We start from the raw sequence: 71,502 nt of genomic DNA on the forward strand, positions 1-71,502 counted from the left end.
ATGCCTTCCTTGTTTCCATTCCCCAGCACCAGTAAGGGAGCCTCATCTCGTTTCATCTTTCCTCTCAGTTGTTCTTCCTGGGTGCCCCCTCCCATTTTTGTGTACCTTTCATTGTCCCATTTCTTCTTCAGTTCTTGAGTTTTCTCTCATTTTATAAATGTGCCATTTAGGAGTTCTGGTTGTGGCTCAGTGGTAATGAATCTGACTAGTACCCATGAGGCCTCACTCAGTGGGTTAAGGATCTGATGTTGCCATGAGCTGTGATGTAAGTTGCAGAGGAGGCCTGGATCCTGTGTTGCTGTGGCGGTGGTGTAGGCCGGCAGCTGTAGCTCCAATTCCACCCCTGGCCTGAGAACTTCCATATGTTACATGTGTGGCCCTGAAAAAGAAGCATTAAAAAAAAAAAAAAGAAAAGAAAAAGGTGCCATTTAATTGCACAAAGTTGCAAGTTTCCTGAGAGTGAGAGCCGTCTGTCTTCTTTCATACTTGCTGAATTGCCTAGGCACTTGAAGGTACTTAATAAAACATTCGTTCAAATAATTGAATTAAAATAAATCCTCACCTCTAGCTGACACAAGTATTTGCCAGTAGTAGGAAAACCAGGAAATAGAAACAAACAAACTATAATATATGTCCCCATATGTTACATTTGAACTATTGTTGAACTATATTCTCAACAACTTCTGGATGTTCACTTTGGTATCTATCAGGTATCAAAAATTTCAAAAAACGTGTGTAAAAATTCATGAAGCTGTGGGATTGGGTGAAATCATAAGGCCAAAAATAATTCAGAAAGTTATATCGTTCATAGAAAGAAAACATTGAAGACACTTTAGAAAAGGAGCAGTATCAATGAGATTGGCATTTCTGGAGAATAAAAGAAGAAAACAGATTCAGGAGTAGAAGTTTGCTTGACATTTTCTAGCACAAAGGACTGATGAGACTGGGATAACTGTTAGTCATTAAAATAGGTGGTTCCTGATGCTGATGATAGTAATTATTTTCTTCAGGGTGGTTTCCTTGAAACAACATACTCATTGGAATAAAATGATCTGGTTCTTGTTCTGAGTCCATTTCTTACTGGGAGGCTGGGCTAACTTACAACCTCTCTGAGCCTCATTTTTTTACTTGTACTATGGGGATTGTAGGTTTCTTCTGTTTCATTTTTTTAAATTTTATTGAAGTCGAGTTGATTTACAAGGTTGTGGTAACTTACGCTGTATAACAAAGCGATTCCATTTTACATGTACACACATCCATTCTCTTTCAGATTCTTTTCCCACATAGATTATCACAGAATATGGGGTAGAGTTCCCTGTGCTGTACAGCAGGTCCCCTTAGGCCATTCATTCCATATACCACAGTGTGCGTATGCCAATCCCAAACCCCCAGTCTATCCCTCTCCCCCATCTGTCTCCTTCAGTAACCATCAGTTTGTTTTTAAAGTCTGTAAGTCTGTTTCTGTTTTGTAAATAAGTTCATTTTGTATCCTTTTTTTAAAAAAAGATTCCATGTATAAGTGCTATGAGGATGTTTGTCTTTCACTGTCTAACTTCACTTAATCTGATAATTTCTAGGTCCATCCATGATGCTACAAATGCCATTGTTTCATTCTTTTTTATGGCTGAGTAATATTCTATTGGAGCATAAGGTTTTTTGTGAGGTTGATGGGATCATGTCTTGCCTAGCATGGACTAGTGAGCATTGACTGGGCAAACATTTACTATATTAGGAAACAAAACATTAGTAAGTCAGGTATGATGTGTGAAAGAATTCCATACATAGGCAAGTGCTAAGTAAACACGAAGGGTTGGTGTAATGATTATGTTTTGTCACAGGTCTCTTCCCTTAGATCCATCTTCATCAAGTGCAAACCATGGCGCCTACAAAGAATGTGACTGAGTTAATTTTCACTGGTCTTTTTGAGGATCCAGAGGGGCAGAGGGTGTGCTTTGCAGTGTTTCTTCCTGTGTACCTGGCCACAGTGGTGGGCAATGGCCTCATTGTTCTGACGGTCAAAGTCAGTCAGAGTCTGCATTCCCCCATGTACTTCTTCCTGAGTTACCTGTCCCTGGTGGAGATCAGCTACTCCTCTACTGTTGCCCCCAAGTTCATCGCAGACTTGCTTTCCAAGGTTAAAACCATCTCCCTGGAGGGCTGTGTGGCTCAGATATTCTTCTTCCACTTCTTTGGCGTTGCTGAGATCTTCTTGCTCACAGTAATGGCCTATGACCGCTATGTGGCCATCTGCAAACCCCTTCACTACACAGTCATCATGAGCCGTCCTGTATGTCATCGTCTGGTGGCTGGTTCCTGGCTGGGGGGCTTTTTTCACTCCATGGTTCAGATTATTGTCACTCTCCAGTTGCCCTTCTGTGGTCCCAATGTGATTGACCACTACTTCTGTGACCTCCACCCCTTATTCAAGCTCGCCTGCACTGACACCTCTGTGGAGGGGCTTATTGTCTTGGCCAACAGTGGATTACTCTCTATCTTCTCCTTTCTCGTCTTGGTGTCCTCCTATATCGTCATCCTGGTCAACTTGAGGAACCATTCTGCAGAGGGAAGGCGCAAAGCCCTCTCCACCTGTGCCTCTCACATCACAGTGGTCGTGTTGTTCTTTGGACCTGCCATCTTCCTCTACATGCGGCCCCCTTCCACCTTCACCGAGGACAAACTGGTGGCCGTGTTCTACACGGTGGTCACCCCCATGCTGAATCCCATCATCTACACCCTCAGAAATGCAGAGGTGAAAATCACCATGAGGAGGTTGTGGGGCAGGAAAGTGAACTCGGGGGTGGAATAAAAATGAAAATATGAAGAAATTAGTATGCCTAGAGGGTCCAAATATACATTCTGATTTTAGTGAACATGCAGAGAAGAGTGTTAATCTTTTCATGTTTTTTTGCAGTGTTTTTTTTTTTTTTTTTTAGCGCTGTCCTGGGATGATGATATTTAATTTTTCTTTTGCTTTAGGCACCACTAGGAAATCCCAGCCTTCCCTAGTGCTTCCATGTTGCCATCATTAAAGCCAGGTTTCCCCACAGAATTCATGCTTGTAAATGATTTCCTATCTGATTGTTACCTTGTGTCTCAACTTTCTCTTCGTGTATCCTCACTGTCACTAAAAGCAATAAAATATATAATTATGTAGGTACTCGAGATACTTGTGGCTCTTTAATGTCTATAAAGTCTGTTTTATAAATGATGATTTAGGTTCCACTAATGAATTTACTGAATGGGTGAAGAAACTTCTTTGTAAAGGGGTAACTGGCGTGTTCCTGGGAATTCAAGCAAGCTTGACTGGCCACCCTCAGTGATGGAATAAAGGCATCCCTTTATCAGCCTACAGGGCCCCAAACTTGCTGGACATTCCAAAGGACCCTGGCCCCTGTTCTGTTTAAGCCTTGACTCGCTCAGTCTGTTCAAGCCGACCCTCATGAAAAATGCTTCCAGGTAGGCTTCTCTTCATAACACCTTGACCAGTTTCCTTGGGTTGGAAAGACTCACTTCTGAGAATTGGCTGTCCTCTGCGTATAAGGACTGCTTTGTAAGGTATGTACGCCTTTCTGTTTTGTACTCTTGCTGTTTCCGGATGTGTATACCTTGGCGTCTACTTGAGGGCAGAGGACTGTTTAGCTTTCGGCTCTGCCTCAGTGTCTAGCATGGTTTTATGCACACACTATGTTCTCAGCCAATAGTAGCTGGAGACATGGATACCAAATTAAATAAATTAATGGAATACAGAATATACTCATCATATGGAACCTCTGGTCTCAAAGTCCATACGCAATGATGTGAAGCATGAAGAATGTCCTGTGATCTCAGCATCCAATCTAGGGCTTCAGTTCCTAGATTGCACTTTTCCAATTATTTTCTTTGCATAGAAATGATGATTTTTTTTTCACGTTTCCTTGTAGAATCACTCCAATTAACAAAAAATCCACATAACCATCTTTTTCTGTTTTTTGTTTTTTTGATTTGGAGCTGTTCTTTATTTATATTAACTCTTCAGTCACATCAACACCTCCCATTGAGGTGCATATATGTTTTTATTTTTTAATTTTATTTCTATTAAATTATCATTGATGTATAATTTTGTGCCAATTTCTTCCGTACAGCAAAGTGAACCAGTCACATATGTATATATGCATTACCTTTCTTTCTTTTTTGACTTTTAGGGCCTCACCCATGGTATATGGAAGTTCCCAGGCTAGGGGTCAGGTCGAATTGGAGCTGCAATTGCCGGCTTAGAGCCACAGCCACAGCCATGCCAGATCTGAACCATGTCTGCAACTTAGATGGCAGCTCAAGGCAAAGCCGGATCCTTAAGCCACTGAGTGGGGCCAGGGATCCAACTCACGTCCTCATGGATACTAGTCAGGTTCATTCCCACTGAGCCACAATTGGAACTCCTACATTCCCTTTCTTATGTTATCTTCCATCATGGTCTATGCATTTCTTTCTTTTATTTTTTTTCTTGTAAAATAGCAAATTTAGTTACCATAATTTACAACTTAACAAATCTCTTTCTTGAAATTCGATGCCTCTTGTGCTCTGTGAGTATCCAAAGTTGACAGAGGACAGCTGGATAGATATTTTTTTCCTGTAAAATTCTTTAAGGCAAACATGTACTAGCTCCTGGTTAAGAGTATGTCCTTTGAATGCTTTTAAACTCAATGAATTTTATTAAATTTTAGTTGTACGATGATGATCATAACCCAGTTTTCTAGCATTTCCATCCCCAACCTCCAGCCCAACCCCCGCCCTCCACCCTGTCTCCTTTAGAAATCATGAGTTTTTCAAAGTCTGTTTGTCAGTATCTGTTCTGTAAAGACGTTCATTGTGTCCCTTCCTTTTTTGATTGCACATATAAATGATAGCATATGACGTTTGTGTCTCACTGTCTGAGTGACTTCCTATTCATTTCTGAAGTCATGTTTCCTACAAAGAAGTCTGAGAGTGTCCAGGTCCTGCTTCCCAGGAGGCCGTGTGCCTGATGAGGAAGGGGAGCCTGGCTCTCTGGGGACCCACTCGTTCTCACGTGATCATCATGCCTTCCCCCTGGTGTCTCTCCAGCAGAGGGAATGCAAGGCTGAGCTGCCAGAATTCTTATTTCTCTGCGGAACACGTGGGCGGCAAGTCTACTGTGTTCCTGTTCTAAGTCAGGCGGAGCAGGTCCAGTGGCTTGGTCTCAGCATTCCCAAGCCTAAGGCTGTCGGGGGAGCAGATCCTCCATGTGGAAAGTCCTGAGATGTAGGAGCTCTGGTTGATGGCTTGGCTTTGATCATTTCCGGTGGAATACCTGGGAAACCTGCGCAAGAGGAGGGATGTTCTCAGGGCATCATTTGTCTCTCTGTGGTCAGAGCAGAAAAGGGACCTGTGGTGAAATAGCAAAGCCAAAGAATCGCTGGGGTGGGTTTTGTTTTGTGTATGCGTGTCTTTTGCATCTGATGATTACACTTTCACTTTGAAGATAAAAGGAATGCTTCCAGGAAGCCCATGGTATTTCTCAGAGTGCTCTCGCCTGGGTCTGGTCTTTGCCTCAGGCAAGGGCAGTGGTAGGTATGGGATGCAGGGGTGGGGATGGTGTGGTCTTTGTCCTTGGGCACCTTTGTTCTTTTGATCTTTAGTGAGCACCTGCAGTGTCTAAATAATGTGCTAAGAAGGTCTATATGTGCTGTTCTTCCGTTCTGTGTACATTCACTGAATGCGTATTTTTGGAGCTCGGGAGACGGAGTGGTAGCAAGATAGAATCTCTGCTCGAGAAAGTTCACAGTTTTGTGGGGCAGATGGTCACATGGAACAGTTCTGATTCAGGGTGTAAGGTGCTGTATTTTCAGAGTGTCCGAAGCGAAGAGGGCCACCGCAAGTGAGGGTCGATGGATTGCAGAGATGGATTTCCTATTCCTTTCTTTCTTTTTCTTTGTCTTTTGTCCTTTTAGGGCCGCACCTGTGGCATATGGAGGTTCCCAGGCTAGGGGTCTAATCGGAGGTGTTGCTGCCAGCCTACACCAGAGCCTCAGGAGCGGCTGATCCCAGTCGTGTCTGCAACCTACACCACAGCTCACGGCAAAGCTGGATCCTCAATCCACTGATTGAGGCCATGGATTGAACCCGCAACCTCATGGCTCCTAGGCAAATTCATTACAATTGAGCCATGGTTATATTTAAGGATGAATGAGTATGCATTGGCTAAATGAATGAGTTTTTGATAAATTTCTATTGTAAACCGGTTTACTGTCTAACTTGCTGTAAATGAGATGAATTGGATACAGTCAGTGTTTATGTTCTCGCAGGCCTCTGATTACCTCCTGTCCAGTACATGTGAATCACTTCCATGGCGCCTACAAATAATGTGACTGAGTTGATTATCACTGGTCTTTTTGAGGATCCAGAGGTGCAGAGGGTGTGCTTTGCAGTGTTTCTTCCTGTGTACCTGGCCACAGTGGTGGGCAATGGCCTCATTGTTCTGACGGTCAAAGTCAGTCAGAGTCTGCATTCCCCCATGTACTTCTTCCTGAGTTACCTGTCCCTGGTGGAGATCAGCTACTCCTCTACTGTTGCCCCCAAGTTCATCGCAGACTTGCTTTCCAAGGTTAAAACCATCTCCCTGGAGGGCTGTGTGGCTCAGATATTCTTCTTCCACTTCTTTGGCGTTACTGAGATCTTCTTGCTTGTGGTGATGGCCTATGACCGCTATGTGGCCATCTGCAAACCCCTTCATTATATGAACATTGTGAGCCATCAACTGTGTCACCATCTGGTGGCTGGTTCCTTTCTTGGGGGCTTTGTTCATTCTATCATTCAGATTCTCATCACCATCCAGTTGCCTTTCTGTGGTCCCAATGTGATTGACCACTACTTCTGTGATCTCCAGCCATTATTCAAGCTCGCCTGCACTGACACCTCTATGGAGGGGCTTATTGTCTTGGCCAACAGTGGATTAATTGCTCTGTGCTCTTTTCTCATCCTGGTGTACCTCCTATATCGTCATCCTGGTCAACTTGAGGAACCATTCTGCAAAGGGAAGACGCAAAGCCCTCTCCACCTGTGCCTCTCACGTCACAGTGGTCTTGTTGTTCTTTGGACCTGCCATCTTCCTCTACATGAGACCCTCCTCCACCTTCACCGAGGACAAACTGGTGGCCGTGTTTTACACGGTGGTCACCCCCATGCTGAACCCCATCATCTACACACTCAGAAACGTAGAGGTGAAAATTGCCATGAAGAGGTTGTGGGACAAAAAGGAAAACTCAGGGATGGAGTGAAAATGGGAAGCAATAAAATGTATCTCATTATTCCCTGCTCTTGAAATGAGTTTTGATTTTAGTGAGATGTTCATGAATGACAGGAACAAATGTAAAGACTTGATGGTACTGCTGCTGTGATTCTCCTTAGCAACCAAAGACTCCCTGGTAATCTGGTGTAATGTTCCAAGGACAGAGGTCAGATCGGCTTCGTGATAGCCAACAACATCATGGGATTTGGAAATATTAAGAATCAAACTAAGTGCAAATGCAGAGGAAAACATTTTGACGGTGTTTCATAGGTTAAATCACTTATTCCTATGATTTCCTTCCTTCCTGCCTCCCTCCCTCCCTCCGAGTCCTTTTCTTGTCATGTCTATTAGTGTGTCTTGTAAGCCGGTCTGTGTTTACATTATTGTTCCATCTCTCAGAAAATGCTTTCGCCCAGCTGACCCTTAGCATTGCGGAAAATAGAGAGAATGTCATAGAATTTGCCCCTGTTGACTCTGGGATTACACAGACTGTCTTTTCATTTGGCTTCCATCCCTCTAGCTTTCCCTGAGGATCAGGGAAGCAATGCAGGATGCTTCCTTGCACAAGGGTGGGGCATCACAGTAGGCTATAGACCCTAAGGGCTTCCCCCTTTCCCCTCAGGTGCTAGTTGAGCATATAGGTGAATAGTGGTTTTAAAGGCACCAGGAAATTGTCCCTATTTCCCTTGTCCCCACTAATCATGGCCATGGATGACCATTAACAATCCCTGAGAAAATACCACTCTTGCAATGACTTTACCACACTTTTCCATATGACAAACTTTAAGACTCAGGTTACAGTCGCTTCCCTTATGAGTCCTTCTCTCATCTTCTTCCTCCTTGGGTTGAACTTGTGTCTCCTATTCATGGTTATTTCTACATGGTTTTGTCACTGCCCTTATCACTTTGATTGTATAAGTTCATATGATCTCCTCTCTCACTAGACTGTAAGTTTTCAAGGGCAGGACTACCCACTGTCCTTTCTCTACTGTTCTAAATATTATGCATTTAGCTGGTGCTTTGTCAGTGCTTGTTGAATAAACAAACTTTTAGGCTCATGGGCAATCCTTTCTACATCACATTTTATAGATTTTTTTTTTTAGGGCTGCACTCGCAGCAAATGGAGATTCCCAGGCTAGGGGGCAAATCGGAGCAGTAGCTGCTGGTCTACACCACAAACACAGCAACACAGGATCTGAGCCGCATCTATGACCTACACCACAGCTCACAGCAATGCCAGATCCTTACCCACTGAAGGAGGCCAGGGATCGAACCCACAACCTCGTGGTTACCAGCTGGATTTTTTTCTGCTGTGCCACAACGGGAACTCCAGATTTTATAGATTTTTTTATTTTTTAATTCAACGTGTCTTATGGTGAGGAGCATATCTCTTTCTGCTAAAATTTGAAGAGCTCAGGCTCTGAAATTCATCAGGCTCTTCCAGTTGTCCTTCTCTCACATCTCATGATCCAAATACTTCACTCCACACCTACTTTGCATAAGTACAAGAAGATTAACAGTAGTATGAACTTCCTAAGTGTAATGAATAGTAAAATAGATACTATACATAAAGTTTTTAGAAAAGAATATGGTATGCAGTTGTACCATGGACTCAATAAATATTAACTGTCATGATTATCATCATAATTAGTGCTGGTCCTTAATTTCGTGTGTGTGATGACTACATGCCTGTTCACTAATTGGACTTCTTCCTGTCTCAGGGAGCTGCTCAGAATGGTCCTTGATTCCATCCTAAAAAAGTTTTAGGCATTTGAAGGCAGTCCAGTCATTTTGTTTTGAGGCTTCTTTGGGCTAAACATTCTCTGTTGCTTGATTACTTTTGAGTGTCTATCACAGTACCTGGCACATTGTAGGTGTTCAATAAATAGTTGTTAAAATAGAGGTTGACTATTACATGGCCTCTTTATCTTTTATGCAGAATGTTTCATATTTTGTTAATGTATGTTTTAAATCATTTGGTTTCTGAACTAAACTCAGTGGAGCTACCCTCCCTTTCTCTTGATGCCTTGAGTGTATCATAGCAGACTAGGACTTTAGGATGCAGAATATGATGGAAGCCTCTTATTCATGTACATATTTGTTTTCCTCCCTGAGAGCTACAGAAAGAAGATCATCCGTGCACTCTTAGTCATTGGATAATCATGGATGGATAGTACGGATAATATCTACTTTAATGGGCTTGTCAATTTTCTAAAGGATTACCTTACCTCCTGAGGGTAGGTCTATTGAGGGCTAATTACTCACTTTGTTTTTGTATCACTAGAAAAACCATAGGAAACAAAGGAAAGCAACTTTTCAATTGTTTTAAGAGTCATATATTGTGAAATTTAGAAAATGTCTACTGAATTCACAGAAGTAATAACAGTGTAATTATTACCACTTACCATTGGCAACCATGTTGTTACTTCATAGTTGTTGATTCTGCCACAGCATCAAGAAAGAAAAAACACCAAAATGAATTTTTTTTTGGACAATGAATATAAAATAACTTCATTAATGACACATAGGTAGAGGGCTACATCCTACTCTGCATATACAATTTTGTATTTTTTTCACATGTTCGGTATAGGTTTGACTGCAGGTGATAGAAATAAAAGACAACTTATTGAAAGAGAAGTATAGAAGTAAAAGTCCAACACTTTTAGGAGGTCCAACAATATTATCAGAAATTCACAGTCAGGAGTTCCCGTTGTGGCTCAGTGGTTAACGAATCCAACTAGGAACCATGAGGTTGCAGGTTCGGTCCCTGCCCTTCCTCAGTGGGTTAACGATCCGGTGTTGCCGTGAGCTGTGGTGTAGGTTGCAGACGTGGCTCGGATCCTGCGTTGCTGTGGCTGTGGCGTAGGCTGGCAGCTACAGCTCCGATTAGACCGCTAGCCTGGGAACCTCCATATGCCACCAGAGCGGCCCAAGAAATGGTAAAAAGACAACAAAAAAAAAAATTCACAGTCAGCCATCTTCAGCATGTAGATTCAACCTCATGACCTTAAAGACTTCTAATACTACATATGAAAGCCGTCCAGTAGAACTTATGTTATCCTGGAGATTTTCCATATCTGTGAGGTCCAGTGTGCTAGTATCTGTTGAGCCATAGAAATGTGATTAGTGAGATAAAAGAACTGAATTTTAAATTTTATTTAATTTTAATAAGTTCAGTTTAAAAATATATATTAGACAGCACAACTCTAGTATTTCATCTATATTGTAGGAGACCATAAAGGGGAAATGGGGAGGATAAACCAATCACTTTCTTTTTAAGGAGATGTTTCAAAAGTGCCACACAACAATTTTTCTTCCATCTTTTCAAGAGGTATATGCCACATTGTCACCCTTAAGTATAAGGGTGGCTGGAAAGTATAATTGTTTATTCTGTGTGAAATTGTGTTCTATTAAAAAGATCATTTTATTTTGTTCTCATAAAGAGGGAAGAGAAAATGGATGTAAAATTGGCATATTGTCTGAGGCATTCTATTATACATAACTTCTTTTGTAAGTAAAAAATTTTCAAAACTCATGGGATACAGAAAAACAGTTTTCAGAGGGAAGTTCATAGCAATAAATGTCTACATCAAGAAACAAGAAAGATCTCAGATTAGCAACCTAATCTTATACCTCAAGAAACTAAAAAAAGGAAGAACAAATGGAGCCCAGAGTTAGTAGAAGGAATGAAATAACAAAAAGCAGAAATAAATAGAGACTAAGAGAAGAGAAAAGATCATGAAATTAAGAGATTTTTTTTTCCTCTGAAGGATAAACAAAACTGAAAATCCTTTAGCTAGACTCACCAAGAAAAGAAAGAAAGGATTCAAATAAATAAAATTAGAAATTAAAGGGAGATGTTAAAACAATATAACACAAATACAAAGATTCATAATAGCTTGCTGTAAACAGTTATATGGCAACAAATTGGGCAATTTAGAAGAAATGGATAAATTCTAAGAAGCATACAACATAACAGACTGAATCATGAAGAACCAGGAAACCTGAAAAAATGGATTACTAGTAAGAAGGCTAAATTAGTCATCAAAAGCTTTCTCTGACAACCAAAAATCCAGGACCAGATGGTTCACTGGTGAATTCTACCAAACATTTGAAAAAATGTTAGTACCAATCTTACTGAGATTCTTCCAAAGAATAGAATGGAGGGGAACACTTCCAAACTCATTTTATGAGGTCAGCATTATCTTGATATCAAAATTAGACAGGATATTACAAGAAAAGAAATTACAGATCAATATCACTGATGGACCTGGACATAGAAATCCTCAGTTAAATATTAGCAAATGGAATTAAATAACATATTAAAGGAATCAGGCATCATAATCAAGTAGGGTTTGTTCCAGAGATGCAAGCATGGTTCAACATCCACAAATCAATCAAAGCAATATACCATGTTAACAAAATGAAGGATAAAAATCATACGATCATTTTAAGAGATGCACAAAAAGCATTGACAACTTCAACTTCACTTTATAACAACTCTCAACAAAGCAGGCATGGGGGAATGTACCTCAACATAATAAAGGCCATATATGAAAAAACCTACTAGTAACATCGTAATCAATGGTGAAAAACTGAAAGCCTTTCCTTGAATATCAGAAACAAGACAAGGAAGTGCACTCTTACTACTTTTATTCAATATAATATTGGAAGTCCTAGCCACATCAATTGGGCAAGAAAAAGAAAGAAAAAGAAGCCAAGTTGGAAAGGAAGATGTAAAACCGTCACTATTTGCAGATAACATGATATTATACATGGAAAACCTAAAGACTCCATCACAAAAATGTTACAACCAATAAACAAATTCAGTGAAGTTGTGTACAAAATCAGTATACAAATTCTGTTGTGTTTCTGTACAGTAATAATGAATTATCCAAAAGAGAAATTAAGAAAATAATCCCATGTATAGTTGCATCAAAAAGAATGAAATATCTTGGTATAAATTTTAGCAAGGAGGTGAAGGACCTGTGTGCTGAAAGCTGTAACACATTACTGAAAGAAATTAAAAAATATAGAAATAAATGGAAAGATATACTGTGCTTAGGATTTGGAAGAATTAATATTGTTAAAATACCCATACTACTTCAAGCAATCTACAGACCAATGCAATCTCTATCAAAATTACAATAACCTTCTTAATAGAAATAGAACAAACAATCCTAAAATTTGTAAGGAACACAAGAGATCCTGAATAGCAGAAGTCTTAAGAAAGAACAAATCTGGAGACATTATAATCTGTGACTTCAAACTATATTTCATAGCTGTAATAATCAAAACAGTATGGCATTTGCATAAAAATAGACACATAAATCAATGGAACAGAATAGAGAGCTTGGAAATAAACCCACACATATAGGGTCAATTAATTTACAACAAAGGTGTCAAGAATATATAATGGAGAAAGGACAGTCTCTTCAATAAATGGTTTGGGAAAACTGTACAGCCACATGCAAAATAATGAAACTAGAAGACTCTTATACCAGACACAAAAATTAATTCAAAATGGATTGAAGACTAGAATGTAAGATCTGAAACTATAAAACTTCCTAGAAGAAAACGTGGGGGAAGACTCCTTGACATCAATCTTGACAAATACTGGATTTGACACTAAAAGGAGAGGCAACAGAAACAAAAATAAATAAGTACATCTACATTAAACTAAAAAGCCTCTGGAGTTCCCGTTGTGGCTCAGTGGTTAATGAATCCGACTAGGAACCATGAGGTTGCAGGTTCAATCCCTGGCCTTGCTCAGTGGGTTAGGGATCTGGTGTTGCTGTGAGCTGTGGTGAAGGTTGCAGACATGGCTTTGATCCCACATTGCTGTGGCTCTGGTGTAGGCCAGCAGCTGCAGCTCCAATTAGACCCCTAGCCCGGGAACCTCCACATGCCATGGGAGTGGCCCAAGAAATGGCAAAAAGACAAAAAAACAAAACAAAACAAAAAGTGCAAAAAATTTAAAAAAACCAAAACAACTAAAAAGCCTCTGCACAGCAAGGAAACCATAAACAAAATAAAAAGGCATCCCATTGAATGGGAGAAAATATATGCAGGTCATATGTCTGATAAAGAGTTAATTCCAGAGTTCCTGTTGTGGCTCAGCAGGTTAAGAACCTGACGTAGTGTCTATGAGGATATGGCTTCAATCCGTGGCCTCGTTCAGTGGCTTTAGGATCCAGTGTTGCCCCAAGCCATGGCATAGGTCACAGATACAGAGAGGGTCCCGAGTTGCTGTGGCTGTGGTGTAGGCTGGCAGCTGCAGCTCTGATTTGACCCCTACCTAGCCCAGGATCTTCCATATGCCACAGGTATGGCCCTAAAAAAAAAAAAAGTTAATCCCCAAATACGTAAAGAACTCATACAAGTCAACAGCAAACCCCCAAACAGTTAGATTAAAATGGGCAGATGATCTGATGAGACATTTTTTCAAAGACATGCAGGTGGCCAGCAGGTACATGAAAGGATCCTCAACATCACCAATCATCAGGGAAAAGCAAATCAAAACCACAGTGAGATACCACCTTAGACCTTTTAGAACGGCTATTTTCAAAATGACAAGAAAAAACAAGGTAGCAATGATGTGGAGAGAAGTGAACCCTTGTACACTGTTGGTGCGAATGTAAATTGTTACGGCCATCATAGAAAACAGTATAAGGGCGCCTCAAAAAATTAAAAATAAAACTGCCGCATGATCCAGCAGTTTCATTTGTGGGAATTTATCAGAAGGAAACAGAAACATTAACTCAAAAAGATACATACATCATAATGCTCATTGCAGCGATATTCACAATAAGACGAGGAAGCAACCCAAGTGTCTGTTGACGGATGAGTGGATATGCTAAATGGTATAAGTCTGACAGAGAAGGACAAATGTATGATTTCACTTACATGTGGAATCTAAAACGGAGTTCCCATTGTGGCTCAGTGGTAACAAACCCAACTAGTATCCATGAGGACTCGATCCCTGGCCTGGCTCAGTGTGTTAAGGATCTGGCATTGTGGTGAACTGTGGTGTAGGTTACAGATGTGGCTTGAATCCTGTGTTGCTGTGACTGTGGTGTGGGCCAGCAGCTGCAGCTCCATTTCGACCTGGGAACTTCCATATGCTGTGGGTATGGCCCTAAAAAGATTAAAAAAAGACCAACAAAAAGAACTCATAGATACACAGAACAGCTTGGCTGTTGCCAGAGACAGTGGGAAGAGGGTGAGTAAAATGGATGGAGGGGGTCAAAAGATACAAACTTCGAGTTATAAAATAAATAAGTCACAGGGTATAATATGCAGCATGGTGACTGTGGTTAACAGGACTGTATTGTGTATTTGAAAGTTGCTAAGAGAGTAACTTTTAAAAGTGGTCCTGGAGTTCCCACCATGGCACAGTGGTTAACGAATCCAACTAGGAACCATGAGGTTGTGGGTTCGGTCCCTGCCCTCACTCAGTGGGTTAACGATCCAGCGTTGCCGTGACCTGTGGTGTAGGTCGCAGATGCGGCTCGGATCCCGCATTGCTGTGGCTCTGGTGTAGGCCAGTGGCTACAGCTCCAATTAGACCCCTAGCCTGGGAACCTCCGTATGCCTCGGGAGCGGCCCAAGAAATGGCAAAGAGACAAAAAAATAAAATAAAATAAAATAAAAGTGGTCCTGACAAAAAAAAATTAAAACTATGTGTGGTGATGGGTGTTAACTAGACTTACTGTGGTGATCATTTCACAGTGTGTACAAAAATCATATCATTATGTTGGACCTCTAAAACTAATATAATGTTATATATCAGTTGTATCTCAATAAAAAACAAGAGCTCCCTTAATTTTTTTTTCTATAAAGGTGATTTGTAATGGTTCGGTACTATCATAGAAATCAATTGTAGAACAATTTTCTTAATCATTAACTATTTCAGGGTTTTTAGGTTCATTTAATACTTTATTCGACAAGACTTAGGCATTTTTTTTTTCATGTGCTTGGGATATAGAGCTGTACATAAGACAGAAGGTACCTGCCTTCATGGAGCTTACATTCTAGGTAAACATTCTGTTTCGGAAGCTTCTGAAGTTAGGTCAGCATTGCCAACGGGATGTTTGGTGATGATGGAAATGCTCGGTATCTGTGCTCACATACGGCAGAAGCTCGCCATGCGGCTGCCTAACATTCGAAATGTGCCTAGTCTGACGAAAAGTGGGTTAATTTTATTCAATTCTAGTTCACTTAAAATTAAATAAATACACGTGTCTGCTGGCTACTAAACTGGATATCACAGGTATACAGACCTTCAGCGTTTGCTTGTGCTACCAACTTGTAGTTATTCCTCTGGATCAGGAAAAATTGCTCCTGTGCCCCAACACCCTGGTTTCCTCTGTGGTTGAGTCCTTTTACTTATTTATTTTATTTATTTATTGTGTCTTTTTAGGGCCACACCTGCAGCATAGGGAAGGTTCCCAGGCTAGGGGTTGAATTGGAGCTGTAGTCGCTGGCCTATACCACAGCTACAGCAACGCAGGATCCAAGGCATGGCTGCGACCTGCACCACAGCTTATGACAATGTCAGATCCTTAACCCACTGAGCGAGGCTGGGGATTGAACCTTCGTCCTCATGGGTACTAGTCAGATTTGTTTCCGCTGAGCCACGACGGGAACTCCTGTGGTTGAGTGCTCTTCATCTCATTTCTCAGTAATTAGCTCTTCTAACTCACCCTCCACGGTCATAAGCTCACCGCCACATGCCCCCACAGAGGTGCCAGGGTGAGTGGAAGGAAGGGGCACTGGCAGCAAGTCATGCGCTGTGCTCAGCTAGCCCTTCCCCTTGGCCTCTCAACCCGGGGTTCAGGAATGAACTGTGCCTGGTGGATTTGCTGTCTCACGATGACTTACTTCCTGGAATGAAGCAGTGTTAGACCTGGCTGGCCGTTCCTTCCATGAGACAATATCCTCACTTCATTTCCATGCCAGCATCTCTCCTAGTTCTCTTCTGATCACATTAATCATGCTTCTTTTCTCTTGCTGGTTCTTTCTTGTATCTCCATTTTCTTGGAGGATATCATAGGGCTTGGTTCTCAAACTAATCCTGTTTTGGTCTCTAGAAATCTCATTGAGTCTCATGGCTTTAAGTAATGTTCATGGGTTTATGACTCAAACTTAGACCTCAACCTGGACTTTTTTTTTTTTTAACCTGAACTTTGATTCGTATATTCAGCTGTCACATCAATATCTCTGTTGGTGTCGTGAAAAGCAACTTTGCTTAACACATCCAAATCTATACTCTGAATTTTCCTGCTCCCATGCGTTTTCCTCCAGGAATTCCAGACTCAGTAATGGTCACTCCATTTTCATTGTTCCAGTCTACCTTGGGGGTATCCTGGAATTCTCGCCTCCTCTTTCTCCACTCAGTCAAAACATCAGCAAATCTTGTTAACTCTACCTTCACAACGCTCAGAATCTGACCACTTCCTAAAAGCCTTCAATGCTACCGTCCTGGCAAAGACATCAATCCAGCACCTACTGACTGGATTATTGTGGTGTTAACCTAGCTGGTTTCCTTATATTTCCCAGTTCCCCTTTATTCTCACGATAGCAGACAGAAATTTGGGCAAGAGCTGGCCTTTCCTTACTACTGTAATAAAATAATAACTACCAGCAGCCTCTATTCTCCTGAACCTGTTTTATTTTTCTTCATAGGGCTTATTACTGTCTAACTTGCATATCAAGTTTTATTGGCTTATTTATTTATTTTTCAACTTCCATTATCTTGGTGGGAACATGAAGGATGTAACTGCCTTGAGTTAGGGACTTTGTTTTTCCACTGCCAAATCTTTAACACCTAGAAGAGGGCTTGGCACATTAAGGACACACTGCTGTTTGTTGAATGAATGTATGCATGGATGGAGGAATGGATGGATGGATGAATGACATCTCTTTCTGAGGAGATTCTGACTGTATTCCATCGTTATTAACACTGTCATTATTGATGGAGAGGCGGCCACACAGGGAGTCTAAGTGGCTTATAGAGAAGTGTTAGAACTGGAAGGTACAATGGAGATAGTCTAGCTCAGCTCTATCATTTTTATGTAGAAGTGAAAACAGGAGAGTGAGAGGCAGAGAGGTAAAATGACATGGCTTAAGTTAGATCGTTAATTAACTACTGAACCAGAGCTAGCGTCCACATGTCCTGGCTCCCTGTCCAGTTCTCTTTCTTTCTTATTAGTTTTCCTTTTAATTCTCAGCAGTCCATTCTGGAAAAATGTTCCCCTTTTGTTTTTCCTTTCGCATTCTTCTCTCACTCTCTCATTATCGTGTGCAAACCTTATGGAAATCTCACTAAGCTAATTGAAAAGATTTTGAACCTTTCCTAAGTCAAGGTGTCACTGATGAAGTTTCACCCAAGAGGAAAGAAATTCCATGGGGAAGTTGTTCCCTTGATTATAGTGTGTAGCTTAATTTATTCAAGCATCTTAACTTATTCAAGGATCTGTGCATTTAGTTACAGTCCTTGGAATTTCAGTGGGTGGAAAGGTTTTCTCCATGAAAATCAGAATTTTAAAATCTCCTGAGCGTGCCACTTTCTGTGGCATTTCTTTATTTTCTAGAGATTATACATCCAATCATCAACCCAGATCCAGATCTCCTGAATGGCACGCTCCCCCCTTTTGTTGGTGGTCCATCTTAGGTATCATCTACTTTGTTTTCTGAAAGCTCCTAGGAACAGGGGCGATTTGTACCTGGGGACAGGTCTGATCCTTGAGTTGCAGTAGCCAGTCATCACTATCCACCTGATGCCTGGGTAGCCACCACTACCCAGTCAGCAGTGTTGAAAGAGGACTGATCTGCCTTGGTAACCTGGCCAATAACCAGTGTGTGGCTTGGGACTCCAGTTAACCTCTCACTTTATTCATCTCGTCTATAAATTAAGGAGGTTGGATGAAAATGTCTCCAAATCTTTTCAGTGCCAGTCGGAGTGGCTTAGCTGAGTGTGACCTGAATTTGTTCAGGGGAAACGCCAGCGAAAAATCAGAGCTGGGTTGTGATATTAGTCAAGGTACCTTTCTTGTCAGGGACCAGGATTCACAGGGAAGAATTCAGTTCCCCATCCTATTGTAGTTTCTCCAGATCAGATCGTCTCCTTGAGTAACAATCTATTCCAGCAGCGTGGCTAACTTCACGCTGAGTTGGAACGCATTTGAGATCCATCTGATTCCGTTCTTTGTTCTAAGGCAGAGCTAACCACACCGGATTGTTGGAAGGTAGGTGATCTAGCTGGAAGTAAAATGCAGGGTCTCTAAGCAGCCATAGGATGGCTCTGAAAGCCATCAAGAGTCAGTTCCTCTCATAAAGCCACAAGTGTTCATTTGTTAAATGAGCTGGTTGGGTTTGAGGTGTTTTTTTTTTTTTTTTGGTGGGGCGTAATACATTCAGTTTAATTAATATATTTTTATTGTGGCAAATTATATAAAACATAAAATTTTTTGAATTGAAGTCCTAAACAGAGTTTGGGATTCTGTGAGATACCAAGTGGGAGCATATGGCTGGGATGGAGGTTCCATTCCTTCATGTGAGATCAGTCATGTTGGCACACGAAGCTTTCTGTTAGGTTTTCTCTGGCCGTCGTCTCCCTTCTATCATGATGCTTTGGTCCAGAGTCCAGTAAGTTACAGGAGGTAGAGTCACAAAGCTCGAAGGCTGATTTAGGCTCTCCTATGCTGGTCTCATTCCCCAACCCCCCCATGCTTCTAGGTGAGGCACCATTGTGGGGACAGAGGGGGTGTTTCTTACCAACTCTGTGGGTGAGATGGTGGAATGGCTGCGAAGTGAGGTAGCAGAAAGAGGAATAAACACTGAAAGGTGAGATGACAGGAAAGGAAACGTTTTCAAGCAGAATGGCTATCAGTGTATTCCTTCTATCAGGGCTGAAGCCTGGAAAAACGGAACTCTTCATGGTTCTTATCTCTGAGGGATCTCTGAGATTGGTCCTAGAATATTTTCCTTCATTTCTCTAGTGAATCCAAAAAGACTGAGTTCATACTCGTACAAGAAATATTTGTATGTGTGGGTGGAAAAATATATCTTGGACTTCTTACAAAGGAGAATATTTAATTTGAACTCTTCACTTCTGTGTTAGGTACCGAGAAATTGTACCAGGTAGTGTTTAAAGAGCGTAGGATCTGTGGTTAAACTGCTGGGGTTGAAATCCTGGCTCCACTGCTGTGTAACCTTAGGCCAGTTAATTCACTTTACTGTGTTTTTTTTTTTTCCTCATTTGTAGAAAAAGGGGTGATAATAATAATGATACCCACGTCACAGGTTTGTTCTGGGAATTGACTTAATTAATGGATATAGAACAAACAAAACCAAGTAGAAACACCATAGACACAGAGAAAAAACTGGTGGTTGTCAGCAGGGAAGGGTGTGTGGGGATGGATGCAATAGGTGAATGGGGATTGTGAGGTACAAACTTCCAGCTATAAAGTAAAGTAAAGAAGTAAATAAAGTAAAAATAAAGCCAAGTCAGAAGCATGTAATGTAGCGGGGTGGGGGGATGTGCTTGGGTTATGGGATGGAAATTCTGTGAAATTGGATTGTTATCATTATACAACTACAGATGTGATAAATTCATTTGAGTAATTAAAAAATAAATAAAGCAAAAAAAAGCATGTAATGTATAGATAGGGAAAATAATCAGTAATATTGGAACAACTTTGTACAGTGACTGACTGTAACCAGTCTTATTGTGGTGATCAGTGATCATTTTATAATGCATAAAAATACTGCATCACTTTGTTATATACCTGAAACTAATGTAATGTTATATGTTAACTACAACTCAAAAAAAATCTGTATGACTGTATTGTATCATGGAAATACTAGCTATTATTAACCAAAATGCAATTAGTGATAAAAATTCAAGAAAACTATTAAAAAGCATTTTGAATACTAGGATAGTGTATTCCTTGGTAGAGTAGTAGAAACAGTACATAATTATAAAGAATCTGTTAATTGCTAAAAAAGAAGTATGGCAAACTACTGCAAGAACACAAAGGAAGAAAGATATTATTCCTATAGTAATGAGGTTATTCATATAATCTAGAAAGAAGGGAGTACTTAGCACAGAGAAGGGAGAAAGGACATTTGGGATTAGAAAATAGCTGTATAATGTTCATTTGGAGGATGACAATAAGGTTGCAAAAATAGGCAATAGCCGGTTCAAGAAGGACCTGGAATCCATCTAAGAATATTATGATTTATTCTATGGGCATTGGAGAGAGGCTGCTAAAGTTTAGGCAGGGAAGTAACATGATCAGATTTACATGTAAGAATAACCACCAAAGGATTTTCAGAGCTCAGAGATGAGAATATACATATGTCTGGAGTCTTAAAGGCAAGCTTCCTTATGTGAACAGGACTGGAATTGGTAGGTATGTAGGGTGGGAAGGGATAAGGAAAGGCATTTCTGGTGAAGAGAGGCTCTGGGGAGAGAGTGAGCAGAGTGGGCTTGTGGAATGGGGAGAGGACCCTGAGTTGAAGTTTAGTAGGTAAGAGGGTGAGAGTTGAGGCGGCTCCATCTGTGAAAGTCTTTAAAAATAGGTCAGAGGGGTTCAGGATTTCCCTGGGTAATCCCAAGCAGAGAAGGATCTAAAGAAAGATGGGCCAGGAAACCTTTTCTGGCTGCAGTGTGTGGGATGGATGGGGTGGGAAGTTGTGGGGACTAAGAGGCTTTGGAAATTAGGCATCAGCTGACAGCACGTGAGAGGGTGGTAGCAGCAAGACTGGAGAGAACATGCACATAGGGAGAGATGTTTTAAAGAGAAAATTAATGGGGTGTGGTGATGACTGGTTATGGGAGTGAAAGGGAGGCATAAATCAAATACAACAACAAGGCTAGGAACCTGGACATCTTGGAGGCTGACAGCAGCATCATCCAGGTGTCTTCTAGGTCATGCCTGCTTTAGGAGTCTGGCTACTCTGAAGTTTAGTCTTATCAGCTTCAACCTGTCCAACTCTTTTCCTTGGGTTTGTGATTGAGGATAGGGTCAAAGGAGATTCTGGGGGGCATTTCACAATCTTACCTTCTCACCATTCAGCTACTCGATTTGCTGAGATGGTCCCAGATAGTCTTAATGATTCTCTTCCTAGTGCCCACGACATGGCTTTTTTTTTGGAAAGTGCACTGCACTAAGGTGCATGTAGCAAAATGGCTTGTGTTTGGTCACGTGTATCAACATTGCTTCTATACTGCATGTGCTTTCCTGAAGACTTTAGCTCTTGGGTAGGTGACTTATTTTTGTTTCCATAAATGGCTGATCCCTTTTATACCCTGTGCAGATGAAGTTTAGAGTAATTATATAAACTACAAAGAAAAATTTCATTGGATTTTGGTTGAAGTTGCATACATTTGTAGACAAATTTAGGGATAGTTGAAGTTACAATGTTAAATTTTCTTATTTAAATGTAATTTGTGGGAATTTTGTGGGGATAGATTGATTTTCCCTTTTATACATATGTATTTTCTTGTGGTCTTGTAGTAGTTTCATGGTTTTTGCTACATAACTATATTATGTTTAAAAAACCTTTCTTGGCTATTGTAAAGGGCATATTTTCAGTTGTGTTTTCTAGTAATTGTTATTTTGAACTTTCTTACTGTGCTAGTGGTAGTCTTTCCTTCTTTCTTTCTTTTCTTTCCTTTGCTTCCTTCCTTCTCTTTTTTTCCTAGGTTTATATCTTAGGAGCTTTAGCTTGTAAGAAACAGAAACCTATTACACCAGCTTTAGCAAAGAGGAGAATTTATTTGAGGACTAAGGGGCATCCTCTGGTACTCAAGTATACAGGGACTGAATCAGGGATGGAAAGGTCAGGGATCGAGGATGCTTTCTGCATCTCTGAGATGCTATAGTCTTTTCCTCTATTTTTCTTGCTCTAGAATACTAGTTTCTCATTTTTTTTCAGGTTTGGTGTCTTTATTTAACCTTAACATTTTTCTCTAATGAAAGTTGTATATATATTTAATACTTTCAACTTGATGTTTTGATAGTCATATACATAATGAAATGATTACTAACAGTTAAGCCAACTAACGTATTTATCTTCTAAGACAGTTGCCTTTTAAAAAAATTTTTCTTGTGAGAACACCTGTAATTTGTTCTCTTAGGAAATTTCAAACTTCACCGCAAGCCCTGGCTTAAGGAATTCTGACACGTGCTGCTTTGTTTCCATCTGTCTTCATACTGGCTTTTGTTTCCTCTGTTGACTCGGGTCCTTGTTGCTTAGGTGCATTTTGACTTTTCCAAAAGTATATTTCTTGAAAATTTCAGCATGAAATCAGGGATACGGGGAAAAACAATGGGTGAATTTATAAAAGAGAATTAAGGTGTTCACACCATTTCTTCCTTATTTCTCATGGATCAAACATGGTGACAAAATGCCTAATAGGTCACCTTAATCTAGAGAGTATTGTTTTGAATCATGTGGCATTGTTAGCTTGAGGTGGTGCTGTGATCTGCATTTCTTCTGTTTAGTCTGGGGATCTGTTGATGTGGAGGATGTGCTCAGGGGAGTAACTCACAGAGAAATCCTCACTCTCGTTACCGGACACTTTGCTTCCGACTCCCAACCTGGAATAGGGAGAAGCAGGCTGGTCAGCCATAGCAGTGCTCTCAGAGGACAACCTCTGTGAGTTCAGAGCTGCCCAGAGAGTGAGCAGTGGGGCAGGAGTTGTGACAGTGACAGTGAAATGATGGAGGCAAACTAGTAAGTTGATTCTCTCCAGAGTGTTCAAGCATTTGTTGTATGAACATCGTTTTTATTTTTTATTTTTTATTACTCAGTGAATTTATTACATTTGTAGTTGTACAATGATCATCACAATCCAATTTTATAGGATTTCCATCCCACAACCCCAGCACATCTCTCCATCCCCCAAACTGTCTCTTTTGGAGACCGTAAGTTTTTCAGAGTCTGTGAGTCGGTATCTATTCTGCAAAGTTCATTCGGTCCTTTTTTCAGATTCCAGATGTCAGTGAAAGCATTTGATGTTGGTATCTCATTGACTGACTGACTTCACTTAGCATGATAATTCCCAGGTTCATCCATGTTGCTAAAAAATGCCGATAGTTCATTCCTTTTAACGGCTGAGTAATATTCCATTGTGTATATGTACCTCATCTTCTTGATCCACTCCTCTGTTGATGGGTATTTAGGTTGTTTCCATGCCTTGGCTATTGAAAAGAGTGCTGTAGTGAACATCGGAGTACATGTGTCTTTGTGAATCATGGTTTTCTCTGGATAGATGCCCAGGAGTGGGATTGCTGAACATCATTATTGAAGCTGTAAGACATGTGAAGCAATCTGACCTGAGTAGGCTGAGGGCTGGCAGAATGGAGTGAAGAGGACAGGACAGAGCACCTCTTGGAAAGGGGAGCAGTATCCATGGGAAGATGACTCCCTGAGGCAGAGATGAAGAAAAGGAGGAGTTCAGGAGAAGCGTGTTCTGGGAAGTCCCCGAGAAGAGAAAGCATGAAAAATGTTATGATGATAATAAAGATAGAGGCTCTGAACTTGAATGGCTCTCTAAATTTAGAATAGCTTGTGGTAGGTTAGAAAGAACCCCCGACTGAAGTTAGAAAGTCTGGTTGTGAGTCTCAGAATTTTCTACTTTCTGTGTGTTCCTGGGTAAATAACCATTTCTCTGAACCTTAACTTTTTAATATACAAACTGTTGCTAGCATGGTGATATTAATTAATTAAAGGCTTTTTAAGGCTGCACACGCAGCATATGGAGGTTCCCAGGCTAGGGGTCTAATCTGAGCTGTAGCTTCTGGCCTACACCCACAGCCACAGCAACACCAGAACCCAGCGTGTCTGCAACTACACCACAGCACGTGGCAATGCCAGATCCTTAACCCACTGAGCGAGGCCAGGGATTGAAACCGCATCCTCATGGATACTAGTCAGATTCGTTACAATTGAGCCATGGCAGAAACTCCCCATGATCATATTTAAAGCTGAATGAGTATGCATTGGCTAAATGAATGAGTTTTTGATAAATTTCTATTATAAACTGGTTTACTGTCTAACTTGCTGTAAATGAGATGAATTGGATACAGTCAGTGTTTATGTTCTTGCAGGCCTCTGATTACCTCCTGTCCAGTACATGTGAATCACTTCCATGGCGCCCACAAATAATGTGACTGAGTTGATTATCACTGGTCTTTTTGAGGATCCAGAGGTGCAGAGGGTGTGCTTTGTAGTGTTTCTTCCTGTGTACCTGGCCACGGTGGTGGGCAATGGCCTCATTGTTCTGACGGTCAAAGTCAGTCAGAGTCTGCATTCCCCCATGTACTTCTTCCTGAGTTACCTGTCCCTGGTGGAGATCAGCTACTCCTCTACTGTTGCCCCCAAGTTCATCGCAGACTTGCTTTCCAAGGTTAAAACCATCTCCCTGGAGGGCTGTGTGGCTCAGATATTCTTCTTCCACTTCTTTGGCGTTACTGAGATCTTCTTGCTCACAGTAATGGCCTATGACCGCTATGTGGCCATCTGCAAACCCCTTCACTACACAGTCATCATGAGCCGGGCTGTGTGTCACCGTCTGGTGGCTGGTTCCTGGCTGGGGGGCTTTTTTCACTCCATGGTTCAGATTATTGTGACTCTCCAGTTATTCTTCTGTGGTCCCAATGTGATTGACCACTACTTCTGTGACCTCCACCCCTTATTCAAGCTCGCCTGCACTGACACCTCTGTGGAGGGGCTTATTGTCTTGGCCAACAGTGGATTATTCTCTATCTTCTCCTTTCTCGTCTTGGTGTCCTCCTATATCGTCATCCTGGTCAACTTGAGGAACCATTCTGCAGAGGGAAGGCGCAAAGCCCTCTCCACCTGTGCCTCTCACGTCACAGTGGTCGTGTTGTTCTTTGGACCTGCCATCTTCCTCTACATGCGGCCCCCCTCCACCTTCACCGAGGACAAACTGGTGGCCGTGTTCTACACGATGGTCACCCCCATGCTGAACCCCATCATCTACACCCTCAGAAATGCAGAGGTGAAAATCGCCATGAGGAGGTTGTGGGGCAGGAAAGTGAACTCGGGGGTGGAATAAAAATGAAAATATGAAGAAATTAGTATGCATAGAGGGACCAAATCTACATTCTGATTTTAGTGAACATGCAGAGAAGAGTGTTAATCTTTTCATGTTTTTTGCAGTGTTTTTTTTTTTTTTTAAACACTGTGCTGGGATGATGAGTATTTAATTTTTCTTTTGCTTTAGGCACCACTAGGAAATCCCAGCCTTCCCTGGTGCCTCCATGTTGCCATCATTAAAGCCAGGTTTCCCCACAGAATTCATACTTGTAAATGATTTCCTATCTGATTGTTACCTTGTGTCTCAACTTTCTCTTCGTATATCCTCACTGTCACTAAAAGCAATAAAATATATAATGATGTAGGTACTCGAGATACTTGTGGCTCTTTAATGTCTATAAAGCCTATTTTATAAGTGATGATTTAGGTTCCACTAATGAATTTACTGAATGAGTGAAGAAACTTCTTTGTAAAGGGGTAATTGGCATGTTCCTGGGAATTCAAGCAAGCTTGACTGGCCACCCTCAGTGATGGAATAAAGGCATCCGTTTATCAGCCTACAGGGCCCCAAACTTGCTGGAAATTCCAAAGGACCCTGGCCCCTGTTCTGTTTAAGCCTTGACTCGCTCAGTCTGTTCAAGCCGACCCTCATGAAAAATGCTTCCAGGTAGGCTTCTCTTCATAACACCTTGACCAGTTTCCTTGGGTTGGAAAGACTCACTTCTGAGAATTGGCTGTCCTCTGCGTATAGGGACTGCTTTGTAAGGTATGTACGCCTTTCTGTTTTGTACTCTTGCTGTTTCCGGATGTGTATACCTTGGCGTCTACTTGAGGTCAGAGGACTGTTTAGCTTTCGGCTCTGCCTCAGTGTCTAGCATGGTTTTATGCACACACTATGTTCTCAGCCAATAGTAGCTGGAGACATGGATACCAAATTAAATAAATTAATGGAATACAGAATATACTCATCATATGGAACCTCTGGTCTCAAAGTCCATACGCAATGATGTGAAGCATGAAGAATGTCCTGTGATCTCAGCATCCAATCTAGGGCTTCAGTTCCTAGATTGCACTTTTCCAATTATTTTCTTTGCATAGAAATGATGATTTCTTTTTTCCATGTTGCCTTGTAGAATCACTCCAATTAACAAAAAATCCACATAACCATCTTTTTTTGTTTTTTGTTTTTTGTTTTGATTTGGAGCTGTTCTTTATTTATATTAACACCAGTCACATCAAAACCTCCCATTGAGGTGCATATATCTTTTTATTTTTAAATTTTTATTTCTATTATCATTGATTTAATATTTTGTGCCAATTTTTGCCATACAGCAAAGTGAACCAGTCACATATGTATATATGCATTACCTTTCTTTCTTTTTTGACTTTTAGGGCCTCACCCATGGTATATGGAAGTTCCCCAGGCTAGAGGTCAGGTCGAATTGGAGCTGCAATTGCCAGCTTAGAGCCACAGCCACAGCAATGCCAGATCTGAACCATGTCTGGAACTTACATTGCAGCTCAAGGCAAAGCCGGATCCTTAAGCCACTGAGTGGGGCCAGGGATCCAACTCACGTCCTCATGGATACCAGTCAGGTTCATTCCCACTGAGCCACAATTGGAACTCCTACATTCCCTTTCTTATGTTATCTTCCATCATGGTCTATCCCAAGAGACGATATATTTCCCTGTGGTATACAGTAGGACCTCATCGCTTATCCATTCTAAACATAATAGTTTGCGCTAACTAACTGCAAACTCCCAGTCCATTCCACTCTCTTCGCCCCCCACCCCTTGGCAACCACGAGGCTGTTTTCTGTGTCACAGTAACTATCTTAATGTTAATAAATACACCATCATTGGAGAATCAGACTCATTAATAAGCCTGAGCAGTGATGATAGGAGAAATACCACTTAAAGTCACCCTTTGGATGAGATTAATATAGAAATACCACTTTGTTAACATCCTGTATGGAGAATCTGAGATTATATTCCCATCCAATGTACTTTTGGTGTCTCTTACACCACCGTGTTCCATGTGAGATAGGAGCAGGTAATGCTATATTGTATTTATTTACTTATTGATTTTTTTTAGGGCTGCATGTGTGGCATATGGAAGTTCCCAAGCTAGGGGTTGAATCAGAGCTGTAGCTGCCACGTCTGTGAGCTACACCATAGCTCATGGCAGCACCAGATCCTTAACCGACCGAGCAAGGCCAGAGATGGAACCTGCATGCTCATGGATACTAGTTGGGTTGGTTACCGCTGAGCCACCTTGAGAAACCGTGCCATGTGGTATTTTAGATGATCTCAGTCACAGCCCTTTCCTAGCTGTCCCTATTTTGGGAAATGCTGAAAATTCCTTCTCTTCTTTGGTAGTCCATAGTGCAAAGTGCACAGACTTCAAGGAGGAACACCTGAGCTCAAATTCTCACCCTGTCATCTTCTACCTGTGCAATGTGGGATTCATTCCCTTTTTCTCTCGGTGTCTGCATGCTGTGGTTTGTGGAAGGATCATGGGACTTGGAGACAGAAGATTACATTTTGCTTTGTCCCTCCTTATCAGTGTAATCTTGCGGGACTCCCAGGAAGGCTTTTCTACTTCATTGGTGCCCTGGTCCCTTTAATAGGATTATAATATCTGAAATTCTGTAGTAGGAGCCTTAGTTCATGGGAGTAGGGCATTGGTAGAAGGGAGATGTCTCTGGGAGGTGATCTACAATAAAACTACTATTAACCATTAATATCTTCAACTGCATAATGTTACAAGACTCTTCCCTTTCTAGACAGTTGTTGTCTGGGCTCTGAAGTGTGGCTTCATCCACGTCCAACCCATTGCCTGCTTTTGTATGACCTATGAGCTAAGAATGATTTTCACATTTTTAAATGGCTGAAAAGAAGTAGAGTCGTATGTTGTAATGCATGACAGTTATTTGTAATTCAAACTTCAGTGCCCATAAATAAGTTTTCATTGGACTATAGTCATGCTTATTATTTCACTTTTTACCTGTGGCAGTTTTTGTGTCAGAGTGGCATGGTTGAGTTAGTTGTGACAGAGACCAGTATGGTCTGTGAAGCCTAAAATATTTACTGCGTGGAGTTCCTGTTGTGGCTCAGTGGTTAACGAATCCGACTAGGAACCATGAGGTTGCAGGTGCGGTCCCTGGTCTTGCTCAGTGGGTTAAAGATCCAGCATTGCCGTGAGCTGTGGTATAGGTTGCAGACGCGGCTGGGATCCTGCATTGCTGTGGCTGTGGTGTAGGCCGCCGGCTACAGCTCCGATTTGACCCCTAGCCTGGGAACCTCCATATGCCATGGGAGCAGCCCAAGAAATGGCAAAAAGACAAAAAAAAAAAAAGAGAAAATTTACTACGTAACCTTTAGAGAGGTTTGCCAGCCCCTGGCTTAAGCCATAATACTGTTTATTGCTTACTCAGCAAGAAGGTTGGAGGTCACTGGTTCCCGTGTTGCTTTGTTATTTCTGTGATGCCTGAGCATTTGGTTGGTGCCCCTTCAATGATTTTGGCTGTCCCCTCATGGTTCCAAGATGTCTACCTCTACTCTAGGTATTATATGCTCACATGAAGGAAGGGAAGGGCTCTGTTTGATTTTGGGAATTCTTAACTGTATTGACCAGAACTAGGTCATCTGTCTATGCCTAGAGGCAAAGGAGGCTGGACTAGTGAGTCATGAAAAGGGGGTTGAGGTTGTAAGAAAAGATTAGACCAGATATTATGTGTTCTCTAGGCTGGGCACATTGGTGCTTCATCAATGTCAGAGTTATATCACGAAGGAATGAATGTCACCACAAGGAGTTTGGGTGTAGGCAGTATCTTGGAGGGTGGTGTTTGTGGGCATGACGAGGTTGCCAAGGGATATGACTTTGATGCCAGAGTGATTGAAATCGAGCTCGACCTCTTAGTGTGATTGTGCAGCCCCGAGTAAGTGACTAAAAGTCTGTAATTGCTGCTGAGTTGGCATGGAAGTTCGGGCTAAGTGCAAGCAGCAGTTCATTTATATGACTGTTTTCCTAACTGGACATCCTGCATTTATTTCCTGCCAGATGGTAAAGGATTGAGGCCCTGGGATGTGAGTGCTTTTGTGGTATTTAAAACATCTTTTATTACAGAAAAATTAAAACAGGTACAGATGTTATCACAGCATGGTAATAAATTCACATGAACCAGACACCTAGTTTCAATAATTCTCAATTTGGGAGAAATCTTTATGTCTCTACCAGGGTATCTCAACAACAGCCACCATTGACATTTTGGGTCAGATAATGCTTTGCTGTGGGGGGCTGTCCTATAAATTGTAGGATGTGTCCTAGAACCCCTGACCTCTATGCCCTCGATGCCAGTGGTACCACCTCTCCACCAAGATTGTGGCACTGAAAAATGTCTACAGAGACTTAAACAGTGACACCATAAAACTCCTAGAAGAAAACGTGGGGAAAACATTCTCCGACATAAATTGTACCACTGTTTTTTTCCTTAAGTCAGTCTCCCAAGGCAATAGAAATAGAAGCAAAAATAAGCAAATGAGACCTAATCAAACTTACAGACTTTTGCACAACAAAGGAAACCATAAACAAGACAAAAAGACAACCTACAGACTGGGAGAAACTCTCTGTAAGTGATGCAGCTGACAAGGGCTTTATCCCCACAATATACAAACAGCTCATATAACTCAACAACAAAAGAACAAACAATTCAGTTGGAAAATGGACAGAAGATCTAAATAGACATTTCTCCAAAGAAGACATACAGATGGCTGATAGGCACATGAGAAGATACTCAACATCAGTGATTATTGGAGGAATGCGAATCAAAACTATGATGAGTACCACCTCACACCCGTCAGAATGGCCATCCTGAAACAGTCCACAAATAACAAATGCTGGAGAGGATGTAGAGAAGAGAAAAGGATGTATGGAAAACCCTCCTATGCTGTTGATGGGCCTGTAAATTGGTGCAGGAATACAGAGAACAGAATAGAGGTTCCTCAAAAACTTAAAGCTAGAGTTGCCATGTGACCCTACAATCCCACCCCTGGGCATATACTCAGACAAAGCTATAATTCTAAAAGATGTATGCATCCTTATGTTCATAGCAGCACTATTCACAATAGCCAAGACCTGGAAACAACCTAAATGTGCATTGCCAGATGAGTAGATAAAGGTGTAGAACATATATACCATGGAATACTGGTCAGCTATTACAAAAGAATGAGGTTGTGTCCTTTTCTGCAACATGGATGGACCTCCAGATTATCACACTAAGTGAAGTAAGTCAGACAAACTTCATGGATCACTTATATCTGGAATCTAAAACAATGATACAAATGAAGTTATTTGCAAAATGGAAACAAACTTACAGATTTTGAAAACAAAATTATGGTTACCAAAGGGGAAAGGTGGCAGGGGGAGGGATGGATTGGGGGTTTGGGATTGGCACATGCACAGTAAGGTATGTGGAATGGATGGTCAATGGGAAGCTGCTGTATAGCACAGGGTACTCTACTCAGTATTCTGTGATAACCCATATGGGAAAAGAATCTGAACGAGAATAGATATCTGCATATGCACAACGGAATCACTTTGTTGTACAGCAGAAGTTAACACAACACAGGCTTGTGGTTGCCAGGGGTAAGGGGGCAGGGAGTGGGACCGATGGGGAGTTTGGGGTTGGTGGCTGCCAACTGTTCCATTTGGATTGGATGGAGAGTGGTGGTCTACTGTTCAGCACAGGGAACTGTGTATAACTGGATCACTGCTGTACGACAGAAATTGAAGAAACATTGTAAATCAATGTACTTTAATAAAAAAATAAAAACCTAACACAATGTTATAAATCAGCTGTACTTCAAGAAAACTTAAAAAAATGAAAAATATAAAGAATGGGAAAACAGTCACCTAACACAAAAATCACTTTTCCTAATTAGATTTTTCATTTTCTAAGTTTTTTTCTCTAAGGTTTTGTTTTTACTGTTTGATTAGGTATAAAATTACATTAGATGCCATTAAACAAATTAATTGGCAGCCATGGAGACCAGACTTGTGATTGCCAAGGGAGAGGGGGGTGGAGGAGGGATGATGGATTGGGAGTTTAGGGTTAGCAGATGCAAACTCTTAAATACACAGAGCGGATAAACAGCAAAGTCCTACTGTATAGCACAGGGAACTATGTTCAATATTGTGCTAAATCATAATGGAAACGAATAGAACAAAGAATGTATGTATATATGTATAACCGAATCACTTTGCTCTACCTCAGACACTAACACACCATCGCAAGCCAACTACAATAAAAATGTGTCTAGAGATATTGGCAGATGTCCTCTAGGGGGCAAACTTCCCTGGTTGAGAACCACTGATCTGTACAGGTTTCTCATGCCATCCAAAATTAGAGTGTTTGTGTATGACCTTTTGTAAACTGAAATGACATAAAGTGAAGAGGCAGTTACCTTAGGACACATCTTGCTAGCAGATGCCCAAAATAAATTGAGAAAAAGTGTCGTCCTTGGAGACAGAGTTGAAAGCTGTGACAGCTTGATGCCGACCTGCTTGACAATGGCAGCTGTGTGGGGTGCTGATCCCTCTGTAACACTCACTGCCAAACAAACACTGCTGGTTTTGCTTTTTACTTTTTCCCATGAAGGCAAACATGCTCTTTGGACTTGTGGTCGGCAGAACAGGTGCTCGTGTACGATCGAGGTGGTGTAAAGTGATCTTTGGAAAAGCTGGGAGTACCCGTACCCTCATCCATACCAAAGCCCAGGAAAAGTACCATTCTAGTTGTCTGACACGTACAGCCCATATTCCTTGGATCCATCCTTCGGATGATGTCATTTCATGTAAGCCACATGATTGATTTCACAATAAGCAAGAGCTGTGTCTAATTGCACCCTGAACAGCACAGAGCCCCATAGCCTAAGCGCCCTGTGAACACTGGGTAAAATTAATTTAACATTTCCTATTCCTTTCTCTTTTTTTTCTTGTAAGATAGCAAATTTAGTCACCATAATTTACAAGTTAACAAATCTGTTTTTTGAAATTCGATGCCTCTTGTGCTCTTGTGAGTATCCCAAGTTGACAGAGGACAGCTGGATAGATATTTTTTTCCTGTAAAATTCAAAATATTTACTATCTGGTTCTTTAAGGCAAACATGTGCTAGCTCCTGGTTAAGAGTATGTCCTCTGGGAGTTCCCGTCGTGGTGCAGTGGTTAACAAATCCGACTAGGAACCATGAGGTTGTGGGTTCGGTCCCTGCCCTCGCTCAGTGGGTTAATGATCTGGCGTTGCCGTGAGTTGCGGTGTAGGTTGCAGATGCAGCTCGGATCCCGCGTTGCTGTGGCTCTGGTGTAGGCTGGTGGCTTACAGCTCCGATTCGAGCACTAGCCTGGGAACCTCCATATGCCGTGGGAGCGGCCGAAAGAAATAGCAAAAAACAAACAAACAAAAAAGAGTATGTCCTCTGACTGTATGTCCTCTGAATGTTTTTAAACTCAATGAATTTTATTAAATTTTAGTTGTACGATGATGATCATAACCCAGTTTTCTAGCATTTCCATCCCCAACCTCCAGCCCAACCCCCGCCCTCCACCCTGTCTCCTTTAGAAATCATGAGTTTTTCAAAGTCTGTTTGTCAGTATCTGTTCTGTAAAGACGTTCATTGTGTCCCTTCCTTTTTTGATTGCACATATAAATGATAGCATGTGATGTTGGTGTGTCACTGTCTGAGTGACTTCCTATTCATTTCTGAAGTCATGTTTCCTACAAAGAAGTCTGAGAGTGTCCAGGTCCTGCTTCCCAGGAGGCCATGTGCCTGATGAGGAAGGGGAGCCTGGCTCTCTGGGGACCCACTCGTTCTCACGTGATCATCATGCCTTCCCCCTGGTGTCTCTCCAGCAGAGTGAATGCAAGGCTGAGCTGCCAGAATTCTTATTTCTCTGCGGAACACGTGGGCGGCAAGTCTACTGTGTTCCTGTTCTAAGTCAGGCGGAGCAGGTCCAGTGGCTTGGTCTCAGCATTCCCAAGCCTAAGGCTGTCGGGGGAGCAGATCCTCCATGTGGAAAGTCCTGAGATGTAGGAGCTCTGGTTGATGGCTTGGCTTTGATCATTTCCGGTGGAATACCTGGGAAACCTGCGCAAGAGGAGGGATGTTCTCAGGGCATCATTTGTCATCATTTTCTGGTCAGAGCAGAAAAGGGACCTGTGGTGAAATAGCAAAGCCAAAGAATCGCTGGGGTGGGTTTTGTTTTGTGTATGCGTGTCTTTTGCATCTGATGATTACACTTTCACTTTGAAGATAAAAGGAATGCTTCCAGGAAGCCCATGGTATTTCTCAGAGTGCTCTCGCCTGGGTCTGGTCTTTGCCTCAGGCAAGGGCAGTGGTAGGTATGGGATGCAGGGGTGGGGATGGTGTGGTCTTTGTCCTTGGGGACCTTTGTTCTTTTGATCTTTAGTGAGCACCTGCAGTGTCTAAATAATGTGCTAAGAAGATCTATATGTGCTGTTCTTCCGTTCTGTGTACATTCACTGAATGCGTATTTTTGGAGCTCGGGAGACGGAGTGGTAGCAAGATAGAATCTCTGCTCGAGAAAGTTCACAGTTTTGTGGGGCAGATGGTCACATGGAACAGTTCTGATTCAGGGTGTAAGGTGCTGTATTTTCAGAGTGTCCTAAGCGAAGAGGGCCACCGCAAGTGAGGGTCGATGGATTGCAGAGATGGATTTCCTATTCCTTTCTTTCTTTTTCTTTGTCTTTTGTCCTTTTAGGGCCGCACCTGTGGCATATGGAGGTTCCCAGGCTAGGGGTCTAATCGGAGGTGTTGCTGCCAGCCTACACCAGAGCCACAGGAGCGGCTGATCCCAGTCGTGTCTGCAACCTACACCACAGCTCACGGCAAAGCTGGATCCTCAATCCACTGATTGAGGCCATGGATTGAACCTGCAACCTCATAGCCCCTAGTTGGTTTTGTTTCCGCTGCTCCATGATGGGAACTCTGGATTTCCTATTTCTGAGAAGACTCCAAATTTGCAGAGTTTGAATCAGACAGGGAGGGGATTATTATGTAATTCCTGTGGTTACCAAAGGAGTCTTTTGTAGCATTTTATTTTATTTTATTTTTGTCTTTTTGCTATTTCCTTGGGCCGCTTCCGCGGCATATGGAGGTTCCCAGTCTAGGGGTCTAATCGGAACTGCAGCCACCGGCCTACGCCAGAGGCACAGCAACGCGGGATCCGAGCCATGTCTGCAACCTACACCACAGCTCACGGCAACGCCAGATCGTTAACCCACTGAGCAAGGGCAGGGATTGAACCCGCAACCTCATGGTTCCTAGTCGGATTCGTTAACCACTGCGCCACGACGGGAACTCCTTTTGTAGCATTTTAGATCACACATCCTTGTGGTGACATCATGGCTAGCACACACAATGTGACAGAGTTTATTTTTCTGGGACTTTCTCCCGATCCGAAGGTGCAGAAAGTCTGCTTTGTGATATTTCTGCTCTTGTACACAGCCATTGTGCTGGGGAACTTCATCATTGTGCTCACCGTCATGACCAGCAGAAGCCTCGGCTCCCCCATGTACTTCTTCCTCAGCTCCCTGTCCTTTGTGGAGATCTGCTACTCCTCTACCACAGCCCCCAAACTCATCTCAGATTTGCTGGCTGACAGAAAAGCTATATCTCTGTGGGGCTGCATGTCACAGGTTTTCTTTACCCACTTCTTTGCCGGCGCTGAGATGTTCTTGCTCACTGTGATGGCCTATGACCGCTACGTGGCCATCTGTAAGCCCCTCAACTATGCCACCATCATGAATGGGCAGGTGTGTGCCTTCCTGGTGGGAGTAGCAGGCGCAGGGGGCTTTGTGCATTCCTCGGCCCAAATCCTCCTCATTTTCCGCCTGCCCTTCTGTGGCCCCAACGTGATTGATCACTACTTCTGTGATGTGCTTCCCCTGCTCAAGCTTGCCTGCTCTGACACTTTCCTGATTGGTCTGCTGATGGTTGCCAATGGGGGGACCCTGACTGTGATCAGCTTCCTGGTCCTCTTAGCCTCCTATGTAGTCATCTTGCTCCATCTGAGGACTCAAAGCTCTGAGGGGCGGCGCAAGGCCCTCTCCACCTGTGGGTCCCACATCGCCGTGGTTACCCTGTTCTTTGGGCCCTGCCTCTTCATCTATCTGAGGCCTTCCACCATCCTGCCTGTGGACAAGGTGGTAGCTGTGTTCTACACAGTGATCACCCCACTCCTGAACCCTGTCATCTACTCCTTGAGAAATGCTGAGATGAAGAAAGCCGTGAAGAGGCTGTGGATCAGGACAGTGAAACTAGAGGAGAAATAGAGTCTGAGTCTTGGTGTTGATCCTGGGGTTTAGAATGATGTTGAGTCCAAACTGAGGCGACAGAGTGGGACGAAAGACAGATGCCAGGACTTGTTAGTTCTAGAATTATTCTAATAGCTTCCCAACTTTTAACAACTTTATTGTGATCACTTATAAAATAGATCCTCTTATGGATGTACTATTATTAACTGGCCGTTTTTTCTGTTAGATGTTTAGATTTGTTTTAGGTTATTACCACCAAAAACTTCAATGTGCTAAGTATTTTGAATAGAAATCTTTTACTATATTTTGATTTAAAAAAAAATCTCACCTGCTATAGTTAATTTACTGTTTTAAAAGGTATTGCAGCTTTTGATGCATAGTGGTAAACCAATTCTTAGAAAATTGTAATAATTAATCTGCCTTTTGAAAGCAGTCCTGAGAGAATTGATCATCACTGAACATTTTCTTGGTGAGAAATAAGATTTTACGTCGTCTCCAGGTATTTCCCCACAACATAGTTATTATTATTTTTTTTTTTGTCTTTTTTTTGTTGGTGTTGGTGTTGCTATTTCTTGGGCCGCTCCCACGGCATATGGAGGTTCCCAGGCTAGGGGTTGAATCGGAGCTGTAGCCACCGGCCTACGCCAGAGCCACAGCAACGCGGGATCCGAGCCGCGTCTGCAACCTACACCACAGCTCACAGCAACGCCAGATCGTTAACCCACTGAGCAAGGGCAGGGACCGAACCCGCAACCTCATGGTTCCTAGTCGGATTGGTTAACCACTGCGCCACGACGGGAACTCCCCTACAACATAGTTATTAACTGCGAACCTTAAAAACATAATTCTCTGGTGGAGAAGCCTGGAAGGTAGTCCCTTAATCAATTAAAGTTAATCATTGGTATTGAGACAGAAGAGGCTCAGTATCATGACTGTGGTGTTCCCACCAAAACACATAATCTGAGTTTGATCATCACAAAATGTCAGGCAAACCCCAATCAAGCAAAATTTTGCAAAATTACTGGCCTGTCTTCTTCTGATGTACAGGAGAAAAGAATTGAGCAATTTTCCTGCATTGCGGTTAGATGATAACCGAATGCAACCTGTGATCCCGGATTGGATCCTGTGCTAAATGAAAGTCATTGGAATGGAGTAGGATAGAAAGGCCAGAAATAAACCCAAGCACCCTTGGTTAACGAATCTATGACGAAAGAGGCAAGAATATACGGGTGGAGGAAAGAGTCTCTTCAGTAAGTGGTGCTGGGGAAACTGGATAGCTACATGTAAAAGAATGAAATTAGAACATTTTCTAACACCATGCACAAAAATAAACTCAAAATGGATTAAAGACCTAAATGTAAAGGCAGATAATATAAAATTCCTAGAGGGAAACATAGGCAGAGCCCTCTTTGACATAAATCACAGCAACGTCTTGTTTTATCCATCTCCTAGAATAATGACAGTAAAGATGAAAACGAACCAATGGTACCTAATTAAACTCAGAAGATTTTGTACAACAGAGAAAACCATTAAAAAAAAAAAAAAAAAAGACAACCCATAGAATGGGAGAAAATCTTTGCAAATGATGCAACTGACAAGAATCATTACTTTAATGTGGGTCTTTCTGTCCAAAACCATGTTCATTTTTCCATTTGCTATCTTCTTTTGTGTTCTTTAGCAGTGTTGTACAGTTTTAAAAAATTTAAAAAAACCTGTGTGTTTATTTTCTAAGTATTTGAGATATAATTGACATATAACATTTGTGTAAATTTAACGTGTACAGTGAGGTCATACAGTTATTGTCTCTCTCTTTCTGACTTATTTCATTCAGCATAATGCCCTCAAAGACTATTCATGAAGTTGCAAAGGTACAATTTCCTTTTTCTCATGACTGATTAATATTCCATTTTGTGTAGGTGGTGTCCAAAAAAGTGAAGCACAATAAAATGAGGTGTACCTGTGTCACCCCACTCTCTCCTGACCTCGAACGTCTGCTGAGAAATCTGCTGATAGCCTTTGTGAAGATCCCTTGAATGAGGGAAATATTTTTTCTCTCGCTGCTTTTAAAATTTTCTGTCTTTGTTTTTAAAAAGTTGTTTTACTATGGTCTTGGAGAAGATTGTTTTGCATTGAAATGTTGGTGACTTATTAGCTTCATTAACTTAAGTGTCCAAATATCTCTCCAGATTGGGGAAATTAAGTCTTAATTTCTTTTTCTTTCTTATTTTGGTCTTTTTAGGGCAGCACCCATGGCATATTGAAGTTCCCAGGCTAGGGGTTGAATCAGAGCTGCAGCAACACCAGATCCAAGCTTTAGCCACAGCTTGCAGCAATGCTGGGTCCTTAACCCACTGAGTGAGGGCAGGGATCAAACACACATCCTCATGGATACTAGTTGGGTTCTTAACCTGCTGAGCCACAGCGGGAACTTGATTGTTATTTCTTTAAATAACCTTTCTGCCTCCTTCTCTGTCGCTTCTCCTGTGATTCCATTAATTCACAAATCATTCTTCATTAAAATTTTTTTACTTATTTTAAATTGAAGTGTAGTTGATTTATAATGCTGTGTTAATTTCAGTTGTCCAGAACAGTGATTTAGTTATATATATTCTTTTAATGATGTCCTATTGTTCAAATAGGGTTTCTTCTTTAAAAAAATTTTACAAGCACCATAATATTTTATTTTTCCTTTCAGTTTTATTGAGATATAATTGGCATATTCTTCACTTTTTCTTTTTTTGAATGTTCTTTTCTGACTGGGTCATTTCAAAGATCCTGTCTTTTACTGCACAGATTCTTTCTTCTGCTTGATCAATTCTGATGAAAATGTCATCTATTGAATTCTTCTTTTTCTTTTTTCCCCCTTGATTTTAACTTTTATGCTCTGCATATTTTCCCTTATGGATGAAGACACACACATTCATCTATTTTACTTCCGCAACTTAATTTTTAAATTGCTATGGCTGTGTAACTATTATAGCTGTATCCTATGGCATAGTATATTTCCTTTCTTACAAATAAGGTTTTTTTTCTAGCTTTATTGAAGTGAGATTGACAAATTAGAAAATGTATATATAGGAGTCTAATAGGAGCTGTATCTGCTGGCCTACACCACAGCCACAGCAACGCAGGATCCGAGCCACGTCTGCCACCTACACCACAGCTCATGGCAATATCAGATCCTTAACTTGCTGAGACAGGCCAGGGAGCAAATCTGCGTCCTCATAGATTCTAGTCAGATTCATTGCCACTGAGCCATGATGGGAATTCCGAGAATGTATATTTTTAAGGTGTATAATGTGGCATTTTAGGTGTTAGAGGTTACAAGACAAATCTTTCAGTTAAAGATGAAGTTCAAGAGATCTAATGTACAGCAAAAACTGTAGTTAATAATAATGTACTGTATACTTAAAATTTGTTAAGAGAGTAGATCTTAAGTGTCCTCCCCACGTGCACACCAAAATGGTAACTATGTGAAGTGATGGATATGTTAATTAGTTTAATTGTGGCAGCAATTACACAAGGAATCTTTCATTCTCCTGCTTCTATTCAAAGCCGTTTCTTCCAGTTCCTTATATCCCAAATTGACCTCATGCTACCAAGTACAGTGGTCTTTTTTTGAATCCTTCTCTTATTTGACTTCCAAGCAGCCGTTGATGTCACTGATCACATTTTCCTTTTTGAAATTTCTTTTCTTGGTTTCTGGGGTGTGCTCTTTCCTGGACTTTTATTCTCAGACTCTTTTGCTAACTCTTTTGCTGCTTCTTGAACTCTGATTATTGGTGCTTCCCAAGTTCAGTCCTGGAATTCCTTTCTTTTCTGTCTCCACTCTCTCCCTACACGATCTTATCTGTTTTCATGATGATAAATACTGGCTATGCCCTGTCTTTGAAATTTTTAGCTCTTGTATAATCCTGGAAGTAGATTGGAATAGCCAATTGTCTACTTAAAATTTCCCCTAGGATGTAGATAGTCATCTTAAACCTCATATGATCAAAACAAAAATTATTGACTTTGACTCCAACCTATTCCTCTCTCTGCATTTATCAATTCAGAACAATATCACCATTCTCCCAGTTTACTCACACCAAACATCTGGGTACCATTTTTCCTCACCTCAAATTAATCCACTAGCAAACCCTGTCTACTATATCTCCAACGTGTATTCAGAATCCATCCAATCTTCCCATCCCAACTACTGCCCAAGTCCAATCTACTTCTACCCATTTGCCTGAACTGCTACATTAGTCTTTCCCCTTTATTCCATGATTGGATATTATTTTTTGCTTGTTTGTGTTTTAACCTATCCCTGGAGAAATTTTTAAACTTACACAAAATTACAGAGATTATTATAATGAATCCCCATGAAAACTTCATCTAGTTTCAGCGATTAACACTCTGCTAGTATTGTTTCATCTGTCATCCTCTTCTTTCTCCTCCTTGAATTATTCTTTTCTTTCATTGTAGTCCTCCACTCCAGGTTTGTTTAGTTACCTTGATGGTAGTAAAATTTCACAATGTATATGTATCTCAGATCATCACATTGTTTACCTTAACTAGGTACAATTTTTACTTGTTAAGAATACTTCAGTAAAGCTAGAAAGATTAAATAATGCCAGTATTAATTATTTCTAAGAAAATGGTGTGTGTGTGTGCATGCATGTGTCTATGTGTGCATATGCACATGTGTGTGAGTCAGAGACAGAAAGGGGTGAGGTGAGCCAGAAAGAAACTGCTCTCTTCCTACATTTTTAGGCCAACAGAATTGCATGCATGGCCATCGTTTGTATCTCTTCATTCCATTCCCCCTGCCTTGTTACTCCTAGAAGTCCTTCCCATGTTCTGGATGTAGACCAGCTGTTAAAGATACTGTTTTTGCAACACTTTTTCTTTTCCAGAGATATTTTAGTAAGAGAGTTGAGAAAGGCTCAATTTATGACAGTAGCCAATGCCATTTAGTTTGAAACAAATTATGGGGGTAGGTCTTGATGTACATACAGAAGGATTTAACGTAGGCTTCTTTAGTGAGAATTCCTGGGGCTTTAAAAATAGAGTTTGAGTTCTTGCAGCATTTGAGGAAGTTAATGAGAAAAAGTTACATGTATACGATTGTTCTGTAATTTATTTATCTAAAGATAAAAACTCTGAAGAAGCAGCATGGCTACACAGAGCAGAGCAGATCAGGGTAACGAGAATCAGTTCAATTTCTTACTGGCCTCTTTGCTTCCTCAAGGGCACCAGCTGCTGGTGACATATTCTCTGCTGACAGGAGTTGTGACACCTAGACCTTTGCACAATAGGGAAATTTATTATTTGTATAGGTTTGTAATATTCTCATAAACTTTCTGAGCCCCTGTTACCTACTCTGTCAAGTGGGAACACTAGTTTTCCTTCCTTCCTTCCTTCCTCTTTTGTCTTTTTAGGGCTGTACCCATGACATGCGAGGGTTCCCAGACTGGGGTCCAATCAGAGCTCTTGCAGCTGGCCTACACCAGAGCCACAGCAGCGCCAGATCTGTGCCACATCTGCGACTTACACCACAGCTCACAGTAATGTTGGATCCTTAACCCATTGAGAGAGGCCGGGGATTGAACCCTCAGCTACATGTCCTAGTCAGATTTGTTTCCCCTGCACCAGACGGGAATACTAGTTTCTAGACTAGAGTGTTACTTTGTATGTAAGATGTCAGAAAGAAAAGTTGAAAGACACGGTACTGCCCAACACAAATATAGTATGCTGTTACTTGGGAGACTATGCCCAACAATTAAGGAACTCTAGTCTTTCTGAAGCCTTTGCATGTAAAAACCATGTGCTTATGCCTTATGGTAAAATGCTTAGAATTTAAGAATGAGTAGTTGTAAGGCCTCTGTACCAGGAGTCAGGAAAGACTTGGTTTAACCATGCCATCAGTGCGTAGGATAACTTTGCACAGTGATTGTTCCTCTTTGGCTTCTTTGACACGTTTAAAGTTGATGAATCGGACAGTATGATCTTGAAGGCCCTTCCATGTATACAGTCTGTCGTTCAGGTGATGTGTGTGGCGTATGTGTATGAAGTGGTCCTGGTCCACTTGGTTAAAGTCTCCCTGGAGCTCACCGACATCAGTGGTCCAATGAGGGGTGAGGTTAGAGTAGGACACCAGGGGCCTCTTGAAGATGTGTGTGGTGAGGACCAAGGGATGACGTGCTGTTGGCTTCTCCTCCATCACTTACCTGAGAATGCAGAGGGAGAACTCCAGGGGCCATGACAAGAGGTTGCTAATCATAAGGGGGCAAGTAGAAGGGCTGACGTTGTAATTGGATTAATTAGAGAGAGGCTCCTTAACCTCTGAAGGAAGCAATTGGTACGTTGACTTTTGCTCTTCTCAGGAATTCCCCAGACAGGGGATGCTAGAAAAGTTCAGGGAATTCAATTCTCTGATCTCAGTTTTCCATCTCATTCACCTTAAATGCGTATAGCTTCAGTCTGGCCAATATTTTCCCAACTCCTCATTTTAGTGGGTTTTAGGGTAGACTGGCTCATCCTGTTCTCTTCCACTGTAACTTTGTGAGAAGGTCATTAATGCCGGAGTTGGCACAGGGAGGTGGTGGCATTGATGGTACCTGGTGAGTCCATAGAGGAAGGTAGGTATTAAGTGGTATCTTTCTGTGTGGAACAGATTCTGAGTCAGTTTAGTCACTGAACCTTAACCATGAGTCACGGTACACAAAGACTCAGAGTCTTTCACACGTGTTGGCACCTTTCATTTTTCTTACTCTAGCTCCTATGCACGGAGAGTCTTAGATTTGCTGACTCTTTTGGCTAATGAGGCAGACTTCAGATATCACTTTAATTAAGGTCTCTCCTGCCAGTATCAGTGACATCATGAGAAAGTGACTCAATGACTTGGCTTAGAGCAGATGTTACAGTCACTTTCACCAGGGCCACTTGTAATACGATCAGTGTGGAGATGTTTACAAAGATAGTTTTCACTAACTGCTTTTTTTTTTTAATACACTTTTCAAAACATTTTTTTTGAAAAATTCAAGGGGCCTGGCTGACACATTTTCGCATCCGGACTTCTCCGGTGAAAAAATGAAGGCATTTTTCAAACCCGAATGGAGATGAGGCTACACAGAAACCTAAATTTTGCCAAGGACCAATCTTGGCCCAAGATTTCCAAGTTTTTATCAGTGCACACTAACATACTCATTGTATGTCTCTGTGTTAATAAAGCAAATTTCTGTTTTCCTGGGGCGACGTATGCAAATGAATCAGTTTTTTGCCTGCAAAAGATTCAGGAGATAAAGTTAAGAATCAAGGCCACAAACAATATTCAAGATAGGCTCATTCACTTAATCTCTATGGGGACATAATTTGGAATTATAAAGAAGAGCCTATTTTTTTAATGCTAGATAGCCCCACATATACTTTATCCTCTGGTGGTGTTTATAAGGTACAAACAGTGATGCCTTGGTTTTGAAATAGATGTAATAATAGATGGAGGATTCAGGAATCAAATCCCAAACACTCACTAACTTTGCGGAGTTCCCCAGCCTGTGTAAGGTGCAACAGTGGCTTTAGGAGACACTGTAAAAGCCTTCAACAGGTTGTATTCTCTTTTTTGGGGGAGACCTGACAGAAGTATCTAAAATGGCTATAGAATAATGAATCTTTGGTTATAGCTGCTGGAGCTAAGATCTCTGGTCACCAAGGCATATCTTCCTTTTCTTTTCTTTTTTTTCCTTATCTTCTTTTTCCAGTCTCTTGCCCTGGCAGCTCAATTTGGCCAATACCTGAAAACTCCTCTCTTCTGCAGGGTCCCCAGGCTCTGCAAGGCTATCTGGTCAGAAATTATACCTCAGGAAGGTGGGAAAATGAGGTCGGACCATATTATTCATGATATTGTTCACGTCGTTACTGTTCTCTTTAAAGATCTTACCCTTCAGCTTTGCTTTGCCTTTTGTTGGAAACACGCCTCTTTTCTCCCCTCATGCTCTCCCTTCTTTCTGGAAGCCTGGTTTGGGGGAGCACCAGGGGGAGGAGTCAGTGGATGAGATGAGATGAGCAAGGGAGCAAGTATTGGGCAGGAAGCCGTGGAGCCTGGTTCTAGTCCAGGCTCTGCACCAACCAGCTGTGTGATGCTGGGTCCAGATCTCTCTTCTGTAAGAGGAGGAATCCACAAGCTTCCTTCCAAATATAACAGTGTGTGTTACTCAGTAGGAGAGGCCCTGCGTCTGACTCCTCTGGTGAAAGAATATCTTGGGAGAAAAATGCAGGAGAAAAAGGATGCTGGAAAAGGCCAGTACCAATTTTTTAATTTAAATTTTTTTTTATAATTCTGTTTTATTTGGTGGACTGACTGAGGACTTAAGGCCAGAATACAGCCTCTCAGATAGTCTTGAAAAACTGTTCAGACCAATCTTATTTTTCAGAACTCCGAGGATATGGATTTCTGATAGGAAAGGTATAATGAGAAACCGTAGGGAAGCATCAGATTCATCAGAAAGAAAGAAAGAAAAAAAAAAAAAGAAAGGAAGGAAGAAAGAAAGAAATGAAGAAAGAAAGGTTTAACAGAAGTTGTTGATTGGGGCCAGTCTATCTTAAGCTTCTATGGTATACTTGTTTGGGATTTTTAACCGTAAACCCTGGAGAAATGTGCAGTTACTTACTGTCTGATAGGAGCACACACTTACCTTTCAGAGTCTCTTCCTTGGCCCTGCTGATTAAAATGTCAGAATTGGAGTTCCTGCCGTGGTGCAGTGGTTAACGAATCTGACTAGGAACCATGAAGTTGTGGGTTCGATCCCTGGCCTTGCTCAGTGGGTTATGGATCCGGCGTTGCTGTGAGCTGTGGTGTAGGTTGCAGATGTGGCTCAGATCCCGAGTTGCTGTGGCTCTGGCGTAGGCCGGCGGCTACAGCTCCAATTAGACCCCTAGCCTGGGAATCTCCATATGCCTAGGGTGTGGCCCTAGAAAAGGCAAAAAGACAAAAAAAAAAAAGTCGGAATTAAAGTTACCCCCCAGGAGTTCTTGTGGTGCCATGGAAAATAATCTGACTAGGAACCATGAGGTTGTGGGTTAGATCCCTGGCCTGCTTAGTGGGTTAAGGATTTGGCATTACTGTGAACTGTGGTGTAGGTTGCAGTTGTGGCTTGGCTCCTGTGTTACTGTGGCTGTGGCGTAGGCTGGCTGCTGTAGCTAGCTGCCTAGGAACCTCCATATGTTGTGGGTGCGGCCCTAAAAAGCAAAAATTAAAATAAAATAAAAAATAAACTTACCCCCCAGGAAAAGTGTCAATAGTTTATGGGCCTGATAACCTCTTTATGAAATCCTTTCTTGTATTTTTTTCCATTTCTACCCAGAGTTTTGATAAATGTTAATTTCCTTTTCTTTCTTCCATTCTAGAGACTTTAAAATTTTAACTTTTTAGAGAAAACTGAATGACACCAAATGTATATCTTGCTCTGTTAATTGCTGGAAAGAAAAACACAACTAATTTTTTTAAAACATGAAAACCAAAGTGGTCCTAGCAAATGTTCTGAGAGAACCTCTCTCACTTGACACCCCAAATCTAAGAAGCAATTACAGAAACAAGGAGCACTCTCAAAGCTAAATTTCACAGAGTTGATTTGTGAAATTAATTGCTCGTGAAAAAGTCTGTTTCTAATATAGCCGTTTTTTCCATGAGGCTGAAACATGCCCATCTATGATTCCTGCTCTTCGCATAAACATTCTTTTTTTTCCCACTTTTTCTTTTTTTTTAATTACTCAAATGAATTTATCGCATCTGTAGTTGTATAATGATCATCACAATCCAATTTCACAGGATTTTCATCCCACAGCCCAAGCACATCCCCCCACCCCCCAAACTGTCTCCTCCGGACACCGTAAGTTTTTCAATGTCTGTGAGTCAGCATCTGTTCTGCAAAGAAGTTCAGTCTGTCCTTTTTTCAGATTGACATGTCAGTGAAAGCATTTGATGTTCGTGTCTCACTGTACGGCTGACTTCACTTAGCATGATAATTTCTAGGTCCATCCATGTTGCAAAAAATGCTGGTATTTCGTTCCTTTTAATGGCTGAGTAATATTTCATTGTGTATATATGTACCACATCTTCTTGATCCACTCCTCTGTCGATGGACATTTAGGTTGTTTCCATGTCTTGGCTATTGCAAATAATTCTGCAGTGAACATCGGAGTACATGTGTCTTTGCGAGTCATGGTTTTCTCTGGATGGATGCCCAGGAGTAGGATTGCTGGATCAAACGGGAGTTCTGTTTTTAGTTTTCTGAGAAATCTCCATGCTGTTTTCCAGAGTGGTTACACCAGTTTACAATTCCACCACCAGTGTACTAGGGTTCCTTTTTCTCCACACCCTCTCCAGCACTTACTGTTTGTAGACTTTTGGATGATGGCCATTCTGGCTGGTGTAAGGTGGTACCTCATAGTGCTTTGGATTCGCATTTCTCTAATAATGAAACATCTTTTCATGTGTTTTTTGGCCATCCATATGTCTTCTTTGGAGAACTGTCTGTTTCGATCTTCTGCCCATTTTTGGATGGGGTTGTTTGTTTTTTTGGTATGGAGCTGCAGAAGTTGTTTATAAATGTTGGAGCTGAATCCCTTGTCAGTCGATTCACTTGCAAGGATTTTCTCCCATTCTGTGGGTTGTCTTTTTTGTGTTGTTTAGGGTTTCCTTTGCTGTGCAGAAACTTTTAAGTTTAAATAGGTCCCATTTGTTTATTTATTTTTTTTTATTATCAATACTCTAAGAGGTGGATCTGAGATGTTGCTGCTGTTTATGTGAGAGAGTGTTTGGCCAATGTTTTCCTCTAGGAGTTTGATAGTGTCTGGTCTTATAGCTAGGTCTTTAATCCATTTGGAGTTTATTTTTGTGTATGGTGTTAGGGAGTGTTCCAATTTCATTCTTTTCCATGTGTCTGTCCAGTTTTCCCAGCACCACTTATTGAACAAACTGTCCTTTCTCCATTGTATATTCTTGCCTTCTTTGTCATAGATGAGTTGGCTGTAGGTGCGTGGGTTGAATTCTGGATTTTTATCCTGTTCCACTGATCTATATGTCTGTCTTTGTGCCAGTACCATACGGTTTTGATGATTGTTGCTTTGTAGTATAGTCAGAAGTTTGGGAGCCTGATTCCTCCAGCTCCGTTTTTCTTTTTCAGGATGTCTTTGGCTATTCTGGGTGTGTTGTGCGTCCAAACAAACTTGAAAATATTTTGTTTGAGTTCTGTGAAAAATGTCCTTGGTAATTTGATAGGGATTGCATTGAATCTGTAGATTGCCTTAGGTAGTATAGTCATTTTGATAGTATTAACTCTTCTAATCCACGAGCCTGGTATATTTTTCCATCTATTTGTGTCATCTTTGATTTCTTTCATCAGTGTCTTATAGTTTTCAGAGTAGAGGTCTTTTGTCTTTTTAGGTAGGTTTACTCTTAGTATTTTATACTTTTGGATGTGATGGTTAATGGGATTGCTTCCCTAATTTTTCTTTCTGCTCTTTCATTGTTAGTGTATAGAAATGCCATCAATTTCTGTGTGTTAATTTTGTATCCTGTGACTTTGCCAAATTTGTGGATGAGCTCTAACAGTTTTCTGGCAGAGTCTTTAGGATTCTCTAGGTATAGTATCATGTCATCTGCACATAGTGATAGTTTTACTTCTTCCTTTCCAATTTGGATTCCTTTTATTTCTTTTACTTCTCTGATTGCTGTGGCTAGGACTTCCAAAACTATGTTGGAGAGTAGTGGTGAGAGCAGACATCCTTGTCTTGTCCCTGATCTCAGCGGCAATTCTTTCAGCTTTTCACCATTGAGAATGATGTTTGCTGTGGGTTTGTCATATATGGCCTTTATTATGTTGAGGTAAGTTCCTGCTATGCCCACTTTCTGAAGGGATTTTCTCAGAAATGGGTGTTGGATTTTGTCAAAGGCTTTTTCCGTGTCTATTGAGAGGATCATATGGTTTTTATTCTTCAGTTTGTTAATGTGGTGTATCCGCATAAACATTCTGAGTGTGAAGAATTGGCATGTGGCAGAAGGAAGATCAGCTGGGTATACTGAGGAGCCTGCAGGGAGGTAAGGGAAGGGCACAACAATGAGAATAGAGTCTTATGCCTACTTTATGCATAAGGACACTGAGGCTCAGAGAGGTTAAGTCACTTGCTCTAGGCCACACAGCTGATATTTGTTCTGAGGTCTGTATTTGCAGTGTGGACGTTTCCACTCTCTCTCTTTCTCCTGAGGAGTGCCTTGTATGGATTGCATAACAAGGGTGTCACATCTGTCTTTCCTCATACAAGAACGTGGAATGGACTTTCTACAGCTAGCGCTAGAGTTTCACTAATTCAGTTCTTCTGCAACCTTTGAAATGAATCAGGGACCCTAACAGGCATAAGAAAAAGCTAAATAGGGGAGAGGAAGGACAAAACTGCCAAGCTTCAACCACTGTTCTTAGAGGTTGGCATGGAGCAGGGGGAATGTGAAACACTTGAGTTTCTCTCTCTCACCTGTGTATACATATATGTATGTATGTATGATCTAATTGTGGTAGAATACAAATAATATAAAATGTACCACTTTAATCACTTTTACATGCACAGTTCAATGTATCAAAGAATGTAACCTGTTATGGTGCAACTATCACCACCATCCATCGCAAGAACTCCTTTTTTTTTTTTTTTTTTTGGTCTTTTCGTCTTTTCTAGGGCCACACCCGTGGCATATGGAGGTTCCCAGGCTAGTGGTCTAATTGGAGCTGTAGCTGCCAAGCCTATGCCAGAGCCACAGCAATGTGGGATCTGAGCTGTGTCTGCAACCTACACCATAGCTCATGGCAGCACCGGATCCTTAAGCCACTGAGCAAGGCCAGGGATCGAACCCGCAACCTCATGGTTCCTAGTCGGATTCGTTAACCACTGAGCCACGACAGGAACTCCCAAGAACTCTTTTCATTGTTGCAAACTGAAACTCCTTGCCTGCACCTGTTAAGCACTAACTCCACACCCCCCTCCCCCCAGCCTCCAGCAACCACCATTCTACTTTCTGTCTCTATGACTGACAGATGGCATCCAAGTGGACTCATGCAGTGTTTTTCTTTCCGTGCCTGGCTTAGCAGGTCACTTAGCATACTCATTCCTGTGTCCTTACGTAGCCTGCTATTCCATAAGCTAGTGGTAAGATGCTTAAATCAGATCCCCAGGATGCTGCACGTCTACCAAACAAAGCTGTGTGTCAGGCCTGCCTTCTGACTCAGGGGCCCATAAATGGATCCACCATCACACTGTGCACTAATAGAATTGATAAGGCTGAGAGAAACATAAGTCAGTTATACTCTGATATTCCTGTCCATTGTAATCGTACACAATTATTATTTGTTTAAAAACTTGGGAGTTCATTCAGTTTTCAAAAGAGCACCATGGAAAAGGTATTTTTATTTCTGTTTTTCAGAGGAAAATGATAGGCACGGAGGAAAACAATGGATTTGTTACTATCACACAGCTATTAAACAGCTGCGCCTGTTGAACCCATGTCCTGTGACCCCAAATCCTGAGTTCCTATCACCAGGTCAACACTCAAAGGCTGGCCTGGACCGCAGGCTGGCTGTTAAGTGTGTGAATACAGAATACCTTTAGCTTTGCTGGTAAAGCTTATTTCATGCTGGAGGAATGACAACTTCAGAAATGCGATTATGGATTTTCTGTGTCTGATCCCCTTTTGTCAGTCTTCAGAGCTCACTGACTTGCATTTCCTCCTCCCATATCCACCTCCAAGGACAGTGGTTGAGGCTTGGTGACTGTCCCTTTTCCTTTTGACCTCTCTCTTATGCCTGTTAGGGAGCCAGGCTAATTTTAATAATTGTAGAGTTATTGAGATGGAGACGATGTAGCAGTCACTGCAAAGAATTGATTCTACATTATGGTATGTGGCAAGACTGATAGAAACTCTTACTGTTCATCCAAAGACAAGGCACACTTCAGGAGTAGATTAGGTAGTAGAAGCAGCTACATTCGGAAACATACAGACCTCAGTTCGAATCTGAGCTGTGTGACCTTGAATTGGTGACTGAATCTCTCTGAGTTTCAATATTTATGTATATCCTCTTATTACTATTTTTTCTTTTTTTGGCTGCCCTGTGGCATATGGAGTTCTCAGGCTAGGGGTCAGATGCAAGCCATGGCTGCGACCTAAGCCACAGCTGTGGCAACACCAGATCTTTAACCCACTGTGCCAGGCTTGAACCTGGGTCCCAGCGCTCCCAAGATGCCACTGATGCCATTGTGCCCCAGCAGACTTCCTCTTATTTGTATTGTGAAGATTCATTGGCTAATGTACCTGCCTGAATCAGAGGAAACACGTCAAGGGAGCATCATTACAAACCCAGCCCCTATTTCGGGAATTACATCAAGCATTTGCTGACCACAGTTTTGTCCATTTGCCTCAACAAGAGCATGTTTTGGAGACGCCCGAGGCAGAGAGGGGACTTGAGAGGGTGCAGAACGACAGTGGTCCTCACAGCCTGGAAAGGCCGTTTCTAATGATTGAGGAGCTGTCTTTGATTTCTGTGATTTCAGGTGTGAGCTCCTGCGCTTTAAAACATGGCTACGACAAGCAATGTGACTGAGATCATTTTCTTGGGCTTCTCCCAGAACCAGGATGTGCAGAAGTTCCTTTCTGCGCTGTTTCTCATCATGTACCTGGCCATCGTGCTGGGTAACGGCCTCATCGTGGTGACCATCACGACCAGCAAAGGGCTCAGCTCCCCCATGTATTTCTTCCTCAGCTCCTTGTCCTTTGTGGAGCTCTGTTACTGTTCTGTCACAGCCCCTAGACTCATCCTTGACTCTTTTATGGAGCGGAGAGTCATCTCCCTCAAGGGCTGCCTCACACAGATATTTTTCCTCCACTTCTTTGGTGGCACCGAGATCCTCCTCCTGACAGGGATGGCCTATGACCGCTCCGTGGCCATCTGCAAGCCCCTGCATTACACGGTCATCATGCCCCGGCGGGTGTGTGGCCTCCTGGTGGGGGCGGCCTGGGGTGGGGGCCTGCTGCACTCTGTGGGACAAACCTCCCTCATGTTCCAGTTGCCCTTCTGTGGCCCCAAGGTCCTCGACCACTACTTCTGTGACGTCCACCCCATGCTGAAGCCGGCCTGCGCAGACCCCTTCCGCATCGGCCTGCTCATCATCGCCAGTGGTGGCTCCATCTCGGTGGTCAGCTTCGCGGGGCTGCTCGCGTCCTACGGGGTCATCCTGCGCTCCCTGAGGACCCGGTCCTCAGGAGGCCGGCGCAAGGCCCTCTCCACGTGCGCCTCTCACGTCGCAGTCGTGGCCCTGTTCTTCATCCCCTGTTCCTTTGTCTACATGAGGCCCTGTGTCACCCTCCCAGCAGACAAGATAGTGGCCGTGTTTTACACGGTGGCCACGCCTCTCCTAAACCCTGTCATTTACTCCTTCAGGAACATGGAAGTGAAAAACGCCATGAGGAGACTGATGGGGAGGAAAGCGATTTGGGCAGAGAAATAGATGAGTCAGTCAGGGAGGATGAGGGGGAAGGGCTGGAAAATTGGGGGCCCCGGGGTCTCACTCTGTCTCGACCTTTAACTGACCAGGTGGCCTAGGGCGAGACGCCTTCTTTCTTCAAGTTTCTCTTTCCTCATCTTTTCGGGGTTGGTCAGGATTGAAGCGGTCTCTAGGATGAAGTCTTGGTGCTGCGCTGCCACATTTGACAGTGACCTTGAGGCAGATTGGCTGGTTTGGTTTTTCTGGACTCTCCCAGAAAACCAGGGGCTCCCTGGGAATAGTGAGAAGGTTGGTGGACAAGGAGAAGGAACTGCCTCAGGAAACAGTGTCCACGGGTCCTTTGTGTTTGAAGAGTCCCGACCTTTGGATTTTTAGATGTGAAAGGTGGAGAGGGAATAGTGGTCACGGCAATGCTTAAAAATTCTGTTGACCCGGAGTTCCTGTTGTGGCTCAGCAGGGTGAGAACCTGACTGGTGTCCAGGAGAATGCGGGTTCAGTCCCTGGTCTCACTCAGTGGGTTAAGGATCCGGTGTGGCCGCCAGCTGTGGTGTAGGTCACAGACCATGGCTCAGATGCAGTGTTGCCATGGCTGTGGCTGTGGCGTAGGCCAGCAGCTGCAGCTTCCATTTGACCCCGGGATCTTCCATACGCTGCAGGTGTGGCCCTAAAACAAACAAACAAAAAACCAAGAGATTCTGTGGATCTGATACTCTGAGGATTTGCCTCGTGGGTTCTAGGCAGGCCAAGTTGATCTAGTAGGTTGTAGTCCTCCAAACAGAGGGTGTTTGGGCTTTTGACTGAGATTCACGGGCACTCCTGCTGTCATTAGACTCAGGTTTTTTAAAGAATCAAATGGAACCATAAAAAGATTTGAAGTGCCTTGAAAGCACTAGACAATGATATCTTAAGTACAAGTTTTATTTTCCATGTGTCATTAACATTTTGAGGTCTGAATTTCTCTTCTGTTCACACCTGTCTGTGCTTCCCCCGCCTCCGTGTTTTCCCCCTTATGTCTTCATTTGTTTGGCCCATAAGTTTTCTCTGTCTTCATCCTCTTGGCTTCTCGCGATTCTTAGCCTTTCCAACAAAGTACCTGGATAACTGCACAAGTACCATAGTGCCTTGGTACTCCCCATCCATGATCACCCCACTCCTTGTCTCACCCGGGAGCTGCCTGTGGATTACAGTGGATGGATTTAACTGCTCTGAGTCCTCACTGCTTGCCCTATGATAGTTTCATCATCCTTTATTGAGTCCTACTGTATGTAACCACCCCTCCCAGTAGAAGTATGTACCCCACAAACTCTAACCCCAACACGGACCCTCACTCACAGCAGGTTTTTTTTTTTACCTCACACGCTTCCAGATTAATCACCTGAAAGCACTTGTCTGATTTCATCATTCCCCTTCTCAAAAGTTTTCAGTGACTCCCCATTGCCTTCTGAATCAACCACAAACTCCTACGTGAAATGTCAACACCCTTAAGGCATGGCCCACACTTAATGTTCTATCGTTGTTTTCCATTACACTCTGGTAAAGCTCACTCTTTCCTGAACATTCCCTAGTGCCTGCCACCTAAAATATATTCCCCATCTCTACCTGTTAATATCTTACCAACCTCCAGTGACCAGCTGAAATGCTGTTACCTTTAGGAAGATTCTATGATTATCCTACCTGGATATGTCCTTTTCCTTCTTTGAACTCCCACAGTGCCCAGTGGGAATCCTTTAAGCACTTTCCTAGCTGTATTTCAGTGTTTATTTCACTCCGTCGGAATGTCACTCTTTTAAGAATATGGCCGGGAGTTCCTGTCGTGGCTCAGCGGTTAATGAATCCGACTAGGAACCATTAGGTTGTGGGTTCGATCCCTGGCCTTGCTCAATGGGTTAAGGATCTGGCATTGCTGTGAGTTGTGGTGTAGGCCGGCAGCAACAGCTCTGATTGGACCCCTAGTCTGGGAACCTCCATATGCCGTAGGAGTGGCCCCAGAAAAGGCAAAAAGACCAAAAAAAAAAAAAAAAAAAGAACATGGCCTAAATCGTATTTATCTTTGTATCTTGCTCTAAGCAACATGTTGTAAAACTCAATAAATATTTGGTCAGTTAAATTTCTCAAAGTCAGTAGTGCTTCAGGTTATAAGTAAACAGTGGTTGTTATATCACTATTTTCATCTCTAAATAATACCTCAATATTGTACAACTCAAGAAAAACCAATAATCATTCCTTATATTGTTTTTGAGAATAATGTTTATATACAAAAAGAAGGAACATCTATGTGTATGTATATTTTACAATTAACCAAGAGATTTCATATATTTTATCTCGTTTGATCCTAAGGCACTCTGGTGAGATGTCTGTTCTAGAGATGAAGAGACTGAATCTTTGGGAGGTCATTGACTTGATCAAGGTCACAGGGGTAGTAAAACCACAAAGCCTGAGTCCAAACCCAGGTTTGCCTAATTTCTGAGGCCGTGTTCTTTCTATACATTCCTTTGCTTCTTTTTAAAGATTACCAAACTATAACATACATCTAAGTCTCTGAATTTTGAATCGGAGGCCTGATAATTTTTTTTTTTTTTTTTTTTACTGTCAGGCATTTCCCTCTAGAATCACTTCAGAGTAAAAAAAAATGTTTTAAAAAAGTGCAGCATGGGAGTTCCTGCTGTGGGACAGTGGGTTAAGGATCTGGTGTCTCTAAGGTGGCTCGGGTTGCTGCTGAGGAAATCCCCTCCATTCTGAGCAGGAAAAGCAGAGCCCAAGTCTTTTTCTAAAGTTCACCTCCAGAGAGTCAGGGCAAGGACCTCCCCAATGAAAGTGAAGGCATGCCTCAGAAAACTCCAATTGGAGTGAATGCTCTTCAACATGTGGTGTTGACTCAGCCCAGCCTGAAACTGCCTTCGCTCTTGGGATGATGGCATTCTCGAGCCTTTCTATTATGATTGCAGACTGTGCCATGAGACTCATAGCATTCAGAGTCTTCTTCATAATGAACAGTGTGTGACGTGTGTGGAACTAGAAGTTCTGTGCTTGGATCATTTATGTATGTGGTTAATGTCAGGAGAATCGGGTAAAATTTGTCTTGCCTTATTGCATTGGCTAGGAGCTCTAGTATAATGTTGAGTATAAGTGGTGAGATTATGTATCCTTGCCTTGTTCTTAGTATTATGGAAAGTCATTCAGTATTTTCATCAATAAGTAAAGGAGGTGAGTTCAGGATCTTCCTACATTGCCCTCTTGAAACACCTCTCTGGTTTTGGAATGTTAAGACAATCTTGCATTCCTGGGATAAACCCCATGTGGTCATGATATATAATCCTTTGTATACATTGCTTGCATTTGATTGAAATATGTTTTATTAAGGATTTTTTTGCATCTCTGTTCATGTGTGATGTTTGTGATTTAAAAAAAATTTTTTTTTTGGTCTGGTTTTGTGGGTGGTGATGCTGGTCTCATAAATGACTAGGGAAGTTTTGTCTTCTCCTTTTGAAAACGTGTGTAGGTTTGGTGTTATTTAAGTATTTGATGAAACCAATGGAATCATCTTGGCTTAAAGTTTTTTGCTGTGTGTAATATTTGTAAACTATGAATTCAATTTCTTTAACAAATTCAGATTTGTGTCAATTGTGTAAGTTGTGTATTTCTAGAAATTTATACTTTTCACTCAAGTTGTAGAATTTGATGGTTTTAAGTCAACGAATGACATTGGTATTAAAACTTTAGGTTGTTCATAATACTTTGTTATTATCCTTTATTTTCTGCAGAATCTATAGTGCTAATCTTTTTCCTTCCACAAATAAAAAAATTGTGATTTCTCTTTTTTTCAGTAGATTATTTAGGCACTCATTAATTTCATTGATATCTTCAAAGACCCATCATCTGGCTTTTACCAGATTTTTCATGTTTTTTGTTTCCTTTGCAATTAATTTCTGTTATCTTTTCTATTCCTTCATTCTACTTTGATTGTGTTTAAATTGATCTTCTTTTTTCCATTTCTTAAGATATAAGCTTAGTTTACAGATTGTAAAACTTTGTTCATTTCTAATATAAAAACTATAAAATTTCTTTAAGCATTGTGTTAGTTGCATCCAATAAAATTTCACATCCATTTATATTACTGTTCAGTTAAAATGTATTCTAATTTTTCAACTGATTTCTTCTTTGACCAGTTGATTATTTGCAATTTTTTAATTTTATGAATAATTGAGTTTTATTACTTGATATCTTGTTATTGATTTCTAATTTGATTCTACTGTGAATGATGTCATTCTTTTTACATTTATTGAGCTTGTTTCATGGCCTAATGTAAGATCTATCTTGGTGAATATACCACATATGCTTGAAAGAATGTTTTCTTCAGTTTTAGGGTATAGTGCTCTATAAATGTCAGTTAGGTTAAGGTGATTTATGTGTGGTTCAATGTTTTTTTTCTGATTTTTGAAAATTCTAACTATAGCTCCATTTGTGGGGGTGGTGGTGTTAATTCTCCAACTATCACTGTGGAATTTTGTATTGATTTCCTTAAAAATGAGAAAAATGAGAAAGTAAAGATTGCAGATGTGCAAAAGGCATCCCAGAGATATTGAGCTACTTGTTCAAAGTTATATAACTACTAGGTGGCGGAGTCAGCCTTTAAACAAGGCTGCTTGATTCCTTGGTCCATGCTCTTAAGCACGATATTATATTGCCCGTTATCGGTCTTACCCTAGTCATAGGGGGTGGAAATACTTTTCAGATGCTGAGTTAACATAGATAGTAGTCAGGGAGCTAGAATAGTTCAAACTTGTCCCTGCTACTTAAAAAACTTATCCCCCCACCAGAGATCATTCATATTTAACACCGCTTTTTTTCTTTTTTTTTCCCTCACAAATTCATGGCACAAAACTGTGCCCTCTGTATAGTAGCTGCTTAATAAATATTGTTGGATGAATGAGTTTGGAATGATTCAGTACAGCAGTTCCTGCTGCAGTACAACAGGATTGGCAGCCTCTCAGGAGTGCTGGGAGGCAAATTTGGCACAGCGGTTTAAGGATCTGGTGTTGCCCCAGGTGAGGTGTAGGTTGCCATGGCAGCTTGAATCTGATTGCTGGCCCAGGAACTCCATATGCTGCAGGGCAGCCAAAAAAGAAAAAAAAAATTAAAAAAAAAATCCAAAGTCAGGTTAAAAACCTGACTTCCTTGGCCTCTAAAGTTTGAACCACTAAGTTCACGTGAGGAGGGGGTATGGCTGTCTCTATGGCCCCCTCCTCTAATTGGGATGCCCCTGGGGACTCATTAGCAAACCTCAAGGTATTTGCTAACCACAACTGTGCTATGACTTCTGAAGCCTGGCAATGGCTTTGGCTGGGGTGATGCCACGTGAGATTCCCTGAACCCTTTGTGCTTAAATGTTTACTGCCACCCTCACTTCTCCGGCCAGAGTCCTTGACTTTCGCTGCTCAGCTGGGAGGGTGGAGCTCAAAAAGGTGAGCTCTCCTGTAGTCCTGGATTTCTGGGGACTCTTTGGTTAGAATAAACCTGAACCGGCCAAAGACTCTTATAGAAAAGTGATGTCCTCAGCTGCTCTCTCTGTTTTGTTCTCAGTGCCCAGATGAAAGTCCTGCTGTACAGCATCTGAGGGTTTCCTGCCTTCACATGCCTCAGGTGTGAGTTGATTCATTTTCACTTTCCCACAGCATCACTAGACTCTTTCTCCTTCAGTCATTACCTTGCTCACCTTTTAGCTGCGGAGAACACGTCCTCTTTGAGTGATCGGATGCTCCCACTTTCCTAGGCAGGAGTGTTGTATAGTGATTAAGAAGATAGCTTTGAAGTCAGGTACCCCGGGTTGCATTTCTGGCACTAACCCTTACTGGTCTGAGAACCTGTCCAAGTCATTCATTTACTCTTATCCTCATTTTCCTCAGCTCAAAAATGAGAATAAGCGTAGTCGATTCCTCCAAGTGATGTTGAGTGGATTAAGTGAGATGATGCTTTTCACCGCTTTACCCAGGGCTTGGCATATAGCATGGCCTAATAAGTGCAAACAAATGGTACAGTGCCATGTTGACTAGTCCTTCCATCTCCATGTGGCCATGTTCAAGTTCAGAGAGTGCTTTTATACATGTCTTATTATTTAGAGGCTTGCCATAGGGGTGCCTTGACCATGGCTGAGGGTTGCTGAAGTTGAAGAAGCCAGAAAGGATCAGCATTTATAGAGCAGGCTGAGTTCTCCAGCCTTTCCTATGGGCTGTCCTGCTGTGTGGTCCCTAGAACCACATTAACTTTTTTGGAAACTAGAGAAAATGCCAGAGCGTATTTCGCTGAGATACACTCTTGGCCCCCTCTCCCCAAAGCCCAGGCTCACCTAGCAAGGTGGTCTTTCTTGTGAATGACTCCTCAGACACCTGAAGCTTGAAAACCTCTTAGAAGACTTGTTTACATTTTACTCTTGTTTTTTAGAAGCCTGCTCTAGGGGCATATGGAAGTTCCCAGGCTAGGGGTCAAATCGGAGCTACAGCCCTGGCCTATGCCACAGCCACAGCAATGTGGGATCCGAGCCATGTCTGTGACCTACACCACAGCTCATGTCAACACTGGATCCTTAATCCATTGAGTGAGGCCCCCATCCTCATGGACACCAGTCAGATTTGTTTCTGCTGAGCCAGGATGGGGACTCCGACTTGTTTACATTTTAATCTTCTAAGGTAGAAATGAAGCTAAACTGCATTACAAATTTCCTTTCTCTTTCAAAACAGGGAATGTATCTGAAAACTGGTGTGATATCAAATGTGTATATTTTATACTTGTCATAAAAGTAGATTGGCATTCCCACTGTGGCTCAGTGGTAATGAACCTGACTAGTATCCATGAGGATGTGAGTTCCATCCCTGGCCTCGATTAGTGGGTGAAGGATCTGGCATTGCTGCAAGCTGCGGTTCGGGTTGCAGACATAGCTCGGATCCCATAGGCATAGGCATAGGCCAGCAGCTGCAGCTCCAATTTGACCCCTAGCCTGGGAACTTCCATCTGCTGCAGGTGTGGCCCCAAAAAGCAAAACAAACAAACAAACAAAAACTAGATAAACAAATATGGGAGGGATTCTTTTCTTTGAAATAACACTTAGGTTATTTACCTGTTACCAAAGCTTGTTTGGGGGTGTACACAGTGATTATATTATCTTTGGTTATAGCATTGGCCATTTCCAGAGTTATCGCTCCTGTCTGTCCTGTGGGTAAGCAGAACCATCTGATCCAACCTTTTTCAGAATTTTAGAAAGGGGTAGGAGAAGAATTTTAGTGTAAAATACATATAATTCCTGCTGGGAGATTTCTAGGAGAAGATGCTTACTGAGCCCGGGCAGAGTGTCCTGGGACATGACAGTTATTTCCTGGTTCCTGCCTCTGGTGGTGTCACTGCTTACTCTTCTAATTTTCAGCTGCACCTTGGAGTAGATTCAGCTGCTTGGGGACAAGCAGGGTGTCTGGGGCCTTGATTTGGAGGTAGAAAGGGGTGGTGGAGGCTCTGAGTGTAAATCCTTCGTGCCAGCCTGAGAGTCTCTGCCCCAGGCATTTCGATTCTTCCTCTCAGTCTTCTGGGAACGTTTTCCAGGATGCTCAGTCTCCTGGCAATGTCGGGACTGAAGCCTGTCTAAGTCTTTGTAAGTAAAATGCGATCTTCTTTACTGTTCTGCTCTTCACAAACGTCATTTGACTTTTTAAAAAAACAGCCGCAATAGCAAAATGCTTGTGATAAAAGCAGGCCTCAAAACGGTCCCGTGGGATTTCACTTCCTTTGTTCTCACACTCCGACAACCTGCCCTTGACTATGAAGCATTAATTAACATCCAGCATTCTCAATTTGTTGCTGATGTATTCATGGTACTTTTCAAAATTATTAATTGATGCACACAGAAGAGATGGCCTGAAGCCCAGCTTCATAATGTCAACATCTCTCACCTTCCCCCCCTTAAAAAAATCTTATTTTATCCTTAAAACAGCTCTGTTGGTAAAGGTGTTTGATATGATCCTAGGACTTTAAGGGTGAGCAACAATCTTTGTTGACACCTGGCCGGGGCAGGGGGGTGGGGGGTGGGGGCTCAACAATTTGAATTGAATTGAAATATAATTTTTAATCTCATAATCATTTGTTCATAAATGACTTAAATCTGAAACGTTTGTTGATGGGTTCACTTATTCATTTATTTATTTACTCATTTGTTTAACATGCATTCGTTATTTTCCCATATCTGTCTCTAGTCTGTGTTCTGATTCACACACGTTCTGGGTGGATATTTGCATGGAACCTCCCAGTTTCTAGGTAACAATATGCTTTCCACACACGGTATTTTACCTGTGGCATAAAGAAGGAGTTATGAGTGTCATGACAGTGTGTGATCTTGAGAAGCAAATTCCATGTTTTGGATCCTGCCTATGTAAAATGAGGTAATAAATAGAATAAATTTCCAAAGGAATTAGTGTTGGTTCGAGCTGATATAAGCCAGGAGCTAAGTCTGTGTCTGGCATTTATGAGCATCAGTCAATATCACCTCAGTGATGGAAGATTATGTGCAATTGTGAAGTCCTATCCATGTACAGTAGGTTGTTATCATTATTTTTGACCTTTCTGACTATCATCTATGTGTTCATTTTCATTAAAAATGTTTTAATATATATTTTATGTGTAATTTTTAATTGATTCATTTAATTAAGAAATGTTAATGTAGCATCTACACTGTGTCAGACAATGTCCTAAGCATTGGGGATGCATTTGTGAACCAAGCAGACCATGAACCTTGCCTCAGAGGGGTCCTCTTCCAGTAGGGGTCAGCAGATAATAAAATATAAATATGAATAATTATAGAATATTTTGAAGATAATTTGTGCTACAGAAAGAAGGAAAAGCAGAATGAGGTAAGGAGGGCTGGGAGTGGTGAGACATTGCAGTTTTAAGTAGGTTGATCAAATAGCCACTTTGAGAAAGTATTACTTGCAGGAGTCCAGGGAGGTGAAGGAGTTGGGCACTAAATACTTAGGGGAAGCCTGTTCCAGTAGCAGGAGCAACCAGGGCCCAGATCCCAAGGTGGCAGCATGCCCCATGTGCTTGATGAGCACTAAGGAAGCCTGTGTGCCTGGAAAGGAGAGAGTTAGGAAAGTGAGAGGAGTATCAGTAGGGACCAGAGAGAATTCCCACTGTGGTTCAGAGGTAATGAAGTCAACTAGTATCCGTGAGGACATGGGATCGATCCCTGGCCTTGCTCAGTGGGTCAAGGATCCAGCATTGCTGTGAGCTGTAGTGTAGGCTTCAGATGGGCTTGGATCCCTTGTTGCTGTGGCTGTTGTGTAGATTGGCAGCTGTAGCTCAGATTCGACCCCTAGACTGTGAACTTCCATATGCCATGGGTGTGGCCCTAAAAAGCCAAAAAAAAAAAATGGGGGCCAGATTACAGTGAGCCCCATGTGTCATAGTAAAGGTTCTGCAGTTTCCTCTAATTGGAATGGGCACCCATTGCATGGCTTTGAGGGAGTGCTCTGGCTGTTGTGATGAGAGCAGTCTAGGGGTGGGGTGTGTAGTAAGAGGAGAATTAGGGAAACAAATTCAGAAGCAAGGGAGAGAGGACTAGGGATAGGGTGGAAGCTGTGAAGGTGATGAGTACTCATTACACTGTGAACATTAAGATAGAAGGAGTCTTAACTGATTAGATGTGAGATAGGAGATGAGAATTAAGGATGCCTAAGGTTTTTAGGCTGAGCATTCAGGAAGCTGAACTTGCCATCAGCTGAGACTGGCTGCCAGAAAAGTATGTTTGGGGGAAGATCAGGAGTTTATTTTTGGACATGTTGAAATAAGACAGGGCAGGTATTTAGTCACTCCTTTATTCCAAAAATACTCACTGCATGCATCCTATGTGCTTGATATTGGACATTGTCTTGACACAAGTGGTCAAAAGCCTTACTATCAAGTCATAGCCTGGTGAGGAGAGTAATCATGTAAATAAACAATTCTAGACAATGTCACAAACATCATGGTGATGGTAAGTGCCAGGGTCAGTGGAACACAGGTACTCTTAACTTTTTACACTTTGAAACTGAAGTCTTGAAAAATTAACTAATTTGCCAAAGTTCACAGTTTGTGTACAGTATAGCTGGGACCTTGTGCTATTGTGATTTGTAGTAAGAAATGCAGTATATATTTGGTCTTTGTCTGTATTTGTAGCACAGAGATTCAAAAGCCTTTGGATGTCCTGAGATGCTGAGAGAGGAAAGGTCTCTCTGTTATGTCAGTGAGATGATTTCTGAAGTGCTCCTAGGTCACCTAAGGATGATGGGTGGTTGCCAGGAGAAGCAATCCTGTGATTGCAGGGTTAATACTTTTGGTCCCACTCCTGGACCCTGGGGAAGTGGGGAGGGGCAGGAGGTTGAATTGATTGCCAATGGGCAATGATTTAATCAAGCATATCTGTGTGATGAAGCCTCCATAAAAACCCAAAAGGATAGGGTTTCAAGAGCTTCTGGGTCGTTGAGCAGGTGGAGATTTTGGGAAAGCAATGAGCTCAGAGAGCACGGAAGCTCCATGCCCTTCCTGCAGACTTTGCCCTATGCACCTTTTCCAGCTGGCTGTTCCTGAGTTCCTTTTATTATAAACCAGAAATCTGGTAGGTAAAATCTTTCTATGAGTTCTGTGAGCCATTCAAGGAAATTAATCCAACCCAGGGAGGGGAGGTCATTGAAACCTCTGATCTGTAGCGATTAGGTCAGAAGCACAGGTGAAAACCTAGGCTTGGACAAGCATCTGAAGGTGGCAGGCAGTCTTACAGGACTGCACCCTCACCCCATGGCATCTGGTGCTATCTCCAAGAAGATAGCATCAGAAGAGAGTTGAATTATAGGACACCCAGCTGGTATCTGAGCATTGCTTTTAGTGTGGGAAACCCTTCTCCTCCATTTGCAGTGAAGTGTTAGAATCATTAGACTTGAATATAGTTTTCTTTTCTTTTTTTTTTTTTTTTGGTTGCACCCATGGTGTGTGGAAATTCCCAGGCAGGGGATTGAATCTGTGCTGCAGTTGTGACCAATGCCACAGTTTCAGCAATACTGGATTCTTAACCCATTGTGCTGCAAAGGAACTTCCTTGAATACAATTTTCTGCCTCCTGGATTTGGGAAGCTTTCTTATGTCACATAATCTGTGTCCTTGCAGAGCTGACCACTTTGTCCATGCGCAGGGCAGAGAACCCATGGGCACCAAGAACAATGTGACTGAGTTCGTGTTGTTCGGCCTTTTCCAGAGCAGGGAGATGCAGCATGTGTGTCTTGTGGTCTTCTCTCTCGTCCATGTGCTCACTGTCCTGGGGAACCTTCTGGTCATCATCACCACCAATGCCAGCAAGACTCTGAAGGCCCCCATGTACTTCTTCCTCAGCCACTTGTCTTTTGCGGACGTGTGCTATCCATCCGCTACCACCCCCAAGATGATCGCGGACACTTTCGTGGAGCGCAAGACCATCTCCTTCAATGGCTGCATGAGCCAACTCTTCTCTGCACACTTCTTTGGTGGCACTGAGATCTTCCTCCTCACGGCCATGGCCTATGACCGCTACGTGGCCATCTGCAGGCCCCTGCACTACACGACCATCATGGATCGGTGGAAGTGTGGCCTGCTGGCGGGGGCCTCGTGGGTGGCTGGCTTCCTGCATTCCATCCTGCAGACCCTTCTCACAGTCCAGCTGCCCTTTTGTGGACCTAATGAGATTGACAACTTCTTCTGTGATGTCCACCCCCTCCTGAAGCTGGCCTGTGCAGACACCTATGTGGTGGGGCTCATTGTGGTGGCCAACAGTGGCATGATTTCTTTAGTGTCCTTCATCGTCCTTATCATCTCCTATGTGGTCATCTTATTGAACCTGAGAAGCCGTTCCTCAGAGAGCCGTCACAAGGCTCTGTCCACATGTGGCTCACATATCATCACCGTCCTTCTGGTCCTTGTGCCCCCCATGTTCATGTACATCCGTCCGTCCACCACCCTGGCCGCTGACAAGCTGGTCATCCTCTTTAACATTGTCATGCCGCCTTTGCTGAACCCTCTGATCTACACGCTGAGGAACAATGAGGTGAAAAACGCCCTGAGGAAACTGTTCAGGGCCAAGGGGAGCTTGGGGGAGAAGTGACACCCCAAGAACCCTCTTGAGCCTGGAACTCGGGAGATATCCCATCTTGTAGCATCCAACACAGGCTTTGTCTCTCTAGTCTGATGATTGTAATGACAACGGCCCTCCTGGCTCTTTTTGTAGTAATAGTCCACCTGTTCCTGCAATCCTTCAGTCAGTAAATATTTATTGAGCATCTGCAAGGAGTGAGGCACTGGTCATAACCTCTGCCCCCAAGAGGGTCACAGTCCACGCAGCTCTTAGGGTGACATTTAAAAGCTCATTCAGGAAGCATGTGAGAGCCTATGGATGAGGGGCCTTCTTCGATGTTCAGGTATCCCATTTATACAGTGGGTACCAGCACCAGGTAATTCCTTTACCTAGTGGTTAACAGTGCTTGATGAAATTCATTTTTTTCTCTGTGATGACCTTCAAGGCGCTTTATTCCCATTCCTTCATTGCATGCTCTCAGGAGGCAAATGAATAAATAAATGTAGCAAGAGGACAGGATTTACCACAGTCACATGGAAAGTCCTGAGTAAGGTGGAACTAAGACCCTAAGTCTGCTTTCACAGCTCTTACCACCCGGGCCTCCTTGAAAAAGACTGAGTGTATGGATATGAAACAGGATGGACCAGTTTTGAAGAGCAAGGGATGATGGCAGTCTGGGACGACGGGGAGCAGAGCAGGGGAGAACACGTTGTTGGCACTTCCCCCAGTAGTGCCCAGTCCTCCGACCAGCAGAACAGGGGCTCTTGTCTGCATGAATCTTCTTTGCTCTTCTCTCTCTGCTCTGGAGAGAGCCAATTTGTGCAGGATGGAATTAGATGTCCTGCTTAATTAACCACCATGGGTCATTTAATTCAGTTGGGTCTCAATTTCCACACTTACAAATGGAGACGGTAATAGTGCCAGTTTCAGAAGTTTGCAGGAGGATCATCTATAGGACTTAGTAAATTCCTATATCAAAGAAAAGTTGTTCAAAGGTGGCTGCTACCTCTGTTTCTTTGAAACATCTTCTATGCCTTTCTCTTTTCTTATCCCTACTTCGCCCCTGTCCTTTCCTCTTAAAGCCCTTGTAGCTACCAGATTGATTATTCATTCATCAAATATTTATTAATCACTTAGCCTGTGGTAAGTCTGTTCTTCCTCTCTCCCTCCCTCTTCCTTTCTTCCTCCCTCCTTCTTCCTTCCTTCCTCTCTCTCTCTCTCTTTCTTTTCCTTCATCTAGTTTTGTGTTTATTCAGTGCAGTCAAGCACCCAGCCCTTTCTCAGAGAGGTGACTGAGCTGGGGGACAAAACACATAAAGGTTGCTGAGGTGTCTGTGGATGGGGAGAAACTGGGGTGAGGTAAAGACGTACCTGGGACATTGACCCCAATCTCAGTGCTTAGCCCTGAACCCTCACTCCCTACAGGTTCTAGGTGGGGCTAGCACAGGTGTCCCTGGGAAGAGGTTTTGGACTTTCTGCCACTTCCAACCCCTCTTCTTCCTTCCTTCCTTCCTTCCTTCCTTCCTTCCTTCCTTCCTATTTATGAATACACTCTCAGCATATGGATGTTCCTGGGCCAGGGATTGAGTCTGAGTCCCAGCTGCCACTGGGCCAGGGCATCAAACTCATGCTCCCCAATTACCTGAGCTGCTGCATTCGGAATCTTAACCCACTGAGCTGTGGCGAGATCTCCTCCCTCTCTCTCTTCTTAAGACAGGGCCATATTCCAAACTCTCCACCTGGCTGGGAAGGTGGGGGAAGGAAGGATGGAGGGGGCCAGTGTCCAGGTCTGAAGCCATGGCTCTGATCCCTTTCCTGGGCAGGTGCTGGAGATATAGCAGAAAAGTAGATAAACATCCTTGTGCTCATGGAGCTTCTATTTAACTGTGTGATAAAAGCTGAGGCTCACAGAAACCCTCCAATGTGACAGACATGATTGTGTTTTTAGTGAGTCTATGCCTCTTGACTTTGAACTTCTCAGTTTTGTTTTCTCCACCTTTGGGTGGGAGAGGATGTATATAGCTGGCTGGAGTTGGGGGTTTCCTTTCCCCCAGGTAAGTTAGTCTCCGCTAATACCCCAGCAGGTTAGGTTCTGGTTAACTCGCTCCTCTGAGGAGACCCTGTTAAGAACAAATGTTCTGGTGTATTTTCAAAAGGGTCCTTTTCTGCCCCCCCCCCACTGTTGCTGGAAGCATGAGGGGATTTTTTTCTGACCTTTACTGTGGGAACTTTTGAAACTGGGAAGAACCCTGTGGGGCTCCTAGACCTGCAAGCCTTTCCCTGTCTCCTGTCACTTGTTAGGCTTCAGCCTCTATGACCTTCCCTGAGTTCCAAAGGTCAGGCTCAAACATTTGCTAATGAGGGAAGGGAGGAGCAGTCAAGCAACAATAGTACAGCCTTGGGGCAGGGTCCTTGTTCCACCCCAAGGGGTACACAGAACATCCTCTTTGAGCTCTTTGCAGAACTAAAAACCCCCAACAAAAGAAAGATGTTAATTACCTGATGAAGGAAATCGACTTCACTCCGGAGAGAAGGTCACAGTTTGATAACCACAAAACTTGTCAGGAGATCCCCTGAGACCACATTAAAGGAATACGGGCTCTGCACACACCCTTATCCTCATCAGCAACCCCATCCTTGAAGCACTGCTAAAAAACTCCTTACCAAATCCTCCTGGGGTGGGACACAGTTTTTGAAGACCTAACTTTTATCTGGTAAAGCAATAAAGCTATTTTTTTCTCCTTCACCAAAAACTCTGAGATTCAGTTCAGCATCAGTGGGTGCACAGAAGCTGAATTTTAGCACCACCTTGTCCAGCTTCTGCAGGCAAATCTCACTATATTGTAGGGGGATTCACTCCCTGGGTTCCCCTGGAGGTTTTATCTCCAGGACTCCACACCGAGCCTCTCTCAAGTTGTCAGTTACAATTCAGGTTTTCCTATCCGGGCACTGATTCCTGTGGTTGTTAACAACTTGTGGGTCTCTACGCTGGTAAATTGCATCTCCCTGTTTTTTGTGCATCTTCTCCCCAGTCTCTGGGGCAGTGTCCTCCCATCTCTCATGGATCCAAGGAGCGTTGTTGACTTTTGTTCATCTTTTTACTTGTTAGGCTAGAGTGGCAACTTCCAAGCTCCTTGGGTATGAACGAAACTGGAAACTGTGTTCTAGGTGTTTTGATTGTGTTGACCCTTTTTATCCTTACAACAACCTCATGAAGGAGGCATAGTCATTAGAAGTGTGGGAGATACCTTAGAAATCTATACATAGAACTTCCATATGACCCCGCAATCCCACTCTTGGGCATCTATCCGGACAAAACTCTACTTAAAAGAGACACATGCACCCGCATGTTCATTGCAGCACTATTCACAATAGCCAGGACATGGAAAAAACCCAAATGTCCATCGACAGATGATTGGATTCGGAAGAAGTGGTATATATACACAATGGAATACTACTCAGCCATAAAAAAGAATGACATAATGCCATTTGCAGCAGCATGGATGGAACTAGAGAATCTCTTCCTGAGTGAAATGAGCCAGAAAGACAAAGACAAATACCATATGATATCACTTATAACTGGAATCTAATATCCAGCACAAATGAACATCTCCTCAGAAAAGAAAATCATGGACTTGGAGAAGAGACTTGTAGCTGCCTGATGGGAGGGGGAGGGAGTGGGAGGGATCGGGAGCTTGGGCTTATCAGACACAACTTAGAATAGATTTACAAGGAGATCCTGCTGAGTAGCATTGAGAACTTTGTCTAGATACTCATGTTGCAACAGAAGAAAGGGTGGGGGAAAAATGTAATTGTAATGTATACATGTAAGGATAACCTGACCCCCTTGCTGTACAGTGGGAAAATAAAAAAAATTATTAAAAAAAAAAAAGAAGTGTGATCAGGGTTTTGTGAGGATAGTGTTATAGAAACCACAAAAACTGTGGCAGGGGAAGGACACAAACGGCACTCAGAAATATGGAAAAGCAAGGTTTATTCAGCACTGGTGCGGGCTCAGAGGAGTCACCTCCAGAGTCTGAGCACCAGGTCTTTGTTCTCAGCAATTTTTATACATTACAAGGTCTTGATTTTCCCATGTAAGCATGCCGGACCTCCCCCCTTCCCCAAGCAGACAGTGTTCTTCCCTAAGAAACTGAGCAAGCAAGGTTACAGAAGCCAAACTTATAAGCAATGTTGGGTACATGATTAGCAGGGCACACAGTTGCTGCATTATTACAAGAAGGGTGGTATGAGGCAGAGCATAGATGAAAAGACTTGCAGCTGCCTTTTTAGTCAAGGGGGCGGGGGGTTGTTCCTTAGTTAAAACTCATTTCAATAGTAGTGTTGAAAAAACTTTTTGTTCTGTCTGATCCTGACAAACACACATGCACATGTTGGTCTTGACTATGAGAATAATAGCAATAAAATATATATAGATACTGCATATATATGTTTCCTTTTTAGATTATTTTCCATTATAGGTTATTATATCGAATATAGTTCCCTGTGCTATACAGTAGGTCCTTGTTGGTTATCTATTTTATATAGAGTAGTGTGTATATGTATCTTGATCCCGACCTCCCAACTTATCCCTCTCCCTCTTTCCTGACTTTGGTAACCATAAGTTTGTTTTCTATGTCTGTGAATCTATTTCTGTTTGTAAATAGGTTCATTTGTGTCATTTTTTTAAAAAAAAACCTCCACCCATAAGTGATATTATATGATATTTGTTTTTCTCTGTCTGGCTTACTCCACTTAGTAGAATAATCTCTAGGTCTGTCCATGTTGCTGCAAATGGCATTATTTCATTCTCTTTTATGGTCAAGAAACACTCCATTGTGTATATATATGCCTCATCCTCTTCATCCATTCATCTGGATGCTTCCATGTGTTTACCTTTTTGTTTAATTTCTTATTCCACTTAAAATTGATCACTGGACATTATGGAAGAAAGGATTCAATTTTATTTTTTCCCATATGGAAAACCAAATGTTCCATTATCATTTACAAAGAGTCCTCCTGTTTTCTGTTAACCTACAGTGTCACTTTTGTCATATATCCAAATTCTATAGTTGCATGAGTCTGTTTCTGAATGAATGGTGCACTGTCTTTTTTTTTTTTTTCTCTTTTTGTATTTTCTAGGGCCGCACCCATGGCATATGGAGGTTCCCAGGCTAGGGGTCTGATCGGAGCTGTACCTGCCAGCCTTCGCCAGAGCCACAGCAATGCCAGATCTGAGCTGCGTCTGCAACCTACACCACAGCTCATGGCAACGCGGGATCGTTAACCCACTGAGCAAGGGCAGGGATCGAACCTGCAACCTCATGGTTCCTAGTTGGATTTGTTAACCACTGAGCCACGACGGGAGCTCCTACACTGTCTTAATTACTATAGTTTTATAATGTCTAGATACGTGGTTCAGTAAGTTCCCCTAACTTGTTCTTTTTTAAAGATATTCTGTCTGTGTTGAATCCTTTTATAACAACTTAAATCCTAAATTGTCAAATCTTACAAAATAACTTATTGGGATTTTGTCTGATATTGTTTTATATCTCTAAATCAATTTAGGAAGAATTTACATTTTATGAGATTGTTTTTTATTCATGATTATGGGCTATTTCTGATTGGTTAGGTGTTACTGGACAGTAAGTCCTTTGAAAATCTAAAGGCATAGATTTAGGTGACCATTAAGTGACTTATTAAAGAAATGTTCCCAGAGGAAGCTGATAAGAAAATAGGGGAAGCAGGAGAGAGGAGGAGAGAAGTGTAAAAAAAGATGCAATTTAGGTACCTTCTAGCAGTGAGTCAAATTAGACCTATTTTGCTAGAGAACTCTGGAGTGTAATTTATGCCTAAAGTTTTGATTCAAAGCAAGTGAATGAACCTTTTACATTCCCACAGTATTTAGACATTAGCCAAAGTCTTCTCTGGGGTTGGGTTGGGGCACTAAATTCCAAAACACTTTTGTTTGTCCATTAATATAGGGAAAACGGACTTCAGTAGACCAAGGGGAGCATATGCTAATTGTTGGCAATGAAAACACATAGTGGTCCTGAGTAACCCATCCATTCCAACACTTGTTATCTCTTACTTATTTTGGTGACCTTAAAAGGATAGAAAGATACAGACAGAAATATGGACAGGGCTTGATGTGCTCGGACATGCTCTCCTTTATTTTGACGTTCTTTAAAGTTTTATATCTAGTTGATAAATTTCTGCATCCAGCTTCTTTGGTTAGATGTGTGTTCTTTTTTTTTTTTTTTTGTCTTTTTGCCTTTTCTAGGGCCCCTCCCGCGGCATGTGGAGGTTCCCAGGCTAGGAGTCTAATTGGAGCTGTAGCCGCCAGCCTATGCCAGAGCCACAGCAACACAGGATCCAAGCCGTGTCTGCAACCTACACCACAGCTCATGGCATTGCGGGACTGTTAACCCACTGAGCAAGGGCAGGGATCGAATCCGCAACCTCATGGTTCCTCGTCGGATTTTTTAACCACTGTGCCATGACGGGAACTCTGAGGTTGGATGTGTTCTTAGGAACTTTCTGATTTTTTTGCTATTGTAAATAGCATCTTTATTTTTTTCCAGTTTTATTGACATATAAATTGATGTATAACTTTGTATAAGTTGAAGGTGTACAGAGTTCTCCTGGTGGTGCAGCGGTAATGAACCTGACTCGGACCCAGGAGGATGCAGGTTTGCTTCCTGCCTTTGCTCAGTGGGTTAAGGATCAGGTGTTGTCATGAGCTGTGGTGTAGGTCACAGACGCGGCTTGGATCTGGCGTTGCTTTGGCTGTGGTGTAGGCCGGCAGCTAAAGCTCCAATATGACCCGTAGCCTGGGAATTTCCATATGCCTCAGGTGTGGCCCTAAAAAAAAAAAAAAAAAAAAAAAGTTTAAGTTGTACAACATGTAGATTTGATATATTTATAAATTGCAAAATGATTGGCATATTTGCATTAGTAAATGCCTCCATCCTTTCTCATTTTTACCTTTTTTTTTTGGTGGTAAGAACATATAAGATCTATTCTCTTAGTAACTTTCGAGTATATAGTATAGTAATATTAGCTATTATCATCATGCTATACATTAGATCCCTAGAATTTATTAGCCTTGTAACTGGAAGTTTGTATCCTTTGACTAACATCTCCCCATTTCTCCCTTCCTTCCCCACCCCCGGCCCCCCATCCCCTGCCTCTGGTACCCACCACTCCACTCTCTGTTTTTCTAATTTTTTCTTTCTTTTTTGGGTGCCCCTCAGTGTATGGTATTCCTGGGGCCAGGGATCAGAACCAAGCTGAAGTTGCAACCTATGCTGCAGCTGTGTCAATGCTGGATCCTTAACCCACTGTGCCAGGCCAGGGATTAAAACACTACAGAGGTGCCACTGATCCTGTTGCCCCACCGCAGGAAGTCCTTTCTGAGTTTTTTAGATTCCACAAATAAGTGATATAAGTATTTGTCTTTCTCTCTGATGTATCTCACTTAGTATAGTCCTCAAGGACCATCCTTATTGTTGAAATGGCAGGATTTTGTTCTCTCTCAGGGCTGAATTATTTATACACATTTGTCCATTGATAGATCACTTGATTATCTCTGTATCTTGGCTATTGTGAATAATTCTGCAATAAACATGGGAGTGCAGATATCTCTCTGAGATCCTGTTTTCCTTTCCCCTGGATATATATCCAGAAGTAAGATTGGTGGATCATAGGACAGTTCTACTTTTAATTTTTTAAAGGAATTTCCATACTGTTTTTGAGAGTGGCTGTGCCAATTTGTATCTCCATCAATGGTGCACAGTGTCCCCGTTTTCTCCACATCCATTCCAACTTCCAACACTTGTTATCTCTTACTTATCTTGGTGACAGCCATTCTAACAGGTATGAGGTGATATCTCATCGTTTTGATTTGCATTTCCCTGATGATTAGCGATGCCAGGCGTCATTTCATGTACCTGGCTAATATTTGTATGTTCAGTTCTTCTTCCTGCTTTTTAATCTTTTTTTTTTTTTTTGCTATAGAGTTGAATGGGTTCTTTATCTGTTTGGATATTAATGCATTATCAGTTATATAATATGAAAATATATTCTCCAACTCCGTAGGCACCTTTTTATTTTGTTGATAGTTTCTTCTGCCTTACAGAAACTTTTTAATTTGATGTGGTCTTACTTATTTAT

At 42.1% G+C, this 71,502-nt stretch overlaps 6 protein-coding genes across 6 annotated transcripts; all 6 read left to right on the top strand.

Moving 5' to 3' along the window:
* Positions 1 to 1,876: 1,876 nt before the first annotated feature.
* LOC125124071 (olfactory receptor 4B1-like) lies at positions 1,877 to 2,806 on the top strand. Its single transcript, XM_047774245.1, has one exon. It carries the CDS (start codon positions 1,877 to 1,879, stop codon positions 2,804 to 2,806), a length of 930 nt encoding a protein of 309 aa, XP_047630201.1.
* A 3,534-nt stretch (positions 2,807 to 6,340) lies between these two features.
* Positions 6,341 to 7,271, top strand: LOC125124072 (olfactory receptor 4B1-like). The gene is given in 2 exon segments (XM_047774246.1): positions 6,341 to 6,979; positions 6,981 to 7,271. Coding segments are annotated over 2 exon segments (930 nt in total).
* A 17,175-nt stretch (positions 7,272 to 24,446) lies between these two features.
* Positions 24,447 to 25,376, top strand: LOC125124073 (olfactory receptor 4B1-like). The gene has a single exon (XM_047774247.1). It carries the CDS (start codon positions 24,447 to 24,449, stop codon positions 25,374 to 25,376), a length of 930 nt encoding a protein of 309 aa, XP_047630203.1.
* A 9,402-nt stretch (positions 25,377 to 34,778) lies between these two features.
* LOC125124074 (olfactory receptor 4X2-like) lies at positions 34,779 to 35,767 on the top strand. The gene has a single exon (XM_047774249.1). It carries the CDS (start codon positions 34,780 to 34,782, stop codon positions 35,707 to 35,709), a length of 930 nt encoding a protein of 309 aa, XP_047630205.1. The 5' UTR covers position 34,779; the 3' UTR covers positions 35,710 to 35,767.
* A 14,522-nt stretch (positions 35,768 to 50,289) lies between these two features.
* Positions 50,290 to 51,219, top strand: LOC125124075 (olfactory receptor 4X1-like). The gene has a single exon (XM_047774250.1). It carries the CDS (start codon positions 50,290 to 50,292, stop codon positions 51,217 to 51,219), a length of 930 nt encoding a protein of 309 aa, XP_047630206.1.
* An 11,208-nt stretch (positions 51,220 to 62,427) lies between these two features.
* Positions 62,428 to 63,357, top strand: LOC125124076 (olfactory receptor 4S1). Its single transcript, XM_047774251.1, has one exon. It carries the CDS (start codon positions 62,428 to 62,430, stop codon positions 63,355 to 63,357), a length of 930 nt encoding a protein of 309 aa, XP_047630207.1.
* Positions 63,358 to 71,502: the final 8,145 nt, after the last annotated feature.

The sequence above is a fragment of the Phacochoerus africanus genome, chromosome 4, assembly GCF_016906955.1.
Source record: "Phacochoerus africanus isolate WHEZ1 chromosome 4, ROS_Pafr_v1, whole genome shotgun sequence".
NCBI lineage: Eukaryota > Metazoa > Chordata > Mammalia > Artiodactyla > Suidae > Phacochoerus > Phacochoerus africanus.

Excerpts from the sequence above, each read along its gene's own strand:
- LOC125124075 (XM_047774250.1), top strand. The coding sequence starts at position 50,290 with ATGGCTACGACAAGCAATGTGACTGAGATCATTTTCTTGGGCTTCTCC.
- LOC125124074 (XM_047774249.1), top strand. The coding sequence starts at position 34,780 with ATGGCTAGCACACACAATGTGACAGAGTTTATTTTTCTGGGACTTTCT.
- LOC125124073 (XM_047774247.1), top strand. The coding sequence starts at position 24,447 with ATGGCGCCCACAAATAATGTGACTGAGTTGATTATCACTGGTCTTTTT.
- LOC125124071 (XM_047774245.1), top strand. The coding sequence starts at position 1,877 with ATGGCGCCTACAAAGAATGTGACTGAGTTAATTTTCACTGGTCTTTTT.
- LOC125124076 (XM_047774251.1), top strand. The coding sequence starts at position 62,428 with ATGGGCACCAAGAACAATGTGACTGAGTTCGTGTTGTTCGGCCTTTTC.